General features: G+C 42.0%; 1 long non-coding RNA gene across 2 annotated transcripts; it reads left to right on the top strand.

The window, feature by feature from the left end:
* The first annotated feature begins 38591 nt into the window (after positions 1 to 38591).
* Positions 38592 to 57325, top strand: LOC122241371. 2 transcript variants are annotated; one of them, XR_006221476.1, is made up of 3 exons: positions 38592 to 38789; positions 40016 to 40106; positions 57042 to 57325. It is a non-coding gene; the product is annotated as an uncharacterized LOC122241371 (long non-coding RNA). The 2 variants fall into 2 exon arrangements; XR_006221477.1 differs by lacking the exon at positions 57042 to 57325 and adding an exon at positions 46144 to 46850.
* Positions 57326 to 72089: the final 14764 nt, after the last annotated feature.

The following is a 72089-nucleotide window of genomic DNA, read 5'->3' on the forward strand; positions in this document are numbered from 1 at the left end:
GCCTTGCCACTTGAGCCTAGAGCTTTGTCATCTTAGCAAAGATATAATGGAACCAGGAACAGACTCCTTGGAGGAGGTAGGATCTTGAGTAAGAATGGAAGCCAAGAGGAGAGTTTCATGACACAAATAAAAAATACACGATCTAGGAAAAGTTTATTTCAAAATGTTGATTTCTACATTTTGTAGGAATGTACTGTAAAGAGTTTGGCTTCTACAAGTGGGAAATATTTAATGAAGTGTTGATTCATTCAGTACAGGTCTGGGTGTTGGGTGTGTATCAGTGAATAAGACGGGTATCTGTGCTCTTATTGAGGGAAGGAAGACAACAGAAAATATCAAATGGAATTAAGTGGGAAGGAAAGAATTAAAAACGAGATGTTGTGATAGGGGGCAACTGAGTGGTAACTTTGGGCTGGGGTCAGGGAAAACCTCCCTGAGGATGGGGAAAGTGAGCTGAGATCTGAACTAAGGAGAGGTGGCCCATGCAATATTCAAGGGAACAGCATTCCAGTGGAGGGAGCAGCTGGTATAGAGGCTCTAGGGCAAGGTCAGAAAGAATGACAAAGTGAAAGGAGCACAGTGAGGAGGAGCTGAGAAGAACAGGCAGGAGCCAAATCAGTAGGACATTGAAAGCCAGAGTCGTGGGTATCTGGGTGCAGTGATACCGTGACATGTTCTGGCTATGTGAAAAAGTCACTGGAACATGGACACAACAAAGATGTCCTTCAACAGGTAAATGGATAAACAAATTGTGGTACATTAGCACAATGGAATATTATCCAGCAATAAAAAGGAATGAGCTGTCACATCACACAAAGGCATAGAGGAAACTTAGATGCATATTTCAGATTAGCCAATCAGAAAGGCTAAATACTATATGGTTCCAACTATATGACATTCTGGAAGAGGCAAAACTATGGAGACAGGAAGGAGATCAGTGGTTGCCAGGGACTTAGGGGAGCCAGGGAGGAATGAATAGGTGTATCACAGAGCCTTTAGGGCAATGAAATTATTCTGTATGATACTGTAAGGGAACCCACAGAGTATTTAAAACAAATAAGCCTTAATATATACCCTGGACTTCAGTTAATAATAATGTATCAATATTGGTCCATCAGTTATAACAATTGTACCATACCAGGGCAAGATGTTGTTAATAGGGGAAGGGGAGGGAATGATAAGGAGGTAGATGGAGTTCTTGTACTTTCCCCCTCAGTTTTTCTGTAAACGTAAAACTCCTTAAAAAATCTACTAATTAATTTTTTTAAAAGTCACTGGAGCTAATATTTAAGGGGAGAGTCGTTTGGAGGCTGTTCCTGTAGTCCGCGTTAGGGATAGGTGGCCCAGACTTTGGGATGGAGGGGAAGGAAGGAAGGAGGAGGTAACAAAATGGACAGATCTAGAGCATGTTTTGGAAATGGGTTGAACAGGACTTACTGATGGCCTGGATATGAGATGAAAGAAAGATAGGATTTGGGGTTAAGTTAGTGTGTGATCGGTCATACAGTTTACTGAGATGGGAAAAGGTGAAGAATGCCTACTAGGCATGCCCATGCAGAAATCTGGGGCTAGGTCAGGACTGAAGATAGAGGTTTGGTTGCCATCAGAATGTGGAAGATGTTTAAACTCACAGGACTGGGTCAAATCAACTAGAAAATGAACATAGATAAAGTGAAGCAAGCACTGAACAGTTTAGCATCGGAAGGGAGAACAGACAGGAATCAGCAAAGGAAGCGAGAAAGAGCATCCAGGAGGCAGGAGAAATCCAAGAGAGTGTGGTGGCAAAAAGCCAAGAGAAAAATTGCTTATGTACTAAAGAATTGTATCTAGAATTGTTCACATGCTTGAAGAGTTGTGTCTAGCTTCAACTCCGAGAGATACGAACACCAATTCAGATGCAACAGCCCTTTGAACGGCAGACTCTCCATCTTTCCCCAGGTCAGTTCTGGTCCATGAGCAAGAGGACTACGATGCACCTCCTCTGTGCACCAAGGCCTTGCCCTTGGTTCCTCACATTTACTTTTCCTCTTCAGGGAGTCACGTAAGCATATTGGTTTAGAACAAGGGTTGGCAGACTGTAGCCCAGGGGCCAACTTGGCCTGCTGCCTGTTTGTTTTTTTTTTTTTTATAGCCTACAAGTTAAGGATGGGTCCCGAATATTTCAATAGTTGAAAAAAATCAGGAGAAGAATATTTTGTGACACATAAAAATGATAAGAAATTTGAATTTCAGCATCTACAAAGTTTTATTAAAATGTAACTATGCACATTCAATTGCTTATTTTCTATGGCTGCTCTTGCATAAGAATGGCAGAGTTGAGTAGTTGCAGCAGGGATTGCATGTCCGGAAAAACCTAAGATATTTTTAGTACTTGCCTTTTTGCCGAAAAAGTTTTCTGACCCTTAGTTTAGAGCACAAAATCTACACTGGCATGTTCAAGGAATGGTAGGATACAAGCTTATCTCTCTTCATCATGCATTCTGTTGGACACAGCTTAACCTGAAGTCTTTTTATTTTTTCCTTTTTTCTATTAAAGTTTATTTATTTATTTTGAGAGAGAGAGTGTGTGTGCAAGTGTGGAAGTGACAGAGAGAGAGAGGGAGAGGAGAGAATCCCAAGCAGGCTCTGCACCCTAAGCGCAGAGTCAGATGTGGGGCTCGAACTGACAAACTGTGAGATCATGACCTGAGCTTGAAATTAAGAGTCGAACACTCAACTGACTTAGCCTCCCAGGTGCCCCTGAAGTCTTTTTTCTTTTCACTGTATTTCACATATCTTTGGAGTATTCATAGGACCATTTCATCCAAACAATGACCTGGATTTCTGCCTCCAGTTGTGACCTCTCTTGAGTTTCTCCTTGTGCATCTAATTGCCTGCTGGACGTAGCACTCGAGTAATCCTTCAGTTCATCATGTTCAAAATGGAACTAGCTATGTTCCTCTGAAAGCTTAGTTTACTTTATTATTTCTCAGTGTGACATAATAAAAACATTTATATTTGGTCCTTGCCCCAGTTCCTGGCACAGAACTGCAAAAACTTTTGGAATTTCCTTGCGGATCACCTCACACCTGTCAGAATGACTAAAATCAACAACACAAGAAACAACTGGTGTTAGCGAGGATGCGAAGAGAGGGGAGCCCTCTTGCACTGTTGGTGGGCATGCAAACTGGTGTAGCAACTCTGGAAACCAGTATGGAGGTTTCTCAAAAAGTTAAAAATAGAACTATATAATCCATCAATTGCACCACTAGGCATTTACCCAAAGAACACAAAAATACTAATTCAAAGAGATACATGCACCCCGATGTTTATAGCATCATTATTATCTATAATAGCAAAATTATGGAAACAGCCCAAGTGTCCATCAACTGATGAATGGATAAAGATGTGGTATATAGATATAGATATAAGATATAGATATAGATATAGATATAGATATAGATATAGATATAGATATAGATATAGATATAGATATAGGTATAGGTATAGGCATAGATATAGATACACACACACTGGAATATTACTCAGCCATAAAAAAGAATGACAAGATTTCATTGTCATTTGCAATGACATGGATGGAGCTAGAGAGTATTATGCTTAGTGAAATAACTCAGAAAGACATACCATATGACTTTACTTACATGTGGAATCTAAGAAACAAAACAAATGAGCAAAGGGGGGGGTAGGGAGAAGAGAGAAACAAACCAAGAAACAGCCTCTTAACTGTAGAGGACAAACTGAGGGTTACCAGAAGGAGGGGGTGGGGGGGGATGGGTTAAATAGGTGATGGGGATAAAGGAGTACACTTGTGATGAGCACTGAGTGATGTATGGAAGTGTTGAGTCACTATATTGTACACTTGAAACTAATATTACACTGTATGTTAACTGGAATTTAAAAACTTTTAAAAAACTTTTGGGATTTTCTGAGTGATAGGAGCATCTTTTGTTACCCCTAACAAGCCCCTTTCAACCATTCCTGAGTTTATGCTAACAAGGTGAGTCATAGTAGAGCCTTGGATAGTTTCAAGAAATGAGCTGGCTGTATCAGAAAGACCAAGCAAGTGATTAGAGGGCTGGAAATTTCAGCACCCTCCATCTCTAGAGAGAGGAGTGGGGCTGGAGATTGAGTGGCCAATCATTTAACCAACATATCTACATAGTGAAATTCCAGACACTCAGAAAAACTCCGAAATGAGGAAGCTGAGGAGTGTCCTGTTTGGCGAATTTATCAATGTACCAGGAGGGTGACATACCCCAACTTAGGGAGACTGAGGCTCCTATACTCAGTCCCTTCTGGATACACTATGTATCTCTTCATATGGCTGTTTATTTGTATCCCTTAGAGTAAAATGGTCCTTGTTAAGTATAATGCCTTCAGTGAGTTTTGTGAGTCATTGTAGCACATTATTGAAACTAAAGTGATGTTATGGGCACCCCTGAATTTGTAGCTAAGTCTGGCAGAAGTGTGGGTCACCTAGGGACTCCACTTTTGACTGGTGTCTGAGTGAAGCAGTGTTGTGGGACTGAACCTTTAACTTTTGGGGTCTGCTTTAACTCTGAATAGTCCAGAATTGAATTGAATTGAATTGAATTGAATTGAATTGAATTGAATTGAAGAACACCCAGCTTGTGCCAGAGAGTTGGTGTTAAAATGTATTTAGATAAAAGCTTCACCGTACAACCAGTCACCCAGGGTGGAAATCTGAGTTTAGATTTGTTTGTTAGTCTACCCTGCACATTCAACCACTAAGTCAGGCTGATTTTGCCTTCTAAATATGTATTGACTCACCCTTCCTACTCCTGAGCCCCATCTCCCTTTCCAACTTCCACTGCCTTAGTTTAGAACTCATCACCTCGCACAGGGACAATTATAGTGGCATCCCAACAGCCCTCCCTAACACTAACCTTTTTCCACTTCGTATTGATCCATTAATCAGTGATCTATTGAAAAAATACAGATCCAACAAGGTCCTAAAACATTTAAAGCCTGCCCTGTACCTACAGCAATGGTTCTCAAGCCTGATGTACATCACAATCACCCATGAAGTATCTGAAAAATATAGATGTCTGGGCTCCATCTATATGGATTGAGATCTAGCTAGGGCCTACCTGAAAGACAACAAGATAGCTTTTTCCTGGAGTTTTTGGATCAGACACTTCAAGTATTTCTTTTCAACTATTTGAAATTCATGCTGAAGAAAAATTAAGTCCTGGAATTTTTTAGTTATTTCTGACAAGAAAAAGTAAGATCTTTCACCTCACCACTTAACTAAAACTTTATGGAATTTCATCATTCAGAAATGTCCAAAGTGCAGGTGCTTTACAAATCTTCTACACCCAGTCTTTTTTGAATCGGGCTACAATTTGACGACTTGATCAAAGCTTGCAGAAATTAAGTTCATATTTTCAAATCTCACTGCATCTTACCTGAGGCAAACCCTATTTCAAGGTAAATTCTTTAAACTGCTAGAAGAAGGCATCTCTTAAGTACTTGGAAGGGCTGTTTCAGCCACAGTGGGACCTCAGGCCCGGGAATGTATTCCCAGGGTTCTGTGTTATAGTACTGCAGATGTGTGGAGGTTCCGTGCCATTCTTTATCCGAGATCTTGCTCTACAAAATTGTGATAATTTTGCAATATCTCACCCACATGGATTACCCATTCCTATAACATCCTAGATAATTTAAGTGCTACTTCTACTATTTTAGAAGAAATCATTCATTTTATCAGCAATACACAGGTGATTCGACCTTAAACTTGGGTAATTACAGTAATTAAAGAGCTAATACTACATTCACAAGCATGTGCAGACCCTCTCTCATTGCCTATTGTCTAGAAACCATTATGCTGCATGTAGCTCTCTTTCTGTTCCCTGTTTTTCTGGAGCGCTTCCAAGATTCAGTCTGTTATTATTTAAACTCTCTCTGAATGTTGGTATGTTGGTATTTTTGTGCTCTGCCTTGTATGACTTATGGATTTTTTTTCCGTCTTGGTGAGATATTTTCCATGTCCATTTGCAACCATTATTCATTCCACATGCTCCAAATATAATGCCCACCTAATCAATCACCACTTCTCTATTTGAAAATCAAACCATCCTTTCTTTATTATATTGGGCAAATTAGTCAAATGAGTGTTTTCTAAAACTTGCCGCCTTTTTAGGGCCCTTGGCTCTCAGCCTGCCTTTCTCTATTGCCGCCCCCTCCCTTTCTCCTCCTCCTGTTTGCAAACAGTATCCGTTTCCTTTCACTGATGTTCGGTGGATTGTGATCCTCTCGACTTCGTCGTCTGCTTCCCTGATCACACATCTTCCTCCCGAGTGCTCCCTTCCCAGGGAAGCCTTGCTGCTGCTGCAGAAGGCTTCATCCCCTTCTCCCCCTGAGCAGCAAAGCCCCTTGAGATTAAGCAGAGGAAGCTGTCCTGTCTGACAGATTTTACTTCTGAAAAGCACAGCACCAGTACAGTCAATATTCATCACAGCAAAAGAAGAAATATCATCATTGATGGTTTGCTTGAGACAAGGTGGTGAAAGAGGAGAGAGAGAGAGAGAGAGAGAGAGAGAGAGAGAGAGAGAGAGAGAAGAAAGAAAGAAAGAAAGAGAGAAAGAAAGAAAGAAGGAAAGAAAGAAAGGATGAGCAGGGGAGGGAGGGAAGAAGGGAGAAAGAAAGAAAGAAAAGAAAGAAAGAAAGAAAAGAAAGAAAGAGAAAGAAAGAAAGAGAAAGAAAAGGAAGGAAGGGCAGAGAAAGTGAAGAAGGGAAGAAGAAAGAAAAGAAAAAGAAAGAAAAGAGAAAAAGAAAAGAGAAAGAGGAAGCTTAATACCTCATTTTGCCCTTACCTGTTCTTGCCCAGCCCACATTTTCCTTAATTTCTCTGTTAGTTTAATTTTCAGAGGGATTTCTTTGTTTTAAAAAACCAAGGTTCTTTTGTGCCAATCCCAACGGTTTTTTTCAATTGAGCCTCTTTAAGAGAGAGCATAGTAAATAAAGCATCTGCTGCCACAAAAAGTCTTGTGGCCAAAGCCTGTTACAGAGAACTCAAACTATTGTCCTGGCAAAGCAAATGGCTCTTAGAATCATGATTCTTTCTAATGTATGTGTTTATAAGCAATTAAACTCCAGTTTTAGGGAAGACTCACTAACAGCATACATTATTTTAATAGACATACTGTACTACTTTAAACCGTCTTCGCCATCTGCTCATCATGATTATAAATGCAAAAAGAACATATTTTACATTAGCATCAGAAACTAGTGTGATATTAGGAATTGAAATGCCCATATATGCTCTTTGTACAATACCGAATGCATCTGTGCTATTTTCCTTTTCTTTCCATAATGCAAATCAGAGAAAGAAGATGCTTGTTCCTCATGGTATCTTTCCTGACATGGAAGATAATTTTTAGGACAGAAATTCATTAGAAGGGGATTTTGACTTACTGTTCAGCCAAAATGCTTTTAAAACTGTGAGCTGATGTGTCTGGCTCTTGCTGGCCCTATTTGGCTATCTTAGCTCCTAGCCAATGAGGGAGAAAAAAACAATACACCAAGGGCAGTAAATCTACTATAATCTTCTTTAATGTCCATCAGAGATACAATGCATAATGTATAATGGGGTAAGTGTTTCTTCTCTATAAATAAAATTTAAAAGAAGCAGGGGATGCATGTGTATTGGTGGAACACTTAATACAGAGTTGAAAAGCATCTAGATTGGCATTGCTCTGTTTTTCATTTGCATCTTCATGGTTGGATGATCTTTTCAGATAGAGATAATACCATGATAATGTTGGAGGAAGCAGGGATGAAGCACTCAGTTCTATTTTCTTAGCTGGTCTATCAGAACATATTCATCTCATAAGAAATGGTGGAGATGAGTACATTAGATTGTGTACTAAGTAGGATTTTTAGCCAGCGTCTAAAAATGTAGACCAGAGGAAAGGCTACTCAGAATGAGTTAAAAGGAGTTCAACAGTGGAGTCTACTTGAAAGAATTTGCCCTTCCTCAGCAGCAAACTTGATTTATCACTGACTTGAAGAATTTAGTGCCCATTGTATTCCCAGCTCAACAAATTTAAGAACAAAGAGCAATAACCATCTCCCCTAGGGTTATTAACTGTGTATCTGTTTTTTGTTTTGCGTTCTGGCCATATTGGACAGTATCAAATGATAAAGATATATTTCAGGATGAGAAATGTTACAGACATAGATGCCCATTAGTTATGAGTGACTGTGCGCTCTGAGTCACTCTGTGGAACCAGGTAATCATCACCAAAGGTGACTGCTCCCAAGCGGGCAGGATCAAGACCTGCAGTGGTCACAGAACAGCTACCAGATGCAAAAAGCCACTGCTGCTCTCTTTCCTCAATTCTAGACAAAAACAGACATACAAACAAAAGCACTTGAAATATAGTTCCCTACAAGAAAATTTCTGATTTCCCTTGGGGGAGCCCCATCTTGTAATTCTGTTAAAGACTGCCTCCTGGCTGTGGCTGCTGTCATTCTGTGTAAATGCTGAACTTTTTGAGTCCTTGCCTCCTAAGCTAACCCAACTACAAGACCAACGTCCTTCAAGTACCACTCACTATGTTACTCCTTCTTTGGAAATATTCAGTGGCATCCTCTGCCGATATGTGAGATCTCTACTGAAGCCTCTGTTGACAAGATCTGCCAGCTTTTCATTTTAACTCCAGGACCTCTCTGGCCCATCCAGTTTCTCAGGCCTCCCATGCTCGCCAGGAGGTCATGAGGGGATGTTTGGATCTCCACAGTGTATCAGGGGAGCTCCATGTCAGAACCTCTCTAGCAAAGCACATCACGTGGCCATATTCTCCTGCAGTGATGCTTGTTGGTTTAGGGACCCACAAGATGGCCTCTTCCCTAAATTTCAATAGAAAGTCCCATACCCCCTTCAGAAGACTTCCGGTTTCTATCATTTTGCACTCTCTCAAGCCAAAGGATCAGACTAAGACATAGGTCCTTTCTCACTTGTGTAATTAGTGAGTTAACCCCAGGTCCGTCTCCATCAAATGCCTCTCTCATCTCCATAGCTGTCCCCTCCTTTGGAGAGACTTTTCTCCTTCCAGGGTATCAAGAATTTCCCCCCTCATCCCCTATGGCTAATTATCAAAATTCTGCACCTCTGACTTTGGGTCCCTAAAATCTACCATCCCTCCCTCCCTCCCTCCCTTCCTTCCTTCCTTCCTCCCTTCCTTCCTTCCTTCCTTCCTTCCTTCCTTCCTTCAGCAAAGGAATAAATAAAAGCCTTATGACTTTGGGATCTGAAATAGGAAGGAAGAAATACTGTCTTTCCTTCAAGGGCTGGGTTCTGCCCTTCTCTAAAAGAAAGATTACTTCAGCCCCCAGTGGATGAAGAATTGCAAAGCAGCAAGAACCCAGGGAATAAAAATTACCTGGGATAACCCTTTAAAATAATTAAAATTAAAATAATTTTACAAGAATAAAATAAAATAAAATAAATAAAATAAAATAAAATAAAATAAAATAAAATAAAATAAAATAAAATAAATTTTAGTTCATATGCATTAAGACCCAGTTCAGATTCCATCTTTGCTAATTGCACAGATTAGATGTGATTTCTACCACCTCTGAACGCCTGTAGGATACAGCCCTCATAGAGGCCCTAGAGAGTCTTGCCTGCAGCGGTTTCTCTTATCTCTCCAAAGTACACTGTAATCCTATTATCCCCCATCCTGCCTGATGCTGTACGTCTTCACATCTGTTTAATTAGGAGTTACAGAGCAATAAGCGTTGTCTCCTTCCTGATAGACAGCCTCCTGGAATCTCCCTGGGGCTAATGCTGTGTGTCACCTGGTGGTAAGCTTGGCATGCAGGTGGTGCTGATCAAAAGACTGAAAGCCCTCGAGGTGAGTCTGTGACTGGTCCAAATCTTGCCTACACATTTGACCAGCTTTCTGGACTCTTTAGATGCCCTGAAGTTCAGGGCCACAGCAGTGCCTCAACGCCAGCCAGCTATGAACTTGATTTCTAGACACTGGGTACAGTGGCTAAATGGAAAAGATTTGATATTGAGGAAATGGACCCCTAATCATTGCAGTCTTCAGTGCACCCAGATTTGACATTTGGAAGAGCAGTGGAATGAATACGGTACACTGGTCATAAAGAAATGCAATCCTTTCTCCAAGAGATTTTATAGTGTTTAATATACACAGTGTAAGTAAAATCTTGCTCAAAACACTTTAAACTGTTATTCTAATTTAAAAAATAAGAATTCCTGCACCTGGCCAAAAGAAATTGAGCAATACTAAAGAGTATATGTCCCTCTCATCTTAAATTCCCTTCTAGTTTCTCCTCCAGAGGTAATTATTGTTAATAGCTCCTTTCTTATCCTTCCAGAAAATTCCTGTGCATACAGGGTGCATTTATGTAGGCACATAATATGTATATTATATATACATATGAATACGTATAGATATATAAACCCTCTGCTTTTAACCACAAAAGTGAGCATACTTCATACACTGTTACGAACCTTGCTTTTTCCATTTAAAAATGAAACTGGCATATGTTTATAGGTCAATATGTACAACTCCCACTTGTTCTTTTTAATGAGTGCTTACTATTGCATTATTTGAATGTTTCGTAATTTATTTGACCAATTCTCTGTTGAAGAACATTTAGGCCAGTTATATTAGCAAGAATTTCTAGAAATAAAATTTCCTAAGCCAGACTGATGATAAAAATTCAAGGCCTCAGGTTATGCTAAATTTCAGTGGGCTCAAATCACTGCACACTTCTCTTTTACAGGACCCTTGGGGGTTGGAAGTGTTACTGGCCCTTCTCTGTGTGTAAGGAAAACGGTGAAGGAGTAGCTTTTCCTGGGCTAATGAGGGACATTGAGGCCCTCAAGGCTTATATGTAACATTATTTTTTCCCATGTCCCAGTGTTGGCTTAATTGGGTTTTAATGCCAGTTCTCTTCTGACCCAGCCCTTGCACTTGTCCCGGCATGTTGGATCCATGTGACCTGCCACTCTGTCCTCAGACTATCCATATTCTGCTCTGCTCACTGCCTGAGCCTGTCTTCTCAATCCACTTCATGCGTTTCACATTTCTGCATCCACAAGTCTTACTTGACCTCTAGGAGCTGTCCACACTTACCTTTTGGAGATAGTTTCTTCTTCATGCTTCTGGGACCACGCGTCCCCACATTCTCACCCATCCCTGCCCCCACCCTTATGCCATTGGTTGATCTCTGATTCTAAGGCAGCTCCTCCCCTCAGCCTCTCTTGTTTGGCTCCCTCTACTCTTCCATGCCTATGATGGTGGAATATCCCAAGGCAGTGAAATTAGTAATACCTCCTTCTCCAGCCACACTCTTCTCCCTAGGGGATTGTACCAATCCCACCATCTGATGTGGTCGAGCAAGGAAAACACCCAAGAATCATTCTTGGCTCCTCTCTTTTTTCTCACATCCAATGTCAATAAGCCCATCAATTCCATTGCCGCTACTCTGGTCAAAACCATACTTGTCTTCATGAGCTGGGTTAGGCTGAAGGCAAGGAAAAGCAGCAAGGAAACAATTAGCCTAAGGAATAAAAATGTGGTTGCATGGACAACAGAAAAGCTGGTGCGTTTCATGAGCATTTGAAGTTCTAAGCTGAACAGGATCCCATTTCTAGCCTTTGCTTCCGCAGGGGAGAAAGGGCAAGTAAAGTATTGAAATGACCACTCGTGGCACATCCAGTCATTGCCTGTTGCTGCCCCCTGCAGTCCACCTGCAAAGGTATCAGTCCCAGGAAGGCGCAGGTCAAAAGGGCTGTGAGGCAGGTCTGGAGGTGCACCGTCTTAATACGCTAGCTGGTACCACCACACGTGGCTGTGACCCCTTGCATTGTGGCTGGCGGGACCGGAGGTGTGCTGGAGGTGTAAAAGAACACACCAAATTTTAAATTCTTAAGGCAATAAGAAAAAAGAATATGAAGTATCTCACTAATAATTTTTAAGTGGATTATATGTTGGAAGAATAACATTTCAGATATACTGGGTTAAATAAAATATTAATATCCAATCAAAAGTAACTTCACCTGCTTCATCTTTTTTAAGGTGGCTGCTAGAAACTTTATATTAAGTAAGTGGATTGCATTATATTTCCATTGGACAGCCCTGGTCTAGAAGGTCTGGTGGCTGGGGTTTTAAGAATCCTAATAGAGTTTTTACATTTTAATGGCATACTGTCCCCGTAAGTCCTGAGAAGTTTACATTGTTCAAGAGATGTTCAAGGAAAGAAGACGGTAATAGAATAGTCTTCAGAGTCCAGAGCCCTCACGGAAATACATCTTTGTCCTCTAAGAATGAATTTAATTTCCAGAAACCATTCACTTTTTTATGGAGCAAACATCCCTTGAGCATTTACTATGTGCCTGACACAGCTAGAAAGTGATGTGTGTAGAGGTGAGAATGAAAGTTTTCCTGACCTTAAGGAGTTTATTACACTGGAGAAACAGATCCATAGATAAACACCCACAAGAATTATTTTAATGTTTATTTATTTTTGACAGAGAGAGAGAGACAGGGCATGAGCGGGGGAGGGGCAGAGAGAGAATCCAAAGCAAGCTCCAGGCTCTGAGCTGTCAGCACAGAGCTCGACACAGGGCTCGAACTCACAGACCGCGAGATCATGACCTGAGCCAAAGTCGGACGCTCAACCGACTGAGCCACCCAGGTGCCCCTAAAAGAATTATTTTAATAGAAGGTTGTACAAAGTCTGAGAAATATCCATTCATTTGGAGCCAGGCCTGATGAATAAAATAGATGATTAAGCTGGTGTTCAAAAGAAGACTTGAGTATAAAGTCATGAAACTGATTGCTTTGTGTGGCTTATAAACAAGATGGACCCAAAATGTGAGAAATAGCATCATTGTTCATTTCAATAAGTGTTATCATTTAGCTTGCTAAAGTGACCACTTTGCAAGAGACAATGTTTATCTTTTATGTATTAGCATGTTTGTGAAAATGAAATCCTACCCTCTGCCCTGCTCCCCATGCTACCTCTCAGTCCAGCATTCCCGTGAACAACTAGGCTGATTGGGATGGGGGGGTATGATGAGAGATGGAGCCTTAGGAGAGGCAGGGCTTCCAGAGACTGGCAGCATCTTGTATGAGATCCTGAGTGGGCTGGAATGGGAACTAGCAGTGCCCATCTCTGTGCCTCCTCTTTCTCCTTAGAGCAGTGTGGGGATAATCTCCAAAAGCCTTCTAATCTGGGCCCCTGCATTCTGTCCAATAGGACAGCTAGGACCCTTCTTTTATCCCAACACCCAGTGTGTGAAATTCTATTTGGACTGCTAGTGTGCACCTCATAGTTCTATTTAAATTAAAGTGTTTTGGGAAAGGAATTATGTTGGTGATTCAGACAGACTAGGAAATATGTATGAGACACACCCATAATGGAGGGCTCTGACCAGACGGGGAAGAGTTAGAACCAAGCTTCAGGGGCCCCGGATTACAGACTTGACTGATTGATGTGCGGTCACACAAACATTTTCTCGTGCCGGTAAACGGTGGCAACAGCATACAGAGAGTGACTGGTCAACTCCAGTGCAAACCATTAACCACATTAGAGAAAATAGCTCTGGAGAGGTATCGCTCAACGGTTTTTAACTTCTAAAGATGTCACGAGAAGAGCCACAAATTATTATTGCTGACAATTTGTACAATTTGTCCCTGGTGAAATGTGTGTGTCCCTACACTGCACCATTTTACATAACAATATGAAATATTAAAAGGGAAAAACGTTTTGTAATAAACAGCAGTTTTGCTGATTGCGGCTGATTATGTTAAGCAGCTTGTACTGTGGGTGTCAGAGGAGACTTAATAGCTCCTATAACTAATCTCCACGGCTGACCTCTCCCCTCTGCTGATGAAGCCTATTCAAAAACCTGCTGCCCTTTCTCATTTTCAGATCTTATATTTCTGAACTGTTTTGATCATGCATATATTTGCTAAAGTTGTTGTGTGCAGGATTTGTGTGTGTGTGTGTGTGTGCGCGCGCCTATGTTTTTAAAAATATACAATGCATAAAGAAAGATTGCTGCCAAGTCTGTCTCACACATTATTAAAAACAAAACTACACAAGTACTAAAAGCATGCATGTTCACAACATTGTTATCAGATGCCAAAATGTCATTAATTATAGTGGAAGACTGTTCCTCCGTCTGAGAGAACCGACAGGAAGCAATAACAGCCCGAAATTTTTTACTCCAACTTTAAAATAAAGGGCAAGGATGTCTTTCTGGGGAAGAATGTCATCTTGGTCATTTCATCAGCCTCGATGGCTGGCACTTAGAGGCAAAGTGCTATTCAATCATAAAGCAGTTTGATTTTTCTGATAAAAGTTTTTGACTTAAATGGGATTTCACAGAGAACATTTCAGAGCATAGGGAACTCCTCCGTCAGTAAGTGCAGATAAATATGTACATGAGTATGTGTAGGTGTCTCTAATTCGCACTTTGCTCTTCCTCTGTTCCCTAAATCCAGAGATGTTTACAAAACCACAAGGGAAATGTGGTGGAGGTGCAGGAAGCAAAGCTTTGAAAACAGCTGAGGGGCTCCTGGATGGCTCAGTTGGTTGGGCATCTGACTTGGGCTCAGGTCAGGATTTCACGGGGTCATCTGTTCAAGCCCCGCGTCGGGCTCTGTGCTAACAGCTCTGAGCCTGGAGCCTGCTTCAGATTCTGTCTCCCTCTCTCTCTGCTCCTCCCCTGCTCACACTCTGTCTCTTGCTGTCTCTCAAAAATAAATAAACATTAAAAAATATTTTTAAGAAAGAAAGAAAGGAAGAAAAGAAAGAAAGCAAAGAAAGAAAGAAAAAGCAAGCAAGCTGAGTTGAGTGGTCTACACCACGTTATGAAAACATAGCCATCATGGGGAAATAAAGACAAAAGAGGGAGGGGGGAAAATCACCAATCCAAAAAGTAAAGTGTCTGAATGCGACTTGCTAGGGAAAAGGGTGGACTCAGTACAACAAGGTTACCGAAAGGTGTGGCTTTCTATGAGACAAATAGTGGCTGAAGCCAGCTGATAAATATTTCCTGTAGGATTTGAAGCAGGTTGCCACCAGCAAAACAAACATCCCTAGGGGGCAGTACATAATTAACAATTTGAAGATGTGGCCGCGTGTCATTGTCTCCAAGGGAGCCAGGGAAGCCTACCCCAAAAGCACAAAACCCGAGTTCCCATATTAATCTCATGATTCCCCGTATAGACGAATGCCAGTGTCTCCCCAGAGGCTGGGAAGGCCCCTTGGCTCTTGGCTGGCAAGCATTTCCTGGTTAATGGTGTCATTTTCCTGTGATTTTTCTATCAGCACCACCAAACCTGTTCCTCTAGTCTGAGTTTAGGAAAAAGCAAATGAATCTTTTTTTTTTTTTTTTTTTTAAACAAAGAATCAGGACCGAAAATAGAAAGCTGTTTAAACAAAGTGCCTGTCTGTTCAAAAACTTTTAAAACAGTGACTTTTTCTTAAAACTTTCTTAAAACTGACCTGTGATTAAATTGGGCCCATGAATGAAAGCAGAAGCTCGGGAGACATTAGCAGCAACAGGAAAGGAAAGAAGTCATAAAGAGGTTTTGGCGCGGTTTTAAAATTTCTTTGGTTTGTTCCAAGACCCGTTGGATTTTGTAGGGAGGAAGAGGTTAGCGATCAGAGAGAGAGGATAAAGAAACAGTAAACTTTGTATCTTGGGGTGACCCTGGAGTTTATTGGAGAGAAGTCAGCAGTGTTCTCCAAGAGGGTGCATACAGGACAGCACCAGTTTTGTGCTGTTGCTGGGGCTGAGCCCGAGAAGCAGTGTGGACCACTGCTCAGAGCCCCAAATTTGGGGAAAGGAGACCTGGCTGACCCTCCTGGCTCTGACACGGAAGCCATGTGCTCCCTGGAAAGTTTCTGGGCTTCTCTCTGTCTTGGTTACTTCGATTGCAAACTGAGTTCAGATCACTTGCCACCTGCCTCCCTAATCAGAATATTGTGAGGGTTAATGAGATTTCGCTTGCAAAGTGATTGCCTCATCATATAACTCCAAAGTATTATTATTCATCATAAAGACACAGCTGCAATATTGTATATTGTTACATACCAGACACCATGCTTCTATTTTTAGCAGCTTTGAAATGAGAGTGTCTTAGAATTATACAGTGGAAGGGACCGCCCCATATTACCTGCCCCCGGCTCTGTTGCAGGGCAGGTGAAAGTCTAACCACTCAAGACAGGCTGGCTTTTAGTCTCAATTTTATATCGAAGGCAGAAACTCTTCAGTTTTCCCTCCAGAAGAAATCCCAATGTTATCATCCTGATGCTTAAGAGTTATCGCCTAGGTCTGAAATGCTCCCTTTCTGTTTTAACTATGGTCAACTTTTTCTTTTATTAATATGTGCAGTAGTCTCTTTCAGTGATCTTAGGGGACAGAAACCAGGTCCCATACATTCTTGTATTTTTAAAATCCCTTCCTGATGAGGCAGCACGTGGTAGACACTCAAGAAAGATCCATTGGATTCAACTCAATTGTTTGCATTTCCGCATATAGAAGGACCACTGCTCAAAGTGTATTTTGCACTAAGAGTGTGGGCTGTGGAGGCTTGGGCTGGAGGCTTACATAAATCCAGGAGTCCTGGGTTAAGGGATGGTGTGACTATGGTGTGTGTCCCAAATTTGGAAACCTTCTGTTCCTTAGGCATTTCAAACAAAACAAAACAAAACAAACCTATTGGTTGCTTCCTGGTGTTTTATGCTCTTTGATGCAGAGATTAATGACTGATTCAATCAAATTTTCCCAGTTACCAGTGCTATTTGGTCTATAATTACTATATTAATTCATTTCCATCTCCTCCCACCTTTTAAAAACTGACTACATTTGCTCACATTTCTACTCAAAAGGAACTTCTGTCGTCTGTAGTCAAAATAAAATAAAGTAAAATATAAAATAAAATAAAATAAGATAAAATAAAAGTAAAACATAAAATAAAGTAAAATAAAATAAAATAAAATAAAATAAAATAAAATAAAATAAAATAAAATAAAATAAAAATCCTAGGTGCTAGAAAGCTGTATCTGCATGTCATTAGAACTGGCTTACTTACATACATCCAGCTTTCAGATTCTCAGTAAACCTATTTAGCCTGTGGTCTCATCTGGTTTCAATTTTTCCAATACAATGGAGTCTTGATGGGTTTACAGTTTGCACTTGATGTTTTAAAAAAACAAACCCATGAGACAAATGATCACTTCTGCCTTTTATTGTCATCTTCTGCATTCCTTCCTGTCTGTAGAGGAGACTGGCTTAGGCCTTCCCTCCACCAGCACTTGGTCCTGGTCTGACTCAGCTGCTGCTGAAGCAGCTTCAGAATTACTTGGACCCCAGGGGGCCTACAAGCTGAGCCCCAGGATCATGCTCCCCCAGCACGCACACTTCCCCTTGGGCTAAAAGCTTCTCCACGCCCAGTTGTGCTTGATAACTTGAATCTATTAATACTGCAAAGTCTCATATCCCTAACGTCCTTAGTCACTATCCAACCTCTAAGGCTGGAGCGAAGGAGAGTGGCACGTCTCTGTGCATTCAGCTGAGGGGCTTGGATTCTACCTAAAGAGGTGACTGGGTGTCACTGAGGTTTTGCTGCACAGTCTCTTCATTCTCAGTGTTATAACTGCTGTGATTCCAACCCACAGTCTACAAATACCCTTCTTTGTTTACACATTCTTCACATTTTCATTCCAATATTTTAGTAAGGAATAAAGTTATTAGCTATTTCCTTCTTTACAATCCTTACAAATGTTTAAAGAATTTAACTTGGAATTGCCAAATCTGGGTCAGAGACAAGTTTATTTCCTATTTCTTGGGGCTCAGTCCCATGAATGTGTCCTCAGCCTGCCAGCAGGGGCAGGCCAGAGGCTGTGGGGGCAGGCAGAGGGAGTCCTGGTTGCTGGTGCCCGTCTTTTGGAGCTCAGAAAAGCTTGCCTTTGCAAATTCGAGGGTTGCATGTGGGAAGAATGAGTGCAAACAGGTGGTATCACTGCCTTCATTCGTAAGCCTCCGTTCTTGGAACACCCAAGTTCTGAAAACAACCTTGTCCTGGCTCAGTAAACCTTATTTTCTCTATAGCAAAGAAAAAGTAAACAGATTTTTCTTCCCCTCCCCCTTCTTTTCTATTCAAAGTTAGCTTGGAGAGGAAACCTTTTTCTTCCAAGGCCAGAAGATTCTGACATCACACCACTGGAGGGGTCACCAGTTCCTAAGTTTCAGGCCAAGCCTTCTCCAAGCCAGCCCTGACATCCGTGCCAAAGGGGCATAGAACAAGTGGGGATGGGTCAGGCTGTTTTACATAATATTAATATTGTGAAATGTGAATAGCCAGAAGAATAGTAACCACTCATTGAGTGATTACCCATAACTAGGCACATTGCTAAACCTTTGTCATTCATTATTTCATCAGGGAGATATTATTTCCATTTTCCAGATGAAGCACAGAAAGGTTAAGTAACTGCCCAAAGATCCACAGTATGTGGATGGAGAGATGGTTCTCAGACTATCTAAAGGCCCCCGGCCTCCAGCAGGAGTTGCCAAATGATGAAGGTCACTGGGGTGAACCCAGAGAATGAGGCCACTGCATCTGTGAGCTAGTTAGTTCTCTTCTAGAGTAGCCCCAACTCTGGGTCAGCAGTTCTAGACACTCAGTGTGTCCAAGGTCATCCCGGAGTGGGACAAAACTTCTTGAGCCTTCAAGTATCCTTGTCCTGGTCTTGGAACTTCCTAAGCCATAGAATGTCTCTGAAACTCCATGAGTGCCACTGCTCTCCCAGATTCACCCCAGCAGTGTTCATCAGACACAGCCTTCCCACCCCATTCCCTTTACTCCGGTGGTATAAATCTAGGGCCAATTAGGGGTGAGAGTATGGGGGTGTGGGGGGAGAAATAGCCAGGTAAGGAATTGCTTCTTAATTGTCTTTTCCTTGTATTCTGCTGACCTCTCTCATTGTCCTTAACTGATCCAACAAGATGTCTGGGTATCCATCACCCTAGACCTCTTGAGGAGACTGTTCTGCTCTGAACGGCTAGGACAGAAACCATTCAAGATTGCAGGCCAGGTACACAAGTGCCCATGCATCAATGCACTGCCAGCAAATGGGCACATCCAAATGCAATCTGGGTTCTTGTGACAAGAAGTAGGAAGACGTACAGTTAGGTGAGGTCTGCTCCCACGCCCTTAGTGCCACTGTTTCAGTGACACTTAGGGAGAAAATGCAACTCTAATTAATCCCACAACAAAAGCAGACCTTAGTCAGCTCCTGAACCTGGCTCACTACCCACCGAGCACTCAATTCAAAGTTCTCTCTTACTGGGGCTTTATACGTGAATCCGTGCCTGAAGGTACAGGTAAAAAGGGACAGGAGGATCCGAGACCTACAGCTGTGGGGATCCAAGGAAAACCAGAGACTCCCTCAGGAACCAGATGATTCATTGCTGGAACATCATCCTTTTGCTGGGCTCCTAGGAGTCCTGTGGGCACTAATGGAGATACTTGGTGCATGGATCAAATGAAGGACACAATGAAAAAGAAATGTGAGCAGGACAGAACACGGCTGTCTGCTCTTTCAGTTCTTTTGTGCTTCAGATGGAGTGTCTCTGCATCCTTTCAGAGCCCTCTTCTCTGGCAGGAGGTGTGCCAGGCCTCCTGTCTAGGTCAAGGGGTTGTGGAATGCACATTCTATCTCCTCTTGCAGACATGACTGTTGTGAGAGAGGACCTTTTTGTCTGAGGTCGTTAGGTTTAAAATCCAAGCAAATCATAATATTTAGTAGATCTGTAGATTATGTTGGCTTTGGGAAAGTTCCATTTTTATTTCAAGATGGGTATTTGAATAGTTTCAGGTACAGTTATCCTTTTTTGCCCATGAGTGTGAAAAACCAGCCAACATTCCCCCCTACACACACACACACACACACACACACCTCTCAGTGAGTTTTCTTATGGAATAATAAATTGCTCACAGCCAAGTTGGTAACAATGTGGTATTGTGAAATCTGGGAAATCAGAAATCACCACTTGACCCAAAGTTTGAGGTATCAATGGGATTTGGTTACAGGTGATGTTAGTATGGTCGTAAAGTCACCGTAGCATTCTTACAAGTTGTGAATAATACAAGCTTTTTGGGAGTTATTTGGAAAACTTCCAACAAAATGTAGCCCTCTTCAATTCCCAGCAGGCCGTTCCCATAAGAAGGTTAAGAATTTAGCTGATAAAACAGCTGACGAAAATAAATTAGGTAAAAGTCATTCTTTGTATTCATTTGTAAATGTCCGGTTCAGAGTCAGGGTTTCCCAAAATGTGGTCTGTGTGTCACCTGGGATTCTTCCAGGCCTCACTCCAGTTGGGAATCAAAATCCTTGTAGGGGAGTCCAGAGAATGACGGATAATACCTCCCTCAGGTGACTGTGGGACATCTTAAAGTTTGAGAACTTCTTGGAGTGGGTGATCACCTCACAGCCTAAATATTTATGCCTCACAAAGCCTGTCACCAGGTGGGTATCAGTTTCTTCCTGGGTTGAAATTTATAAAGTTAGAGTTATTTATCTTGGTTAATTCAGTTCATCAAGCATTTATTGAACAACACTGATGTGCTCTCAGGCACACAAGGATGAGCAGAGCCCAGTTCTTGTCCCCACTAATCTCATAATCGAGTAAGAAGGATCAGACAAATGCACCAATAAATATAATACAAGGCAGAAAATAGTGAGATCTTCCCAAAAGAGAGCTCTACTAAGTGCCAGAAGTTTAGAGGAGAGAGTGGCCATGCCATGTTCTGCAGGAGAACTGGGAAACCATGGCTTTTGAGACGGGCCTTGAATGACAGGGATAACAAGTAGATGTTTGTTGAGTGTGTTGGGATTCTGGGAAGAAGGAACAGTGTGAGGAAAAGTGTAGAGCTAAGAAGGTACAGGGACCACCAATTAGTGGGTTTGAGCTAGAAAGCTAGTTTAGAACCATCTCGTGATTGGAATGCTGGGTAGATGAATTTATTTTAATTGAGATAGAATTCACATGTCATAAAACTCATCCTTTTAAAGTGTGTGATGCATGATTTTAGTATATTCACAGAGTTGTGCCACCATCAAAATTATCTAATTCAGGAACTTTTTCATCACCCCAAAAAGAAACCCCACAGTATTAGCAGATACTTCCCATTCTCCCCTCCCCCAGCCCCCGGCACCACTAATCTACTTTCTGTCTACATGGATTGGACAGATGCATTTGTACATAAATAGGGTGTAGGGAGCTACCAATTATCTAAGTTGAGGTAAAATTTGCATAAACTGAAACTCACAGATCTTAAGTGTACAATTCAGTGAGTTTTGGCAAATATATATGCTTATGTTACTAATTCTTCAAAATATGGAACATTGGCGTCAACCTAGAAAGTTCTCTCGTAGACCCTTCTAGCTGATCCTACCCCATAAACAACCATTGTACTGATTTCTATTACCATAAATTCGTTTTGTTTTTTCTTAAACTATACTGTGTGAAGCACACAGTATACACCCTTTGTGTCTGGCTTCTTTTGCCCCAAATAATATTATTTTGAGATTCATTCCTGTTGCTGCACGTGTCAGTAATTCATTCCTTTTTATTGCTAAATAGTATGAATGTATCGCCTTTTGTTTATCCATGCTTCTGGCCAGGGGCATTTGAGTTGTTTCCAGTTCATGACCAGTTGTGAACAAAGCAGCTGTGAAGTTTCTCCTTTGGGTAATGTATGCTCCCTTTTGGGGGCGGGGGAACAAATACCTACGAGTGGGATTGTTGGCCAGGGAGCTAAGGATTTTTTTAGATCCAGAATGTGATCCTACCAGGACTGAACTTTAAGAGAATGGATGCAGCAGCAGTATGCAGGGAGACTCAGGAATGGAATTTAGGAAAATCAATATGCATGACGTCCTTCACGACCAGGGGCCAGACTATACAGAACTTGGAAAATGAGTGGATATGGGTGGGCAGTGAAAACAGAAGTTTTAAGGACTGTTTACCAAGTATTTACCCGGCAAGCTATCCCTGGGTTGCAGGCAGCCTGACTGACGGAACGATGCACTCATTCTTGTTTGTGGGAAAACTATAGGGTTTGGTTTGGGACAAGATAGATCACTGTCCCCAGAAGGCCATTTACCGGATACTGCACGAGCCTGGTTTGGAGTCTCAGCTGAAGCACTCTCAACAATAGCCAAATTATGGAAAGAGCCTAAATGTCCATCAACTGATGAATGGATAAAGAAATTGTGGTTTATACACACAATGGAGTACTACGTGGCAATGAGAAAGAATGAAATATGGCCCTTTGTAGCAACATGGATGGATCTGGAGAGTGTGATGCTAAGTGAAATAAGCCATACAGAGAAAGACAGATACCATATGGTTTCACTCTTATGTGGATTCTGAGAAACTTAACAGAAACCCGTGGGGGAGGGGAAGGAAAAAAAAAAAGAGGTTAGAGTGGGAGAGAGCCGAAGCATAAGAGACTCTTAAAAACTGAGAACAAACTGAGGGTTGATGGGGGGTGGGAGGTAGGGGAGGGTGGGGGATGGGTATTGAGGAGGGCACCTTTTGGGATGAGCACTGGGTGTTGTATGGAAACCAATTTGACAATAAACTTCATATATTGAAAAAAAAAATTTTTTTAATTGAAAATGCAAAAAAAAAAAATTGAAAATGGAGCCTCAGCTGAATGAATGAACTGCTAACAATCTCTTTAAACTTGGGAAGAGCGAAAGGGCATCGGGGAGAGCGGGTGGGCTGAGGCAGAAGGTTCACACACCAGAAATTAGCCCACTTGCTGGCCTGGTTGATTAGATTAGTTACTTGTGTAATGAGGTGGAGAATTTTATTCATCAGAAATTCTTCTCCAGAATTGCTCCCAAGAAAATCAGTCAGAGCATGCCCCCTGATTCTCTCTCCCTTCCCCTACTCTCCAGGGAGTTTCATGGAGCCCCTGGGCATGTTTATTCAGAGGATATTAATGGGCATTAGAAGCACAAGAATGTTGTTGGATTAGAATTTAGAAAATCCAGGGTGAATTTTTTCGCAGTTACTATGCTGTGAACAACTTTAATCATCTATTTGTTCATTTCTCCATCTGTAAAATGGGAATTGTAATATGTTTTATTTCCTTATAAATAGGTAGATGATAAAAATCAAAATAGATCCTAAATGCTAAAATGCTTCACAATAGGTAGGCTCCCAGTTGCCTACCAAGTAATGAAATAACGTATAAAGTTCTCAGCCTATCTTTCAAGGTTTTCCATCTCTCAGAGGTCCACGCTGCCTTCTAGCTAATTCTCCTCGTACTCCAGCTGTAGCAGGCACTCATCCTACACCTGTCCACAGCTGGGCTCAGCCTTTACTTCTCCCTGGATTCTCTTCTTTCCAGTCCTGGTGCATGAAATCCTTATCAAGGTCTGTGGCTTACACTAACTTCTTCATAGAGTCTCTTTTTATGGCACCCTCCTATTCTGCTCAGGGGCCCTAGATTACAGCAGAGATCACCTGCCCTTGGGATTTCAAACCAATCCTGTGGGAAATGCAACGTCCACCCCTCCATCCAGAAATTCCTGAGGAATTACAAACTCATGGGCTCTTCTGGCTCCAAGCTCCTGCTCTCTCTGAATTTTTAAACTCTATGTCTTAGCTTCTGAGGCTCTTTCTTCTCTTAGCAGATATGGGACTCAACGCCACCCTCCTTTTTTTATAATTCCCAACACACACAGCATTCGGAGGAGGAGTCATTGGTGTGTTAAGTTTACTAGAGAATTGAAGCAATGGAGGTTTATATTCCTATGATATAAATGCCACCATATTAGTATTAAATCTTAAATAGCCTTATTCTTAACAGCTCTTTGGTCACCCTGCCACAGTATCCAGTGAGCTACTCTTCCCCATGCCAAAGCTCTTGCCATGCCAAAGCCTGCCCCCTCTGCCTTTCTTCCCCCTTGCCTTTTTTCTTGATTCTCTTTTTCTCCCCCCGCGCCCCCCCCATCCAAATCCCTTTAGCCAGTTGCCTCCTAAACTTCAGTTTTAGGGACACACCTTTACCCTTGGAATAGCTTATCAAATTATTTTTCCAGAGGTAGTTTTCTCTTTAAATATATTTGTCACCTTTTAAAGTATATTTTTTCTCTCTATTACATTGACTAAAGTTATTTATGATTATGTCTCATAGTCCCTACTGGGTTATTTGCTCCTTTATAGCAAGTGTTTATTTCTGATTCATAGTCTTACAGATTTCTCCAGAGTTTAAACCCAATGGTTTGCATGGAGTAGGCCCTCAGTGTTGAATGAATGAGTGAGTGAGTGAGTGAGTGAACGAATGAAAGGGGGCATCTTTTGCATAACCCCAGAGAAAATGGAGCAAAAGGAATAGAAGCACCAGATTTCCATGGCAGGGTATTAATGTGTTGCAGTCACCACCAGAAGAGATCACTGTGAGGCACAGAGAGCCCCTCTGGAGCTCATTCTGACCCTGACGAGCAGATGAATGCTGAGGCTAGGGTCCACACAGGCTTTGTGGTGTGCCTGTTCCCTGGGGATGCGTGTGCAGCACGGATTCTTTCAGAGAGGCTGCCAACCTTCAGCTGACAATTTATTTTTTTTAATAAATTTATTAAATTAAATTTATTAATTTATTAATTTATTTTAACAATTTATTTTTTTAAATTTCTTTGATGCTTATTTATTTTTGAGAGAGAGAGAGCGCGAGCAGGGGAGGGACAGAAAGAGAGGGAGACACAGAATCTGAAGCAGGCTGTAGGCTCTGAGCTGTCAGCACAGAGCCTAACGCGCGGCTAGAACTCACAGACCGCGAGACCATGACCTGAGCGGAAGTCAGATGCCAAGCCCACTGGGCCACCCAAGCACCCCTGAATGGTAACCATTTATGAGCATGACCAGTGGGAACTAGAGCAGCTCCTGGGAGCCATGGGACTTGTCCTCTCCATCCTATTTGTAACCCTTCAGATCAGATTTCCTTCAGTGAAATCAGGGTTGTCACAAGGAGCACAGATTCAGGGCAGAATCACAAAAACCCTTATACCTACTGATTGGAAACAAGAAACATGTATTTTATTATAAAGACTCTGCCATTCATCTTATTAAAACTGGGGGTGGGGGCGGGGAGAGGGTTAGTGAAAGAGGTTGTACAACAAAGATCAGGCTCTCAGAATTGTCATTGAATGCTACAGTTCTTTAGGTCCTGAGTGTAAAAATCCTAATATTTGTAGAGCTTTAGAATTCAGTAGTGAGTTCATTCAAGAGGTGGACAATCTTACTGATTCTTTGCAATAAGCCTGTAAGGGAAGCATCATTGCTGTTACGATTCTACAGATGAGGGAATGGAGACCCATGGAGGCAGGTTTTCCCAGTGTCACACACCTACAAAGGGGCAGAGCTGTGACCAGAAGCCTGTCTTCTGGCTCCAAATCTTATCTGCTTTCCATCACATTGTGCCACTTTGCCTGTAAGCCGTCAAGACCTGTTCTACACTGTGCATCATAGTTCTGGGACCTAAAAACCTAAAAAAAAAAAAACCAAAAAAACCACCTTTAAAAAAATGTATAAAATTGGTGGCCTAATGAGTGATGCAGTGGGCTTCGTTGCCCGTAGTAAAGTTATATTTTTAAGAGTAATGAAGGCAGTAAGTCATTTTGCTCTGCTATATCTCAGTTTTGGCCCATCACTTGGAGAGGGTAAACCTGGATGTGTGTAGCACCTGCTCCGGGAGAAGCATAGAGGGTTTTGGAAAGCTGGAAGAGAAGAAAGTGGGCGTATGCTTTTTATCCTGCCACAGACACTTCTTCCCTGGCTCATCTTGCTGGAATGGTCCACAGAACATAATAGGAAAGAGCCTGTGCTTGGGAGTCTGGCTGGCACAGGTGTGTGATCTGGCTCTACCAACAGCTTTGGACAAGTTACTGAACTCTCTGCGCTTTTGTTTCTTTTTCCTCATCTGCAAAATGGGAACACATCAGTTGAGTTCTTTGGTTGCACACCACAGAAACAGATGCACTTATGCCAGAAAGGGAAATTTATTGAAATCGATCTTCATTCTCTCACAGAATCAAAGGGAAAGCCGAGCATTCAGGCCTTGTAAAGAATAGAAATCCGGCGACTCCACACACAGACATTTGGCCAACATTCTGATATCAGAATGACTCCACCCTGTTCCATCCTGGTGTCAGTCAGGGCAGGCTTGAGTCATTGGGCCACACTTGGGCAGGGGGAAGAGGAAGGGACAGTCCTTCCCGAACTAAATGGAAAGGGGCAGGGGGAGTTACTCAAAGAAAAAGTACAGTGCTGTTTTCAAAAAAGGAGAAAGCAAAGATTTACTACAGAAGTAAAAAAATAGTACTTCAGAGTTTTTTTAGGATTAAAAGATGCCATGCATTTAAAATGCTTAGCACAATGTCTGACACGTAGTAGGTGCTTGATAAATATTTGTTGCTGTTAGAACCGAACAGAAGTGAGCTGAGAGGGACTATGAATAATCCAAAGAGAAATAACTCAGAAGAGAACAGGATTCAACAGGTGGCTTGGCAGGGCAAAGTAGAGGGACCTCCTCCTCCCCCTGACACCATGCCCACCACTAAAACACCATGAAGTCTGTAATGAATGTCTTTAATTATTTGAACATTGTATTTTGCATAAGGAATGCCAAGTGTAGAAGCACCAATAAATTGATACAACCGGAGACTATTTCACTGACTAAACTGAATAACAGATACGTAGACACCTCTATATGGAAAGCAAATGGCAATAAAGGCGAAGTGTAAATGCTTCATTTTCAGAAAATTCAGTTTTGACAATCTAAGGAATGGAATGAATATTTTATAATTATTATGATGGAATCATTTAAAAATTACAGTAAAATGGTTTTCACTTACTCCTCTGTAACATGAATGAAATGTATTGGCAATTAACAATTACACTCTGATATTTCTGCATACCACACTAACTGCAATGAACATTAATATTTATGTGTTACCCACACTGTTACTGACCGGGCCAGATTTGGTCCCCAGATCCTCATTTCTCTATTTCTAGAGACATAAATGGGAGCTGCAAGTGAATAGCTGAAGGCACATTTTCAATGGCTGTAGTTTATCATTCTTATAGTTTATATCTTGAAAGCTTCATAACCGTGGCAAATCAGCCCTCACTCTGGGAATGGTCTTAAACAAGTTGGAAGCCATGAACCCTATAGACAGTGCCAAATGTATCTGAACAATCGCTCACCTTACTGGTGAAAATGTGGTTCTATTATTTTCTAAAATCACAAAGTATTTAAATTACAGCTTTGAACAAAATGATATCTATCCGTCCATCCATCCATCCATCCACCTATCTATCTATCTAGCAAATCAAATGGACATAGCTTCAGAAATTTACACAGAGACTACTTCGTGTAATGCTGAAGGATATAGATCTCTTTTAGTCCTCAAAGCTGCATGTCACCCTACACATTTCTCAGAATATTTGTACAAAAGAGGCTAAGTGCATTCCTTTTGTGGACCTTCTTCCTCAAAGTACCCCATCCTATTGTTATTAGAACTTGCCTTTTGGACATTACGTAATGCATGCAACAGTTAAAACCATCTCAGACTTCAGAAATGTATTTTGCATCGATTCTTCCCTCATTTATAAGGAAAATGAACTAGGAAAGTTTTAAAACTTCTAGCTGTTTTTTTGTTTTGTTTTGTTTTTTTGTTTTTTGTTTTTTAGCAATTCTTGAATGCTCACGATGAGTGAAGAACCTTTTTATTTTTTTAAAGGTAAGTATTGTTAACTTGAAATGCTTTTCATTAGTGATATCATATGATGCCCCTTTAAATTAATAAATTGCATCATTACTTTGGGAGGTACGCAGGACCGAAATATGTGGGCTTAAGAGAGATAAAAGCAAAGGAAAAATCTGGTTGTGGTTTGAATGGGGATGTGCATCCTTGGCACTTACTTACTTAAATAAAAAAAAATTTTTTTTAATGTTTATTTTTGAGAGCCAGAGAGAGTGTGATCAGGGGAGGGGCAGAGACAGGAGGAGACACAGAATCTGAAGCAGGCTCCAGGCTCTGAGCTGTCAGCACAGAGTCCGACTCAGGGCTCGAACTCACAAACGGTGAGATCGTGACCTGAGCCAAAGTCAGATGCTCAACCAACTGAGCCACCCAGGTGCCCCTTAGCACTTCTGTTTTTAAAGGGGTGAGTTTTAAAAGATCATTCTTGTCAGCATTTGAATGAATTTATAGCTAAATGATGATCTTTGTTGGGGTCCACAATACACTGTTGCATGGGATACTGACACATTCGTAACGTCCTTAGAACAAAGTTCCCACAGCGCAAACTCATTGCACTGCTCCAACACATCTCTTAAAATTCTGGTCAGCCTCTCCCAATCAAATACCAAGAAGTAATGAGGCATCATGGGCAAAGTAGTAGCAAATTAGTGGTTTATAGATAAATACATTCTCATCATTACTTGAAGGTAATAATACAGGAGGTAAACAAACAGTAAATCAAACTCTTTAACCCTTTAATTACTTAAGATTTTGCATGAGTAGTTAATCTTTTATTTTGAACCAACTTTTCCTTTTGTCTATGGAGAATATATAAAATATCTCAAAATAAATATATAAAATTTCTTCTTTTTCAAATAAGAAAGTATCTGGGGGGGGGCTACAATATTCCCTCTGAAGAATCACGGTTTTTTCTTTAATGAGGTCTGTCCCCTACCATTTTTAATGACCGATGCCACAGTACTATATGGCCCAATTCATAGGGAGTTATTATGTTCCCCTTATCTTCTGTAATTTAAAAATTTTTTTTGCATCTTTAGCAAAAGGTAACACTGAATATGTGCTCTACCGTACTGTTATGTGGAGATTGGCTACTCTAAGAAAAGTTTATGCTAGAACAATATAAAATAGAAGCAGGGTGAGGGAGGAGAGTTTATGAACTTTCAACCATTGTTTCCCAAACTTGAGCCATGTTCAGACTGGCACAATAGAATTTTTAGATGATCACCGAAATGAAAACAGAATTTTAAAGATCTTCTAGAATTTCTACACCATATAGACTTCAGTTTTATAAATACTGCTTTAAACCTTTGCAGGGGGATAGGTTGATTCTTATCATTACCCTTGTGTTTTTTTCCCCCTGGAAGCATCACAAGAATATCTGGGTGACCCATTCCAAAGTTAAAGTATTCTTACAGTCTGGAAATGGTTTCTGAAATTCCGTTATTGCAGCTTCTCTCCTTTTAAGATGTATCGTGTCCCCCTCCCAGTTAGTAAACAATTCATATATTCTAAGACAATAATTAGTTGCTTCCGAGTTGCCAGGTGGTATATATCATATCCCATAATCTTATTTAGGATTCTATTCTTTAAAACAAAACAACAACAACAAAAACCTGTCTCTGCTCATTTCATTGAAATTCTCCCCCTGGTTTCTGCTTCCTACCTTCCCAGTTGAAGCACCCTAAGCTAGAAACAGCCTGGCCCAAGCAGGTAACCATGCAGGGTACTGTGATGTAGTCCGTGTGCCGTCTTAAACTTAAATATTCCTTATTCCTATTCTTCTAATGGGAGAAAAGTGATCCTGCAAAATAGTGTTGTGAAGAATCAATAAGTTCTATGATCACGTTGCTCTGTTCTGTAAGATTGTCTGCGTAGCTGTGGGAGGGTTCCTGGAGCCCTGGATAGGGCGAGGAGGATGCTGTTGGGCAGGGGCACCCCAGAGCCCTGTTGCAAGCATGTGCCGCTAGCCCATTTTCATTTTACATTTGCGTAATTGTCCTTCTCTCAACAGCTTACTCCCATCGTCTGGCTATGAAAAGATGCTTCATAGAAGCTGATGATTGCTTGATTCATAAAAACATGTATTTTTCGCCTTCCTCACTTGTATATTTAATGACTGGCAAAGCAGAAAACTTTATATAATGAGGCAGTGTTATTGCCTTGGAAACATTGATCGCTTTCCTCCCTGACTCATTGTGTAACTCTTTCACGTTGGCTAGAAATGTCATTTCCTGTTTCTTATCTCGAATATGCTCCCCTATTCTCTTCAGCTGGGCATTGGCCATCTTGCCTGTTCTCACCGTGCCTGCTTAATGGGCGCATGTACCTCTGTTCCACGAGCCAAATTTTTGCTGATGTCCAGGTTGCATTTCTGCTTCTTTTTTTTTTTAATGTTTTATTTATTTTTGAAAGAAAGTGTGAGAGCGGGGGAGTGGGGAAGAGGCAGGGACAGAGGATCTGAAGCGGGCTCTGCACTGACAGGAGAGAGCCTGATGTGGGGCTCGAACTCACAAACCATGAGATCACGACCTGAGTCAAAGTTGGAGGCTCAATGGACTGAGCCAACCAGGCACCCCTCCAGGTTGCATTTTTAAGTGCAGTGAGGCCCATCAATTACACTTTCTACCTGAGCCACCTCTCTGCAGTCTGATAATAGCCTGGGAGAAGACACTGGCTTTTTCTCTCCTCATGCAGTCAGGCAGCATTTGAGGCAAAGGACATGGGGGTTTCCCTGCCTAAGAAACTTTTTTAACCCTTCACACTGGCAGGACTTCAACGTCATCACATTCTGCGCTTTTAACGCTGGGGTGAGACTCTGGCCAGTGTCCCTAACAGTCAAAATAAGCGTTTCTCCAATGCTCCTGTGTTATTCTCCTCCTACTGTGTGTACTCCTTAATATTGCTGGCTGTGCTCAGTGTTCAAAGCCGTGTGTGTGTGTGTGTGTGTGTGTGTGTGTGTGTGTGTGTGTGTGTGTGTGATTAAAACAACAAGTTCCGATACACATAACAATAGTACCATCTCCATATTTACAAGCCCGGTCAGGGTTTCCTTGGAAAAACCTCCAACTTTGAAATATCTGGACCTACACTGTTGACTTTGTAGTCAGAATATCTGGGTTTGAATGGTGGCCCCACCATTGACTAGCTCTGTGGCTTTGGTCAAGTTTCTCATGTTTCTTCTCTGTCAACTGGGTAGCCCACAGGGCAGGATTGGGAGGATTAAGTGAGATAAGCACGCCAAGCTCTTAGAGTAGCATTCGTCAGGGAGTAAGCACTCAGCAATGTGGGTTACTACCAGCCTCTATTTTTCTTCTTCTTAGGAGATGTTGATTTCTGTATCGGATGAGTGGCCTCTACAGGCTTACACAGAAAACATTCTTTTCCTCAGAGAAATAGACTTGGAAAATGCCTATCACCTGGAGCTTTTTCTGGGGGGATCCTGTCGCTTGCTAGGGGGGCACTTTGCATTCAGAGCCTTGAAGCCTGGCTTCCAGCTCACCCTGCCTCTAATCAGGACAGAATGAACAGGACAGCTGTCCAGAGGTGAAATCTGTGTCAGGTTCCCTTGCAAATACACTTTTTTTTTTTTTTTTTTTTTTAATATAGCCCTGGTTTTTGAAATACATGGCAAGTCTCGCTTCTCACTCTGGGCAGGGTTTCCACTTCACTTTAAACTGAATTTTTCTCTATCAGTACCGTGCTTTGCAGCTGCCATTTTCTGGCTCCCCGTGGGGTGCACGTCCCATCCAGAAGTAAAACCACTGGGCCAATTTCTGGTCTGGGAGGGCGGTTCCAGCACGTGAGGGTACTGTTCTTTGAAGGGCGGCTGCCACTTGAGTGCAAGTTCATTGTTTGAAACCCCAGCTGCACTTCATTAGAGTAATGACCGCAGACCAAGAGGAAGGCTGCCTGCCAAAGGTGACAGTGGAGAGTGAGTGAGGAGCTGCTCCAAGAGAATGCAGCCTCACAAAGGCCTGCTTAACCTGGACCCTGGCTTTCGGAGGCCTGGGAGGGGAGTTTTCGTCTCAAGTACTGTGGTGGTTTGCACAGGCCTCTAAAGGGGATCTTTGTCAGAACCTAATCATTATAACATTTGAGTGGCCGCGAAATTCCATTGAGTTCTGCACATGACCAGTGATGTCAGTTGTGCATAGAACAGGGAGCTGGTCTTGATGGAATCCCCAGAAAGAAGACATGGTTCAAGCCCTCTAGTAGCTTACAGTTTAGCAAGAAGATAAGGCAAGTGTAATCACCAGGTGTTCAAACAAACAGTCATTGGGTTTCTCTTCTGTGCTTGGAAATGGGCCAGACGAGGCAAAGCAGGTGCATGAAGCAGTCTTTGCCCTCAAAGAATCAAACTAAAATGAACCGTAGTGATTCCTTTTATGTTTTTAACTTTTTATTTTGAAATAATTTTAAACTCAGAGAAAACATGGAAGAAGAGCAAATCTTGGATACCTTTAATCCAGATTTCCAGTTGTTAAGATTATTAGCATGGTTGGTTTTTTATCATTCTTGTCCTGATAAATATATTTTTCTCCTTCTCCTTCTTCTTTCTCTTCTTCCTCTTCTTCTCCTCTTTCCCCTTCTCTTGCTCCCCCTCATCCCCCCTCCTTCTCCTCCTCTCCTTCCCCCTCCATGTCCCCCAAGTCCTTCTCTCTTCCCTCCTCCTCCCAATGTCCTTCTTTTTTCCCATCTGAATCAATAGAAGGTAAATTGAAAACTCCTAATATTTTACTGTCTTTCCTAAAAAACAAAAATATTCTCCTATCTAATCAAAGAATAACCAACAAAATCAGGAAATTATTATTGGTATTACATTGTCTAATCCTAGGACCTCATTTAAATTTCACCAATTATCCCAATAACTGTCTGTATAGCAGAAAAAAAATTTCTTTCTGGTCCATTATCCAATACAGGGTAACATGTTGCATTTCGTTACCACATCTTTTCACGTATCTCTCTAGTCTCCTAATTCTGGAGTGCTTCCTTAGTCTTGTCCTTTGCAACCTGGATGTTTTCGTAGCATTCAGTCATTTTGTAGAGTGTCCCTCAATTTGAGCTTGTCTTTAGCTGCTTCTCTGTTAGATTTAGGTTATGCATTTATGGCAGGAATGTCATCAAAGTGACACCATATACTCAGTATATCATAGTAGGAAGAAAATGACATTATGTCCCATCACAGGACACGTTCACTCTGATCTCTGGCTAAGGTGATGTTTGCCAGGTTTCTTCACTGTAAGTTACTATTTTTTCATTTGTAATGAATAAGTATCCCGTGGGGCACTACCTTAAAATCGTGTTAATGTCCTATTCCTCAGCAAACTCTCAGCTTATTTTATCATCCTTGGTTGATTTTTGCCTGAATAAAGCTTTACTACGATAGCTGCCAAATGTTGATTTTTCTAATTTCATCATTATGTCTGCATTTCTTGGATGTCTTTCTACTGAAAGGAAGTGCTTTGCATTTTCCCTCATGTATTTGCTTATTTATTCCTATCAGTAAGACCCATGGATTTCCATTTCACTTGATGGGTCATAATCCATAACATCCATTACATCATTATTTGTTCTGATGCTCAAATTACCCGATATTTGGCTAGTGGGGGCACCTTCAAAGCTGATTTCTGTGTGATTTTTGATGGGTCCCCTTAAATTTTGGAGAATTCCTTCCTCTGGGACAACAAGATGTTCCAGGTTCATCTGGTGCTTTGCCTGCCTCAGCCATTTCTCCAAAAAGTCCCAATTGCTGTGAGTGGAGAATGGTATTTAGAAACCAAGATCTGGGCACTGGGTGTGCGCATAACATCTAAGCCATTCAGTGAACAGAGCTAAGAAATATATATGTGTTTATACGTATACACACATACATACATCTGTATCTGTTTTTATATCTATGTAAATATATTAAAAATTACGAATTCACACCAACAGTGTCTGTTCCAATACAGGACATATTTTAGCCTTTACCCTTTCCATTTTTAAAAAAAAATGTTCATTTATTTATTTTGAGAGAGAGAGAAAGAGGGAGTGCAAGTGGGAGAGGGGCAGAGAGAGAGGGAGACAGAGAATCCCAAGCAGGCTCTGCGCTGCGAGCACAGAGTCTGACACGGGGCTCTGTCTCACGAATTGTGAGATCATGACCTGAGCCGAAATCGTAAGTCGGATGCTTAATCGACTGAGCCACCCAGGTGCCCCCTACCCTTTCCATATTTATAACCACTTTTTAAACTGTAAAAAAGGTGGTTCCCCTTATCTGTTCATATCTTTATTTATGTGCTTATTTTCCTTGTCTGCCAGCCATGTCCTGACCATGCCCTCCACTCTGGCCCTGCAGACCCCAGAAGTCTCACCAGCCTCCTAGAGGCCCTGATGCTTCCTTGGCTCCAGCACTGTTGGCCGTGCCCCCCAATATAACAGTGGGTGCCATGCACTAAAAAGCATTTTTTAAAGTAAAGGAAAAAAAAGAAAGTGAAAAGAAGGGGAAGACAAATGACAAATGTCATTTGCTACAGTCTGAATGTGTTCCTCCAAATTTGTACATTGAAAGCCTAATGTTCAACGTGGTATCATGAGGTAGGGTCTTTGGGAGGTGATTAGGTCATGAAGGTGGAGCCCTCATGAATGAGATTCATGTTCTCATAAAAGAGATGTCCGGGCCCCCTTCCCCCTCCTACTATTTGAGGACACAGTGAGAAGGCACTATCTGTGAAACAGGAAGTGGCCCTTCACAGACACCAAATCTGTTGGCACCATAATTTTGGGCGTTCAGCCCCCAGATCTGTGAGAAATTAATGTTTGTTGCTTATAAGCCACCCAGTATCTTTGTGATAGGAGCCCAAACAGGCTAAGACAACGGTCTTAAAACAAACAATAAATTGTCCAAAGTTCATTCCACACTCCATCATGTCCTTTTGTAATTATTAATAGACTCAGTTATTAGATTTCATTGTTTGGAGGTGTAATGTTTCATATTTTTAACCCCAATGAATTATTGTACTATTTTAATAGCACTGTATATTTTTGAATTCAAAATCAAAGCAAGTAATACATATAACATCTTAAAACAACCTGTACTTCCCTTATAAAATGGAACAGCAAAATGCTGACTGTAAGAAATTCCATATCTTTTCGTCTTTCTCATCCTGATTTGTTTCCTTGGTTCTCCCCTAATGATTGGTGCCAAGCCCCATATCTCATGTTTTATATAAAAGAGATGGTGATGAGGAGCATTGCCCGAGAAACAGCTTCCCCCACCCACACCCCTGAATTGGGAGGTGTGTGTGCACACCAGTGTTGGTCAAGGGGTAACAAGGCAGGAAGATGATTTATCCACCTACCATCACCAGACAATAGACACTTAATCCACTGCTTCCCCTCTCCTTACTTTCAGGGTATATCCCAAGGGGCTGGCCTTATCTAGGAGATACCATAGATAATTGCTCCTGAGCAAAAGATATCATCTAATGAAAAGAAAGGTCTACAAAAACTTCATGAAGAGCTTAAAAGCATACAAATAAACATATTATTATTTTTAATTTATTTATTTTGAGAGAGAGAGAGAGCACATGCACGTGACCGGGGGAGGGGCAGAGAGAGAGAGGGAGAGAGAGAATCCCAAGCAGCCTCCATGCTGTCAGCACAGAGCCCAACGGGGGACTTGATCTCATGAACCATAAGATCATGACCTAAGCCAAAATCAAGAGTTGGAAGCTTAAATGACTGAGCCACCCAGACACCCCAAACATATTATTATTATTTAATATAAAGAGGAGTGCATGCTGGGTATGTTGGCAACTGATTCACTTTAACAGGGTATCAATGGGCATTTCCTCTTGTTTATCCTAAGGACAGGCACTGCTCCTCTGTGGGGCTTGTCACCTCCCAGCAGGGCTTACAGAGAATGAGTCACACCAGCTGGAGGGAGAAATGTTTGCAGCTTTCCGTGCTTGCATAGCAATGGGAGAAGAAGAGCTATTTCCTTCCCCAGCTTGCTGTAAAAAGCCTTACTAAAATCTCATAAAGATTGGGGGTGTCTACAAGAATGCGAGACTGGCATTTGCTTCCTTGGTTGACTGACCATATAGGTGGCAGATTTGCCAATCTGCCCCCTATAATACCAGAGCAGAGGGGAAAAGAATTGGTGAATGTTGGCCATATTCCTGGATGAGTATAAGCGATGGGCCCCTCACTTGTCCAAGGGCCTGAGAATTTGCCACAGGTTGTAGCTACACTTCATGGAGGGTGAGGAGAGGCACACATCAGAAAAATACAGCTGGAGACCCCCAGCCCAGAGTCAGTTGGTAAGCACAGCTAAATATGGTGAGGGGCAGCAAAGGCTAGTTTGATGCATGAGAATGAGCCCCTTGCCATTGGGCCATGTGGAAGCTACCACATGTCCACCCTAACCCCAAGACAATGGGCAGGAACAGCAGTTGTGGCCAACCAAGTGGAAGACTAGAGGCTGATGGGTTAAGGAAGAAGACCTCTCTCCTTTGCACTTTCCCCTCCCCTCCTCCCACAAGCACACCCGAGGAACTAGCATCTCAAAAGAGGAGAAAGAGGTGACAGTCAGGCACTCCCCCTGCTCCATACAGTTTTAACCCTGTGCTGGGAAAGGGAGGAGATGATTTTAAATCATATTTGGGGGTGAAGTTTTATAAACACAGGACTGGAGGAAGATTGTTTTAATAAGCCACAATGGCTGAAAATATATGCAATCTAGCCAAGTAGTCATTAAGGGAACCACTACCCAACAGTAGAAGGGAGGTGGCCATTGAGCATAGTATAGTTGGTGGCAATTTTTGCAAAATTCTTTAATGCTCATAAGCAAAAGAGCTGAGATTTCTCAACAAACTGTTTACATGGACATTGGTTAAAAATATTTCAGAGTGCTGTTCTGGCTTGCACAATTCTGCAGAAGAGTGTCCAGAGTTAATACGGATATCTGCTACGAGATGCAAAAACGCGTTACTAACCAAGTGCCACAGGAATGGACAGGAGGGAGAGATGACTTCCAACATGGAGCCTCCCCTGGGCTCTCCCGACAATAGGCAAGTTGCCAGATTGAACCTAGATGAACTGTCAGCTTCCTCTCACTTTGATCATTAGAGAAGGGAAATTCCTCAACTTCCTCCCCCCAAGTTCAACCCACTTCTGTACTTATTCTTTCCCCTACCCCTAAAATGCACTTCTTGCATTGAAGACTAAGACCTTACGTGTATTGGCTTTGGTTTGCTAGTTAGGATTGAAGGGGGGGCAGAGGCTGGCTGTCTGGCTCTGTGGTTAGAATGCTGTCCACTGCAGCCACTGAATGCATTTCGAATAATATAAACAATCAGAGCTACAAGGTACACATTTTCATGTGTGTACCCTTGAACACCTTTTAAAATATTTTGGAAGGAGCGTGGGACTTAGAGTTTGACAAATTTGGAATAAAATTCTAACTCTGCCATTCCCTGGAAAAACCACTTTTTATTTCTTTGAGCCTCAGTATCTTTACCCATGAAATAAGTGTCTTCACCCATGGGAAATAAGACCGAGGTAATACGATTACTGGGGAGCTTAAGTGAGATGATGTATTGAAATGCCTAGCATTGCCTGACACCTTGGGCACCTCAATAAGTGGGAGTTCCTTCCAGTCTTTCCTCACACCCAACATCTGGCCTAGCGATGGGCACAACAGAAGGTAGTCAGTAATTGTTTCCCAGCATGCGTCAATAACCCATTCCAGCTGGCTTCAGTGAGAAGGGGATTTATTGTAGGGACATGGGAGAATCTCATGGACTGGCTTCCCGCATGGGGCTCTTGGTTTGTGCTCCCCCATAATGGATGCTGGTACATGACTTTGTCTTGTGATGATGTTCACGTCTCTTGGATTGTACATAACTTAGCACTTCAGCTCCTGAAAGTTAGCTCAGGCAATGTTTCAGTTCTCTCATTTCAAATTTCCTGGAGGGGGCATCATTTTGCTCAGATTTCATCAGGATTTTATCTCTGGTCCAGCCAGCCCTGGTCAAAGCTATAAGCATGGCTGCCTGGGCCTACATGGTCAGCCAGGCTGTGGGTGACAGAAAAGGGAATGTTTGGCCATGATAGAACCCCCATCTCCACTGCAATTGCTGTGACTGAATGGGATTCATTCTGTGCTCTATAACTAAGGAGACCTCTCAGAGGATGAATTTCCACAGCTCCTACTGACTTTAAAGAAAACACCATGTATGCATTTTATAATCAGTTAAAATTGTTTACCTAAAAAACCCCACTCATTTATTACTTACTATTTGCCAGGCACTGTCTCAAGAGTTCAACAAATATTAACTCATTTATTCTTTTTAAAAAATTTTTTAATGTTCATTTATTATTGAGAGAGAGACAGAGACAGAGTGTGAGCAGGAGAGGGGCAGAGAGAGAGGGAAACACAGAATCTGAAGCAGGCTCCAGGCCCTGAGCTGTCAGCACTGAGCCCAATCTTGGGAACCACAAGATCATGAACTGAGCCGAAGTCGGATGCTTGACCAACTAACTGAGCCACCCAGGTGCCCTTAACTCATTTATTCTTATAACTGGTTGAAGAAAGGTACAGGGAATGACTCCACATTTACAAATTTTACTAAAAGCACAGAGAGGCAGAGTAATTGGCTCAAGGGCACACAGCTGTTTGGCAGTACAGCCAAGGTTTGAACTCAGGCAGTGCGGTATGTGGAGTCCACACTCCAGACCACCATATGATGCTGCATCTCACACTAAGATAGCCAGTAATCAAAGGCGTCAACTTAGGTACTTATGACCTAACAAAGTGAGGGCATTACAACATGTGACTCCTCCCCCCGCCTCCCACCTCACCTCACTAAGTAGCTTCAGAGATAACCCACTGGAGGCTGACACTCACCTCCCATCTGTCTTTTATCCTTGCCGGGGGTCAGCAGGTATTGTAGGAGCCCTGCTGCATACTTCATAATACCACGAAAGGGTTACATGTGCTAATGGTTCGGTTTTGCATTCATGTTTTTAAAACCTTTTCACCTCGATAACATTTTCCATTTTCTAACAACACTTTAAATTCCATTTCTATTACTTGAACATCAGGCACAATTATGCCATTTTGAGTTTCTTCTTTGCAATTAATGCAATCATATGACACATCACTAATGCCAACCAGGAGCCTTATCAAAAAATAGTATAAATTATCATATTTCTATATACATTTGCAAATGTCTTATCAACATTCCAATCCTGTATACATTTGTATTAAAAAACACTCTCTGTGTTGGATTTCTAGAACTGTTACTATCAACCGAACTAGATCAGTGTATATGACTGTCTCTGTCACAGAGGAAAACTCTGATTGAAATTGGCAACTTAAATCAGGTTACATGAGATTTCTTATCCAATCAAAGAAGCTCTTTGAGCTGTCAAAGTTGCTCATGAGACTATAAGACCATTCTTTCCTTTAGCTATATGTAGGTAAATATAGATGTAGGTCATCTACATATATAAATATATAGATGTATAATATCTATAAGGCCGCCATTTTCTCATATAAGTAGTAGTATACACCAATATATAGATATGTACAATGAACAATTTATAAATTCTGGTACTCAGTAATGAGAATATTGGGTCAATTCTTTAGAGAATAATCTGGGAAAGGCATTGTTCAAAAGTTGCCCAAGTACATCAGATCACTGGTTGTGCTTTGGTTTGATTTCTATAAAAATAGGTATATAATCATAGAATTTGTTCCAGAGAATCAGTGTAATTGTAATTTTAGGAAGTCACAATTCCTCTGCTTCAAATCTTCTGTCTGTTAAATAATTCAAAGACAAAACTATCTCCCTGTATACAAGATACCGTTTTGCAGAAAGTACCTCCTGCTCAGCCTTTGGAGTATAAATTCATGGGGAGGAATAGACAGTATTTCCCACTGTCTTCTTCTCCTCCTTCATCCAACTAAGGAAGGTAACAAGTGTCTCTTTCTAATTTCGAAGCCCTTCCTGTAGGCCATTGAGTTCTATTTAATTATTGTAGAAAGGGACAGCAGAACGTGGGTTTTGCTGAGAAAATAAGAAGGGGGAAAAGAAAGAGGAGGAAGGTAAAAGAGAGGGGGCTCTGGGTCTCCTGGCTATTCAAGTCATATTAGAATCATTTCTAGGGTTGTTACATGGCCTAGGATGTGCTGGGGCTCATGGATCAAGGAAGAGTTCCTGAGGGGCATTGAGCAAGTGTCCTGGAACACTGGTCAGGTGAGTGGATCCACTCAGGAGCACTTACTGGGAATTCTGTCCCATTATGTGAATAGGCATATTGCTGTTCCTGTATAGGTCTTTGTCTACTACTATTCTAGTCATAGTAATATAAGTCCCTACATTTCAGGATACCACTGGATAATTTCCTAGTTATACAATAGCAGGTACTCCAGGCAAGGTCAGCTTCACGAATGTGCCACCTGTGCGGTTGAACAGGACCCCCAACTCAGAACGGTCCTATGCTTGGCTTAATGCTCTGCTGTTGCTATCTTGAATTTCTTAATAGTTTTTTCTTTGAACTTCTATTTTGTAAATGAAGTCCAGTGGGACAATGGAGCATGTTTGTGAGCAGAGGAGATAGCACCATATGCATGTCCACTGTTCCTTGATGCCCCGTTCACATACAGAATTCACAAAGTTCCATAAGCATAGAGCTCCTGTGGACGCATGATGCATAGGAGTTCCACAAGGCTCAAAAGAGAGTACAAGGTAAGAGCATTACATCTATGACGGAGTAAATGGGGATGCTGACATCCTGGAGAGGCCACTCTTTTCTACTTGAACCACAACTTGCCTCCAACATGGAAAAAAGGAAATGCTGTTCTAAGAAACTCCAAGGAACACAATGATAGTCTTTCTTAACCATGTTATTTCTTCATATTAGCCAACTACTTACGCTGGGAAAGATGACATCGAAGGAAAGAAAAAGCTAGGGCAACCCATAATTCTTTTTCCTCTCAGTCCTTCCATACTCATCAGCTAAAGACAGAAAGTGCTGGTAGAATGTGCATGTATTAAACAACGAGTAAAATAAAGGGTTGACGTTTTGTACAGCATTTTCACTGTTCTGGTAAGAATGAAATACATATGTATGTACGAGTTAGGAAATATAAATTGTGTCATTTCAGTGATTCCTCATACAAGTTAAATGTTCTTATATTTGCATTTAAAAGTGGAATCGCATGATATAAAGATGAACGGTAAAATTCATGCCAGTAATTTGAAATTGTAATTTTTCTTTGCTTAGAATGATCTTAAATAACAAATGGAAAAACATCATAACAAGTCAAGGGAACAAGGCCGTAGAAGAAAAAGCTTGTAATTTAGTATCTTTAACAGTGTTTTCATTTTGACCTGTAAATGATGTAGCCGTACCTGATCCCGGGGTCCCTCCCAAGGCACTTAGTGGGTTGGGAGGGACATGAGTACTGGTATTTGGGGTACAGCCTGGCATTCCAGGGCTGTCCAAGCTGGGGTCAGCAGGAACTAGACATGAGCCCCAGCCCCAAAGCCAAAGCTTCCTGACCTCCATTTTCTGACCTAGACTCACAGTCAGCCCCCTGCAGCCTTTAGTCTTGGCCTTGTGCACAAACTCTCTTTCTTTCATTAACCTCTGCTCCATATTGATTTCTTATCCTCTACAGAACAAACCTGAGGTTTTGCCCTGACTGCTCCTAAATCCATTTTTTACTTTGCAGACCAAGTTTTAGCATCAAACTCTCATCTCCACCAGCCTCCAAGACTAGCCTGTTACTAGTTTGGGTTTCACTCACTTCCTGCCTCTCCTATGATTTTCTAGTTGCTAGCCTGGAGAGACCCTTGATTTCTCTCTCTACTGATAGCCTTTTCTTCTCAAATCATGGATGGTAGTGGTAGTGGTTATTGGAGTGGTATAGGGGATATTGGATGAAAACACTGTATTTTGGTTTCCTGGAGTCATTCTCCTTGGCACAGTCTTTGATGAGCTTTATTTGCTGGGAGAATTGCCTGTTTTACCCCTTGAACATCTCCTAAGTCTGCTATACTTTAATTTACAAATGAGTGTTCATTGGCTGTTTCTACTGTGAAGTGAGCAAAGCTTAGAGGCAAATCAAGTCAAGGAGTTCAAAAGAAATACATGAATAAACCCATGAAAAAACACTTTATGGTAAGCATGGAAGTGTCATGCTATTAAAGCTAGTGTTAAGTTAAATATATAAATGGTATCATGTGTCTATTGCGTCAAATCTTATTAATCAAAAACATAATTAAATCTAATGAGCATTAGTAGGGTATTCTCCTTTTATGCAAATAAATTGCTCTTTGTGTAAGTATGAAAATAGATCAGTATCTCCCAGGGTAGAAAATATGCATTTATGGTCCATTATAATAGTTGAGAGCATGGTGTCAGGACTTGAAACCCTGGGTCCTGAACCTGGCTGTGACACTTACTAGCTGTGGACCTTGGGTGAATGGTCTCAATCTGGAAAGAATAGCAGTGCTGACCTGATAGGGCTATTGTGAGTTTTAAATGAAGTGATATGTGTAAAGTGCTTAGTTCCATGTCCTGCATATAGTAATTACTTGATAAATATAAACTGTCCCCATTATTATTACTACATACAGGATGAACAAGAAAACAGAACTCTGAGATTTTTTTAAGTAATCTCTGCGCCCAATGTGGGGTTCAAACTCATGACCTCGAGATCAAGAGTCACATGCTCGACCCACTGAGCCAGCCAGGTGCCCCTGAAAAAGATTTTTTTTAAGTAATGGAAAGGCTTCGGGAGATTAAGAAGAGGAAAACAATAAAGTAAAAGGGAAGAAATAGATGTATTTCTATTTGCTTTTTGAAATTCACAAGTAATTTTAAATATTTAGAGTATTTAGAGTACTTTTCCTTGGCCATACAGAGGATGCTATCACATTCACTGAGCATCTCATTCCATGGAGATTATAATTACTATCAACATAGTATTAAGCCACTCAAATGAGCCTGAACCAGCAGCCATACATTGCTTTTCAATGTCTTCATGTTCAAAAAAAAAAAAAAAAAAAAAAAAAGAAAGGGAAAAAAAAGCTCCCTAATTTATGGTAATCTAATATGTGCATAGTGCTTCCAATATTCTACTAAATCAGTGCAGTCAAAACCCTAAAATTTCAAGCATTCTCAGACATAAGTTGCATCAGCCAGCCTAGGGCATTGGTTGAAAGGTGGAGGAGGAAGGGAAAGAAAAAGAAGAGAATGCCTTATAATAGGGGACTATTCTTTCTTTTGTCATATTTTGGTTCCTTTAAACTTGTTCAGTTGCATTTAAGTCCCCAAGAGCCACAAAAATTATGTCGAACAATAGCAGGGGTTTGTGAAAAGATTCCTTAGATAACATTTGAAAAACACAAGCAGCCCTTGAACCTTTTTGCATCCAGTCCATCTGACGGGCTTTGTGAGCTGCAGCCACCTGCAAGAGTTCTAAAATAGATGCTTTCATAAAACAGAGAATTCTCAGAATTGATGTGTTAATATCATTCTCTTAATTACTTGACATCTGACCTAAGTAGCGGTAACAAGATGATTTGGGCCAAAGTGAAAAGAAGAGTTGAGGCCATCATTCACGTATTTTTGGTCACACACACACACACACACACACACACACACACACAAAATACAGCTAGTGAGAAAAAAACATTGTATGGGATCATTTAGGCAGCTTGTCTACCCAGCTGAAGGTCACTAAATAATTGCTTAATCCACCACTTCACTTTTCCTATGTCTACAAAGCTTAGGTTTTCAATAATACAAAGAGTTTACTTACCATGTGAGGGTGGGGGGAGAGGACGGTTTGGGTAAGGGGTGTGGAATCTTCAAAGGAAAATGTATATTATAGTGATTTTGTTTGTGAAGACTTTTCAAAGCATGAAACAAAACATATAGAAATAAATATTGGTTTAAAAAAAAAAACTTAGAAGCCCTGAGGGGGGAGAAAACTCCAAATAATGGAAACTTCATTAAAAGATAGAAATTATAGGTCTGAAATTCAAGTTAAATCAGTAACTTCTACTAATCAAACCACGACTCCCTGTGTGGGTCACATCCCAGCCCATCTGCTTACTTCCCAGCCCAATACAAGGTTTTATTTTCTATTTGTCTTTCTCTTTTTTCAAACTGTCAACACTGCAAAGCCATACAGCTGTGGGTAAAGCAGCTGTGTGATATTCTGCCTCCCACATCGTCAACCAAATTGTCTGCTCAGTTTTTCTTTATTACTGGTACTGATGGGATAGAATGCCAAGGGCTGAGGGCTGATTTATGTCAACTAACTCTGGCTTATCAGGTATCTCTCTCTTTGGCACCTCTTTTTGTTAATCTTCCCTTCAGCCTTTATTCTTCCAGCCTTTTTTTCTCTGCCTCTTTTTTCATTATAGAAAGAGTGTGTTCGTGATACCATTTTGATTCCTGATTATTTCCTTAATAAGTAGCCATAAGCATAACCATGCACTTAAAAGTTCCCCTTCTCTTTCTGGATAGTTGTATAGTACCACTGTGGAAGAATCACGCTTCATTTAGCTATTTTCAAACTTAACCATAAACAACTGCATGATGAATATCTATACATAAATCTCTATCTTCGTTTCTGATTCTTTTCATCCGGATGCCCAGAAGCAGCATTGCTGGATAAAAGGCTATGAGCTTTTTAAAGGTTTTTGATGCATAATGCCAAATTGCTTTCCTTTCTGGATCCATGAGCGTAGGAGAGTCTAAAGTCATTTTTAGTACATCCCACATGGGAGAGAAATGTGTTTTCTTTCTCTCTCCTCAGTGTAACTTGCGGGCCATGTTAGACCTCTGAGCAGTGTTGGCCAACTGGACCTGGCATGAGCATTCCTCAGGGTGCTGGCTACCGATATGGGTGTCTGGTGCCCTCACCTCGGGATTGTGATGCAGTAGCTGTGGGATGGTCTCTGGACTCTGACTTGGCATGCTCGTGGGCTCCCTGGGGGCATACCTACAGCAGAGAAGTGGAAGAGGCATTCATTCCCTTAGAGTCAGGTGAGCAGAGTGGGCTGAAGAATAGCAAATGGTAGGAGGCACTTAGGCTTGTGCCTCCTAGGTAGAAACACAGAGGATAAATGTTGGGATCTTGCCTTTTTCAGGGATCACAAAACTGGACCCAAAGAGACAGTGGGAGGGAGAATGGGTGTGATGAGGAGTGAGGTGATGTTGAAGGTAGGCGTTCAAGAAGAGCACGGTCAGTGTGAACACTTTGGGAAGGCTTCCCAGTGAGGTCGAGCTGAGCTAAGGATCATTCTCCAGTTGTTGAGTGTTCATACATTTGAAATGTCTCCAGTTACACTGCAAATTCTTGTTTGGGGCAGAAACTGTGTATGTGTGCATGTGCATACATATACATGTGTGCATATGTCCATATATGTACACACACCTATATATACACTTGACCCTAAAATCTCATGTGTGTAAATTGTATGATTTCATTAGATAGGAAATGTGTGAATACATTCCTCCTATTAAAATCTTAAAACATTGCAGGTAAGTCTGAAGTTATCTTTAACTCTCATTACCCAGTGCACACCTCCCACCCCCCAAGCTAACCATCGCCATCAGCTTGGTATATGTGTACTTCCATAACTTTCCCTGTACACTTACGTCCATATGTATGCCTGTATAAAATATATAGAATTGTCGTAAGTGTGAGCACATTGTTTTGCAGCTTGCCGTGGGGAGAGGAAGCAAGCATTTTGGTCCATTCTAACTTCATTTTAGAGTGGGCTGGATTTCAAATTAATTTTTAACTTGCACAACTAATATGAGTACGGTCTCCTCGTAAATAAATACAAAAGAAAGGAATTGCAAATAAAGCTAAAATTTCCTTTGTCTGCCTCCTCAATCCTCCTTCCCTCTTCTCCTCTCCAGAGGTAGAGGATGATGAGGGGAGGGCATCCCTGGTAATGACTGTATTTTATGTCTTCTCTGTATCTCCATTAATTTCTCAACATCTAACTGCAGCTGGTGCACTTGTAGAGCCTTAGAACCATAAGAATATTTTATAGGTTGTCTAGTCCAGCCTTTCACGTATGGATGCAGATATAGATCAGATGCCTTGGCCTTGGTTTTTGCCACCCTTAGCTAGTGTGCACCTCACTTTATCAATCTGTGTTACTTCTAGTAATTTCTGCGTATGTGGTTGAAATCGAAAGCCTCTTTAGGAGCGACTTCATTCCTGAAGAATCTGTGCCATTCTCTTTTACCACGATGCAGGCTTTGGGGAGGAAAGGCTCTGGGGAGGCCGAGCTTATAAGGAGCTACACTTCCTGTTACTTTAAGCAACTGAGAACAACCAGGAAGAGCATGGTCCTTTGGTTTGGCTCCGGCTACCATGGGCAAGAGGGGCCTTGGCCCAGACTGTCTGAATCCCTCAGTGGGGCAAGATTTTCATTTTGAGGCCAAGCATTTGGAGACTGGCTTCCACCTTTCGGCTCTCTAATGATGCCAGAGGCAGAAAGAACACAGCTTGACTCTCGAATTCCAGCGTTCGTCCATTTCAGGGATGAGCAGAAAGAAAAAAAAGAGAAAAGAAAGAAAAGAAAAAGCCCTTCGGCTCACAAAGTAAGAATCTTTGAAATGAAAGTTCTGCAGAGAGTAAATATGAAGCACCACAATGCCATCTCTGGAGCCACATTTCAGAGCACGAGGGCAATTCCACTATGTAACGGAAGGTTGAGAGATTTCATGTTCCTTAATTAAAACATATCTCGGGAGCCAGTGGGAGGCACCTGCACAGCCCCTACCTGAAGATGCCGATTTACAGAAAAACTTCCAGCCGTGGGATTCATACAAGGGACACGCTGGCAATTGTGAGTTTCTTTTCAAATCGGCCTCTGTCTGTCATACCTATGTAGTTACAAAATCAAAAGGGATAATAAAGTTCAATTGTATATTCACAGTTTGATATTTCTATTGACAGGTCTCACACAAAAAACACCATTTCAGGAAACTCTGATTCTGTATCCCTCTATGAAAGGCACTGAAAGGCTCTCCCGGGTTGCACGTCCCCACCCAACAATCCCTCTAAATCTGAACCTATAAAGTGGCCCCATCAAGGTTCAAAGGTGTCAAATTGGGCCTCCTCTCCCCAGGTTCTGTTTGTGATTTTAAAATATCTCTCTGATGGTGAGGGAAAAAGGAAACCACCCAGACCAAACCACAACTGAGTTAAAATCCCAGCTCCTCAGCAGAGAAGAGCAGTTAACCCAAGCGTCACCACATCGCAGAGGGGGACTGGAACGCCGCCCGCACTGAGGCCTCAGACAGATCCAGATGACCCTTGTGTCTGCCCTGCTGCCCTCTCCTCACCCACGAGAGTCCCTATCAACTCCTAATGGTTCTCGTGTTTTAAAAATGTCAGTATATTTCACTCCTATGGAAATATCCTTCAAGGCCCACTAGAAAACCAACATGCAGGTGCCTGTAATTTTTAGAGAAGATTTTTCTTGGAAAATAGGGGGGTGTGTTTGGCTGGATTCAAAACCAGCAAGTCTGTTCTTGTTATAGTGTATGGGACCAGGCTTATGCAAGAGCAGAGCACATCTGAATGCAAAAATTAAATGGAGGAATGGGAGGGGGGAACAGGTGCTCTTTTATAAAGGCTAAATTCCATATTTACCAAACTGATTTGCATGAGGCATATTTTCAATGAAAATATTGCTACTCATTTTGCTGCATTTGTGCAACAGAAACATAAGGATGGAGCAGAAGAGGGGTGGGTTCTCAAGCTGTCTTCTTGTACCTACCCTTTAGCCGACAGTTAAGTGGCACATTTGGGAGATTAGCAATTAGAACCTCTGGCTTCCCCCTGCCAAGTTAGCATTACTTTGGGTTTCCTCTAACCCACAATACAGCCTCTGAGTCAAGAGTTAGATGAGAGTTCAGAAGGGATGGTGAGAGGTCATTTGCTCCATTGGGTATCACCAAGTGAGAATACCTAGATTATCTCAAGAGAAGGATTTTATTTTGTCAAGTTGATTCCACGCCTTCTCTTAGGAATCCAAGCCAGTGTTAAGTCTTATCACCAAGAATGTCTTCCTCCTATTTCAAACGTTTTACTTATGCTTTACTTCCTCTTCATGTAAACCCAAAATGGAAAAGTGCTGTTGGCTACATAGATTATCTCATTTACATTCTTTTTTTTTTTTTTTAAGATTTTATTGTTAAGTAATCTCTACACACAACGTGGGACTCAAACTCACAACCCCGTGATCAAGAGTTACATGCTCCACCTACTGAACCAGGTAGGCACCCCCTCATTTACATTTTTAAATCAATCCTATGACATACATACTATTACTTCCCCACTTTACAGATAAAGAAACTGAGGCAGAGAGCAGTGAAGAAACTGGCCCTAGGTCACTCAGCTGATACGTGGTAGACCCAAAATTGTAATCTAGGCATTTGACTCCAGAGTCTATATTCACTTCACCACCACAAGTTGCTACCTGGCAGTTTCAGATGTGGTTGGTTGCAAATGGAGTTGCTAACAATGCAGTACGGATGCCCCAGAGAAGTTGAACCCAGGCCAGAAATGAGAGGTTGGAACTGGAATAAGGTTAGGTGAGCAATTGATTGATGGAAGATGCTAGAGTAATGGCAGGTAGAATGCCCATGCAAATATACACAGATTCGGTGGCAGGTGGTGAGCGGATTCCAATGGGAAAGGCCAGCCTCTTGGGTATTTATAGTCTGTGTTCTCCAGAGTGTGTTCCAACAGGGAAAATCCAGTGGACCTATGTCTTTAGGGGACTCCCCAAGGGATTGAAGAGCTCCAGAGTCACAGTGAAGTTTCTACCCACCTGTGAGAGCTTTCTCTGAAAAGGTCTCTTAGAGCATCTTGTAGAAAAGTAAAGTTCTCAGCATGCTTCACTCTTCTTTGTTGGAATAAAACTTAGAACCAGCCCAGGCCCACTGTGGGTCTTCTGGATTTTCTTTTCCCTAGGGACCTAGAGGCTATAGACAGAGCTTTGAGTTTCAGCATGAGGGGAGGGGCCATAAGTGTCTGACCTTTGGGAAGAGCACCTGAAGCCATGCCTGTTCCCAGTTTGCAGCTGAAGTGAAAACACCCTGGAGAGCCATACACACCCTTGAGGAAGCTGACCACTTCAGTGTTGGTGTCTGAGGCCAAAGAGAGCTTTCATTCCTCACTATCAATGGGTTTGAAGTAAGCAGCTCTTATTTTGACTATTGAATCATCTAGTTTACCCTACAATTTTCTTTGAAGAACTGTACAAATTCTATACAGGGTTGTGTTTCCTTAGATAAATGGCTTGCTTCATCTGACATCTTGGCCATCTAGCATTTCTGTTTATACAAGTACCAGAGCTTAAAATGGGTGAAACAGAGCTTTCAAAACCACCCCACATTGGCTTCTCGAACTCATATAAATGTCCTTGAACATGCAGTAGGTTGCCCTCTGGGATTTCCACACTGAATCTGAGCTCCACGAGAGGACTACTGGGAAAATGTTTTATACATAGAAATTAAAAGTTTCAGGGAAGATTTACTTCCTTACTGGGGAAAAACCAATCAGATAAAATCAGAGTCCTCAAACTGTCCACCCTCTGTGGCAAACACAATTTAAATTCTCTCAATAAAGCTCTTTACTTTAAAAGAAGCAGGACTTCAAGTATGTCAATACCAAATTCCCCAGTCCCTGAAGAGTCTCTTGTTGACTCCAGCCTGCCTCAGAGGCACTCTGATATCCATGACCTCCAAGGCACAGGTTGTGATCGTTTTTTGCTGTTGCTGTCTGTTCATTTGTATGTCTGTTTCTTACGGAGGTCTGGTGGGTAGGGTTTATATATGTACAACTACAAAATTCGAAGAGTTACACACCATTCAAATGTCTCCATACCAGTGACCCTAGGCACTAGTTTGTCACTGCATAGGCAACTCCAGTTATTGTTTTCGTATTTATCATTTGAGAGAGAGTCTCTGCATATATAAGTATATGATGCATGGGCATGATGTGTAAGTATAAATGTTTTCTATGCTAATGGCAGCATATTATACACATTTCAACATAATGGTTAATGGCACAAACTCTGGATTATGGAGTTTGGGCTTGAATCCTGGCTCTGCTATATAAGTGGTGTGTCCTTCAGCAAGTTGCTTAACCTCTCTGTCCCTTAAATTTCCCCATTACTGAAACTGGGACATTAATGGTACCTACTTCATATGATTTCATGATTAACTAATAGAAGTGGAGGATTTAGAACAGTGCCTGCAAAGAAATGGTAAATTTCTTTTGGTAAACCACAGATCTTGGAATTTGTCTATGAGTTTGTCTAGATGTGGCTCTTTGTTTCCAGTGACTGAAAAGTGTTCGATTGTGTGGAAATATAAAATGTATTTAACCAGTATTCAACTATATAACTGTTTACTATTTAAATATTTAATAACATTTAACTACTGGTGCTCATTTAGATTGTTTCTGGTCATTTGCTACCATAAAAATGCTCGAACTACCATCCCTTGGACATGCATCTAAAAGTAAAAAGAATACCTAAAAGTAAACTTGCTGAGACTAACTCACCACATTTAAATTTTTGATAGACATGACCAAGTTCCCTTCAAAAATGTCCTTTTAACTTATTTTCTCAGTAACAACATACAGGATTCTTGCCTATCACCCTTCTTCATTATTACCAATACAAGAGGTGAAACAAGGTCTCTTGGAGTTTCCGTGTCCTTTCTCGTGAGCAAAACTGAGCAATTTTTCAAGTGCTACACTCATTTTTCTATTGGGTGATTGGTCTTTCTCTCACTGAGCAGTCCATTTTTTAAACTAGAGAGCCCTTACGTGAGTGATTGGATCTGCCTCCTGGTTGATCTCACTTAAAGTCTCATTAGCCTGCGCAAAAAGGTTTGCACCACGGTAATTTTATTCGAAATGTTGAACAGTACAAATTTGATCGCTGCAAGGATCTGTTAGCACTCATGTAACCTGATCTGCCGTGCTGGAGAATGAGAGTTTATTGCATCATAAAAATGTTACCCTCCACTTGCGCTGGGCAAGTATTGAAATTTTTATGAGCTCTTCTTAACTAAAGTTATCGATAAATAACACATGATTCTTGACTGGGCTAATCCTAGATTGATGTGACTTATTTGATAAGTCAACACCATAAAGAAACTCTTGGCTCAATGGCCTGGGATTGTTAAAAAAAAGACAAGGAAGATTCCACCTCTGAGTTACTGAGTTCGACTCCCAACAGTGAAAAATAGACAGGTGTTTTACCCTTCTGAGAGTTGATCCCCACTGGTCAAGGGCTTGGAAAAATCGCTGTAATCACTCTGCACCCAGGTTGTTACAATACAACGAATCCATCATAACCTCGTTGCCTATTTGATCTGCCCCAGAAGAGGCCAGGTTTACAAAGGTGTTTCTTTTCCAGTGGTTTTCATGCTTTAATGTCTATCAGGATTATCCAGGAAGATAGACTTTAAACAAACCCACAGGTGATTCTGAAGCAGGTGGTCAGAAGACACCCTCGGAAGCTCAGCTAGCAAAAGCCATGCTGGATTACCAATCAAAATTTCAAGCTATGTGGCCCAGAAATCTCCATTTTCACAGGCACACCTGCTTACTCTCGTGCACCCTGCAGTGGGGAGAACCCCTGTGCCACATTACGGTCATGAAGACGTGTTGGAAGGGATTTTTGAATTGTCCAACAAATTCTGAATTGTCAGTTTGATTGGAAAAGACTTGGGAGTCTTTTTCTTCCCCACAGCTACTCCTTGGGGGCTCAGCATCTGTTTTACTTACTCCCACCCCATGAAATCACAAAGCGAGTGAGGGACAAGAAATCCGCCCACAGGAGAAAGTGGCCACAATAGAAAAGGAGAGCAGTGAGGGACCTCTCCCGGAAATGTCCCTCTTTGACGTCTTGCCCCTACCTGGGAACACAGAGCCAGAAGCCTCGTCTAAGTAGGTGTTCCCTGACACTCCATTTCCACATGCAGTGTTCCTGTTTTTGTCTAAGCTGTTCTGCACCTGAACAGATAGATCCTCTTTTGAAAATCATCTGATAAGAATAACAGCTGATACTGAATTATGCCAGACACAGTGCTCCGTACTTTTACACATTATTGCAGCAACTCTAAGAAGTGGTATTGTTATTATTTCCATTTTATAGATGAGAAAACAGACTTGGGGGGTGTTGAGCAGCATGGTGTAAGTCACACGGCAGGAAAGTGTAAATGAGTTCAAACCTGGTAGTCTGACTCAAGTCCCTGCTCTTCCTTACTCAGGATATGTTGCTCACCAGCAGTTTCTGATCCTCACCAGGTAGATTTTAGAACTACTACTCATACTGATCAGGCAGCGTGATCTAGTAGAACAAGAAGAGTTCAAAACTCAAAAGCTCTGGAATGCCTCTAGCACTGAAATCCTGTGCAAATCCATTTACACTTGCTACTTCCTTCTAATTATATGGGTGGAGTGGTGATGGTATTGTTGGGATATTTGTAAAACTGTTTGGCTTAAACAACTGTACGTACATGTGCAAACATGATGCGACTCAACACTTTACAGCGTGTCTGGCAGAGGGATCAACCCAAAAGGTAGTAGAGATCCCTTCAAACCAGCTCAGAATGCCAGCAGATCACCGGAATAGGAGTAAGAGTGGAATGCAGGATGCTTGCTTTCTCGTCTCACCTCTGCAAATGTGGGTGACTTGAATAATTAGGCTACATCTCTGGAATTCGTTTTCTTAACTATAAAATGAGAAGAATCCATTAAGTCAGTAGTTTTAAAACATGACAAAGAATGCCTAATATATTTCCATTATTTAAAAAATCAAAACAATAGGGGCACCTGGGTGGCTCAGTCAGTTAAGCGTCCAGCTTCAGCCCAGGTCATGATCTCACAATTCGTGAGTTCAAGCCCCGCGTCGGGCTCTGTGCTGACAGCTCAGAGCCTGGAGCCTGCTTCAGATTCTGTGTCTCCCTCTCCCTCTGTCTCTACCCCTCACTTGCTCTCTGTCTCTGTCTCTGTCTCTCTCAAAAATAAAGATAAACATTAACAAAAAATTTTTTAAAAACCCAAACGGTATGGAGAAAGTGAAAGCCTTCACTGACGCCCACACAGTCCCACGGATCCCTCATGTGGTTACTACCATAAACAATATGGTGCAGTGTGTCACTTCACTCACTTTTACCAAACATGCACACTCCTTTCCCAATGTATAGATTCTTCTGTGGTTATTTTATGTAAATGACATCAGATCAGTAGTTGTTAATTCTTTTTTTTTTTTTTTTGATTCTAAGAACTCAGTGAGAGCTAAGTGTCTACTCTCTCCTGCAGAATGTACCTGTACACAACGTTTTGCTTTTCTTTTGTTTTTTAGATTTTATTTTTAAGTAATCTCGACATTCAACATGAGGCTGGAACTCACAACCATGAGACCAAGAGTCACAAGCTCCACCGACTGAGCCAGCCAGGCGCTCCCACAGCATTTTGAATAAAAAATATTTAAGGATATGCATAGACTCCCTTGAGCCTCACCCAGGCATTCCAGATTAAGAAACTTTAAGGACTCGGGGCGCTTGGGTGGCTCAGTCGGTTGAGCGTCCGACTTCGGCTCAGGTCATGATCTCACAGTTCATGAGTTCGAGCCCTGCATCAGGCTCTGTGCTGATGGCTCGGAGCCTGGAGCCTGCTTCAGATTCTATGTCTCCCTCTCTCTCTGCCCCTCTGCCACTCACACTCTGACTCTTTCTCTCAAAAATAAATAAACATTAAAAAAATTAAACAAATAAAGAAACCTGGACTCGAAGATTCCAAAAGCTATCTAGTTCAAAAATTATGCCCCATAATCTTAAGCACCGGCACATTTCATGGTTCTAAGTTCTCCATGTCACCTTCCCCCACTCCTCCTTCCCACGAAAAAATTTGTGCTTTAAGTAAAAATTTTAAGTAAAATTTTTCTAAAATTCAATTTTATTTTATCAAAGTTTTATGTGTATATCATTTTTAAAATTATATGAGCAAAACTCATAATAGAAAAAAATATTCTTCTCTGACACCATGTTCTCTAGAGGCAACGTCTTGTCTTTCTGCTGTTTTTTCTGGGATTTTCCTCCATGTTTCTGAATAATCCACTTATAAGTGGTTTACTGAAAAGGCTCAACCAGATGACATAGAAGCAGAAGATGGTTTTATTTTTCTCCAACCACACCCTTCGATCTTTTCTGACCTTAACGCCATCTCAAGCAAATCCCCTAGGTTTTAATTATATTTTAGACATAATAATTTTCAGGGATAAGTTAGTCTAGACCTACTTGTATACTTCAGTCAAATCTGTTTTCAAGCTTCCCCTGTCTCTCAGGTCTGGCCTGGCCTGAGGGGTACACTGGGAAAGAAGGAAGCTGATGTGTTGGTCAGGGGCAAACGCCCTTTCCAATACAGTAGCTCCTTTCTTTGCCTGCTGTTCTACTGGCCTGAAGAGCCCAAAGTAACCACGGCGTCAGGGGGGTGGGGTGGAGGGGGGCAGGTCAGAACTCCAAGTTTCTTGGAAACTACCTGGCACCAGAGTGGTTGAGAACAGACCTGGCTGATTTTCATGGGAAGAGTCATACTGTCCCCCTGGTTGTTGAGATTCTCCCCTGTCATGAGGGAGCACAGAGATCCCATAGATTCATGCACATGCCCTTTCCCCAGTACTCCCGTCTCCGATGTCACAGTCTTATTCATGGCTGGCCTTCAGGCACACAGCCTAGTCATTTGTCGTTGACCGGAACTCCTTTACAAGCTTCTCTCATAAGAAATGAACAGCCGTGTGTGCTGCTCGGAGCTCTGCACACTGGGAGGACATCCCTTCACCACTGTCCTTCAGAACCACCTCTGAGTGAGGCATCTCTGAGAACAGCAGAAGTCCACTGTCTGCCAGCACACACAATTAATGCCAGCTCGTTGGTGAATCTGGCTGAAGTTCTTGCCTTTTCCTCCATTTGGCCAAACTGGGTTCCCAAGAGCCCACGGGTATGAGTTGAGGGCAACACTTTGGCACAATAAACGTGTGGTATGGGAGTCTAGGCCACCTTCCTGTGTAATTCACGTGTGCCTTCCAGACATGCCTGGGCTAGATCCTGAGAGGATCATTTCTGCTTCAGAATGGATGACTGCTGTGCTCCATTTTCCATGACATTTTTTTTTATGAATTCCATCAATTATTAGCTTTATTAAATACCATAACATGGGATAAATACTCTTGGAGAAAATTTATGCAGGAAGTTTATGCAAGAGAAAATACCTAGCCTAAATGCTCTGTGTGAGAACTGTAATATAGGAACTGGCAAATTCTGGGCAATTTCAGCCTGCAAAGTGCATTCACTTCTTCCTCAACTCCAGCTTCTTTTCCTCTTTTCCTAAATGGCTGTGGAACCTTGGAGTGCACATGCTCTTGTGTTTCCTTCCTGGCATTTCCTGGATCTTCATTCATACACTAGATTGTGCAGTCAGTCAAGAACTTGCTCTCTGGTTATGTCAAACCCACCATGTCTGCGAAAGCCACTGGCCCGGCCACAGCTTTTCCTGTTTCATGCACTCTCTCCCAAAGGCAGAAACGCAGGAAGAGTGAGAGTCCCAGCTCACCTCCTCAGTGTTGCTCAAGAAAAAAGGACCTAAGCTTTCAAAGGAGGCCCCAGGCTTGTTTCTCTGTTCTACTCCATTGCTAATTCTCTCTTGACCACAGAGAACTTTCCTTCTCCAAATGGGTCCTCCACAGAGCCCCTTTACTCTTCAGTCTTACGATTCTTCTCCTGGTACACCTTTCTAGTACAGTCACATCACCAGTCCTGTAAGCATTTGCCGCAGTGATCACAGCAGTACAAAGAGATGTTGCTTTCTAGTTCTCAAAAAGCAGAAAACCAGCATGTAAGGTATTTCTGATACTTCTTGCTCTTAATACTTCTTTTCTCCTGCTCTGACTTGGGACACTGAGTGGTGATTACGATTATTTTATAACACAATGGAATGGATTATTATAGCAGGAGAAAATGTTCCAAAGGAGTACTTAAATCCATCAAAGCATCCCTTATGCAAGTTTGCTAACTAAAATGAACAATTGTTAACAATATATTCTCTTTCATTTGTCAAATGTCCTTCCTGACCTTTTCTTGTTTCACATTTTGAAAGGAAATTATGGTTAAATTGTCTGAGGTACCATCCTCTGGATCCAGAGGCTACTTAGTTCTGTATCTTGGGCTTGCCCTGGGCTGGAGCTGTCTATACAACCCAGATCCTCTTTTTCCGGGGAGTCTGTCAAAAACACTTCCAGGGGCAGCAGGTGAGTTTGGGGCCCCCCATGAATCAATTCACGTTTGTACTGAAGCCATGATGGTCTCTGGTGTGAACTTGCTCCGTTCAGAGTCCATCTGATCCTTAGGGCCTGAGGCTTTGTGCCTTTCCTGCCACATATAAATGTAATAAAACTTACCTGAGTAAGAAAAGAGAAAACAAGATGATAAGAGAAGCAGAAATGAGTCCTGGGAGACAGCATCTATGGAATTATAGGATTTATCCTGGAGAAAGTGAATGGTCATGCTATTCTAAGAACCACCCTTTTTCTCTGGGGCGAGGTGGTCAGAGAAGCTTCCCAGAGAAACAGGGCTCGGAAGGGTCTCTAAATGATGGATAGGAATCAGAAATGGAGGCCAACTGGGCCCTCCGGGTAAGGGAAACAGTGGGAGCAAGTGCACTGGGCAGGAACGTCATTTTGTTGGGGGGACAGATAGACCCATGGCAGCAGAGAAGAGAGTCTTTGGAGGAAGAAATGGGAGAGGATGTTGGTCAGGTGGACAGATTTGGTGAGGACATCACACCAGGTGAGTGTGATTGTATCCCGGGCAGTAGGACCCTTGGAAGGTTTTTGAGAAGGGGAACGGCATGATGAAGAGAAGTTCTGAGGAGATGAACCTGCTGATGAGGTGTCGTATTCTAGAGTTAAGAGAGGTCAGAGGCAGAAAGACCAGCCTGGCATCATTGCCCTAGCAACTGGAATAGAAAGAAAGAGGCAGTGTGAGTATCATTGTGGTGGGCATGTTACAATTCTCTGTGCAGCCACACACTCCGCCCTTTACTCACGGTTCCATCCCCTTTTCAGTGGACACAGCTCTGGCTGCAGGGTGATTGGTGTAGGATACGAGCACGGCCAATCAAAATTTTCCTTTGGAGTGGGAGCGACAGAGGCCACAGAATTGGACGTTGATCACCATCGTCCTCCAGAACTGTGTTTGTGGCAGCTGAGAACGAGGCCAACTCTACCCACAGGCAGAGGTAGAATCACGAGATGAGGGAATGAAGAGAGAACTGACAATCTCAAGTGCATCTGGGTTCCTGGATCTAGTGGTACCTCTCTGGTTTTCCAAGCTACATAGCGCAATAAATTCTGACACTGGCAGTTGAAAGAGGCCAAATTAATACAAATGTTATTTTTTAAGGTCTCAGTAGGACTTGTGGGCTATGGAGAGAATCAACAGTCGCCAACTCTAACATGTTTATGGGTACTGAGTGTAGCCGCTGGCGTGTAATGTCCTCATATCTCTGATGGATGAATAAATGAGCGAATGATTCTGGACAGTGGGAAGGTGTTAGAGTACTGACATTAACTGTTTTAAAACATAGCTTGTTTAAAAAATACAGCTTTTTGGGGCACCTGGGTGGCTCAAGTCAGTTAAGCATCCAACTTCTACTCAGGTCATGATCTCACGGTTGGTGAGTTCGAGCCCCGCGTCGGGCTCTGCACTGACAGCTCGGAGCCTGGAGTCTGCTTCAGATTCTGTGTCTCCCTCTCTCTCCGCCCCTCTCCCACTCGTACTCTGTCTCACTCTCTCTCTCAAATATAAAACATTTAAACAATTTTTTTTAAATACAGCTTTTTATGAGTAAGTTTCTATCTCCTCTATACCTTGCAATGCTATCTACCCACTGCTATGAAATTGGTATCAATATTCATAGAGGAAAAAGAAACTTTGAACTGTGAAGGTAAGTAGGGAGGGAGAGGAGGAGAGGCATGTGAAATGTCTGTGGCAGAAACACCACCGTCCCTTATCTATAGCCCTAGAAAACAACTGGAAATACATTTCAGCCCCATTAAAAGGTGGTGGGGCATCATGTAATTCGTGATTGCTGACATTTGCACAGTGTTCTAGTCTTTTGTCTTCTGCCAAAGTCCTGCCTGAGGGCTTCTTTTTCGCAAGTTTGCTTTCATGTTTGGGTATGTTCAAAACTTAAGCTGGGCTGTAGCAGCCAGAGCAAAAAGGATGTGTCTCCACGAGAAGACAGCTGCCAGAGGGCTTCGCGAGCTTAGCAGAGTTATTATCATATTATCATGCATGCCAGAGCACACGTTCCACATCCCCTGTACGTCGTGTCACTAACACTTCTCCCTGGAGAAGTGTGGTTTATGTCCCCTCTCCTTGAATTCGAGTAGGCTTTTGATTTGTTCGTAACCAAAAGGATAAAGCAAATGTGATTGCGTGATTTCTGGAGCTATGTTGTAAAAGGCAGGCAGCTGCTGCCTCTTTCCAGGAACACAGACACCGGAGCCCTGAGCTACTGTGGAAGCAGTTCAATTGCCCCAAGGCCATCATGCTATGAGGAAGCCCAACTAGTCCACAGGGAGAGAGAGAGAGAGAGAGAGAGAGAGAGAGAGCGAGCACGGGGAAACCTGAAACCACAAGGACAGAGAAAGAAATACCTGGCCAGCCCCTGGCTGTTCTAGACATCCTGCTGCAAGCAGGTAAGTCCAGCCACTGACTGTAACGGTGGGAGAGAACTGCCTGATCAAGCCTTTCCTGAATTCCTGACCTGCAGAAATCACGAGGTAATTTGTTGCTCAACAGTGATAACCAGAACAGTTATGTAGCTATTGGAAGAGATTTTTAGCTATAATTAGATCTTCAGGTATCCTGGAAAATTTGTCAGACTGCAGAACTATTTTGCCAACTCCAGAATGAACCTCCTCTCAGCATAATTAACTTCATCTGCTCCAAAGAGCAAATACTTAGAATATCTGGCATTGACAGTCTGAGCTGCTGTACTGTGGCACTCTGCCTCTGAGAAGAGATCTAAAAACACAGGTTAAGGCTCTACTGAAACATACAGGTCTATGCAATTAGCAAAACCCAAATACTAATTTAAATCTCCTGGATTTGCTTTTAGTCATTCCTCTAACAAAGACAAGGAAAAAACCCCAAATTATTTATTGTTAGCTTTAACTACTGGAAAAGTAAAACTGTTACATATTATGTATACCAATGTGAGGCTTGTTACAGTCTTAATTTTCCAATAACAATGAAAAATTTTTGACAGTGCACATATCAGGCACTGAATAAATGTTCCAGTAAGATTACATTATGTAGCTTTTGTAACTCAATGTGGTGGAATATTGCATTTTCCTGCCACTGCAAATAGAGTGAAATGCAGTTATTAGAATTATTGCAATATCTATATGCACATTTTCAAATATAAATGGCATACTATAAACATAAATCATTTAACTATAGTGTGATTATGTTGAAATAATACAACATGGACATGAATGAAGAGAAATGATGTTGAACTGCCTTTCCAGCGACACAATTTAAAATTCTACCCTGAAGATCAGAATTATAATTGAAAAACTGAGTAAATACTGTGGCAATAGTTTTAACCTGAGAAAAGCATCAATTTCTTTGAAACTGAAATTGGAGATATACATTCCTATTTATCTCACCAGGCACTTCCTTTGCACTGCACAAAATAGTCATATCACTAGCAGAAATGAGGTAGGATGTTAGCGTAAATTGGAGATAAAATTTAAATCTGGTGAGGTGGTAAAAACTAAAAGGAAGCAATGGTTTTGTTCAAAAGGCTCCAAATAAGAGGCAAAATATGGAGGTCCCGTAATATACCATCATATCAGCCCTCAGGAAATCAGGAGGCACCAGTAGCTTCCATGTCAAATATATAGATTTTCTCCATTTTTCAGAATGAGTGAACTTTGTACCTTCAGCTGCACACCAGCTGTCTGACCTCGCACGGACGCCATAGCACAAGGCGGTGAAATAGAGACTAGAAAGGCGTGAAAATTGCTTCTTGTTGTGAGGGACCGAGGCAGGAAATCAGCAGGGCCTGTCCATTGATTCTCACAAGACCATTTTCAGAGTCACCAAAGCCGCAGTCCCAGTTTGCAAGAGTGGTCAGTGATGAAAATTTCGGATGGGAGAGGGGAGAGGTGTGGCGAGAAGAAAGACCAAGGAAGAGGGGTGAAATCAATCTGTAATCCTCATGTTTTTATGGATAATGCAAGTCACTTAGAGCCACAAAGAACCCTCACGAGCCTTCTGGAACTTCTAGACCAGTCCATCTCAAAGATCTGAAACTAATGCCCACTGCCCCTTCCTGGGATGAATCTCTTAACCGTGCCCCCTTTGTAATCTTGAACTAAAATTCAACCTACCTAGACACAGAATTTTTTCAAAGTCCATAAAATGCTCCAACTATAATGTAAAGGCATAACAAAAGGCAAGGAATGTGTAAGGACGTAAGGGGGACCTCTGTCCACAGGTGCTCAGGTCTGAATACTGCTACCACCGATACACAGAATCACTGCGTGTGCAAGCTACAAACACATACCCAGAGGGGTGAGCCGCTGCGCTGGCACACTCGGTATCGTGAGCCGGGTTGCAGGTGGTGCGATTTTCCAACACTGGAGCAACTTTTGTTCAAGCTCCACGTGAAACAAAAAGCAGCCTTCCCTTGATTTATACGATATTCCTGAAAAATACAGGACTATTAAAACCATACAAAGTACTTCATATTTATATGTAAAAGAGTATTTTTTAGGGGTGCCTGGGCAGCTAAGTCAGTTAAATGTCCGGCTTTGGCTCAGGCATGATCTCGCGGTTCATGAGTTCAAGCCCCGCGTCGGGCTCTGTGCTGACAGCGCGGAGCCTGGAACTGCTTCGGATTCTGTGTCTCCTTCTCTCTCTGCCCCTCCCTCACTCGCACTCCGTCTCTCTCTGTCTCAAAAATAAATATTTTAAAAACACTCCTTTTATGATTATTTTTGAGAGAGAAAGAGATACAGATCTCGAGAGGGGCAGAGAGAGAGGGAGACAGAGAATCCAAAGCAGGCTCCAGGCTCCGAGCTGTCAGCACAGAGCCCGACGTGGGGCTCGAACCCACAAACCACGAGATGATGACCTGAACCGAAGCTGGACGCTTAACCGACTGAGCCACTCAGGCACCCCTAAAAGAGTATTTTCTTAGAAAATGAGTGTACTGGGGCACCTGGGTGGCTCAGTCAGTTAAGCGTCTGACTTCGGCTCAGGTCATGATCTCACAGTTCAGAGGTTCCTGAGTTCGAGCCCCCCCCTCGGGCTATCTGCTATCAGCGTGTAGAGCCCTCTTCAGATCCTCTGCCCCCCCTCCCCTGCCGTCTATGCTTCTCCCCTGCTTGCACGTGCGTTCTCTCAAAAATAAACATTAAAAAAAAAAGAAAATGAGTGTACATTCTAGTCTCAGCTGATCATAAACATGGTTTTTGCCTGTATGAGTGTCCAGCATGGGATACTTGAAAGCCAAGCAGGAGGTACAGCGGTTTTTCACTGTTTTGGGCCAAACACCCTGACCTCCATTCTCATTAAATGTCAGTAATGCCCCCACCCCTATTTTTAATATCCTTTCAACAGTTCATTTGTCCCTGTGAATTTCCAAAACACTGCTGATTGAGATGAAGCGCAGCTCTGGCTTTTATCTAGATGGGATCCCACTCGCCCAGTCAGTGAGAGTCTGTCTTTTGCTGATTTGGGAGAAAGGAGAAAGGAGAACTCCCTGGAGTTGAGCAGGGAGGATGGAAACTAAGTCAGAAAGGGAGCCCAAACACTGGGGACTTTGAGGCTGGGGGAAGGGAGGGGCCTAAGGACTTTGCTGGGCTTGGGTTGGAATTCCCATGTCCTTGAAACAGTGGGAAGGCAGAAAGCGGAAGTCTCAGGCATACCTGAATTTCCTTCCTTCGCTTAATGGAGTTAACAATGTTCATGAAAAGCCAGCCAAGATTGTTGTTCCTGAACCAGCCGGGTTATTGTGGGACTATGTGAGCCACAGCAAAACCCACACAAGGGACTGAGCATACTATTTGTAAGAATCTGATACTCCCCTTGTCTCCCAACTCCGGCCTCTTCTCCATCGCCACTGTCACGGTTGGACTGTGGGGTGGGAAGGAAAACAGAATGCCAGGCCCAGCACCATCTTCGGGCCAAGAGAGAAAGGTTGCCAGCTGGGCTTGTTTCTTTAAGGAGCCAGGATGGTTTTCGCGCCCCCTCCCGGCACTGGTCTCATTTCTTCATCTTTTCAGGCAAATCTTTGCTCCTTCATGAACAGTGTTAGATTCTCAGCATGGATGCTGTTTGCCAAGAAAAATGTGTCTTTTCCATATACAAGAAACAAAAGGGTGCAGTTCCTGTGTTACTGTATCCCAAGGCGTTCCTCATGAGTTTGCTGTGAACTCTCCCCATAAGCATTCCCTTCCAGAGCTGGGCAGGACACTGTCCAGAGCAGGAGGTGTGCCTGAACACCTCACAGCAAACTCAGCCTTCTCCCCATAGACACAATTTGGTGGTGGGGACTGTGTCTGGTGACCCCACGCCAGAAGCAAATGAGTGAGCATAGCTGCTAACTAAGCGCCTAGGCAGGTGATGGCGGGAGCTGTGACCCACTTGACCACACTCTCTGGCATGTGAGGCAGACCCACACCAGCTCCATCTTCCCACGTTTATCCTGGGTTAATCCGTGAGCGTGTATATTGCTTCCTCCTTCCCAGTCTTGTTCCTCCTTCCTTTTCTGCATTAACCGTTACTACAGGGGGCATGCGGCACTCTTCCGTAAATCCCACACAGGCCAGGTCTCCCAAGCATGATTTCCCTCCTAATAAGCCTGGAAATCCCTTCCTCCACCTGAACGTTCTTTCCCTCGTTCAATGCCAGTTTCCTGTTCCTCTCTCTAATGATCTTTCTAATCTTAGCACCTGTACGATGCTATTTGCTCCTTTCTAGTGGGGCATGGCCAAAATTTGGACTCAGGACTAGGAGCCTTTCTTGGTTTTGTGAAGTGGTTGGTCACAGACCCATGGTGCTTGAGACCCTGTACAGCCTCTGGTGCAAGGGGCCACTGACTCTCCCGCTCTCCATCACTTTTTCTCCTTTGGGTGCTCTCACCTGCAACAGCATCTCCGTGCCTACCATTTCCTGAGAGAACACCAGTTTCCAGAAGCTTCTGGCTCCACCAGGAATTCCACTGCTTAACTAATTGCTGGTGTCCAGAGTGAGGTTAGCCCTTAGGAGATGCTCTCCGGGCAGATAAAACAGGGATGGGGATCTTTGTTTAAACTGAGCTGTATGCTAACATCCTCTGTTTCCCTCCCGGGAAACACTTCAATATTTAAGTAATTCCCTGTAAATGGATGGTGGCTTGCTGCCTGGTTCAAGGACTTTTCTGCCTGGCTGGCTGTCTGGGTTTCCATCTGAAATCTTCGGTCTCAAATATCCAGGTGCACTCGATCACAGTGAAGCTGGTTTCAGAGGTTTTCACAACTTCTTTCAGACTTTAGACGAAATTCCAAGGTCCGCACCAGCCTGTGCTGGGTCTGTCTGTGGCTCCCTCGTATCATGCACCTCTGGTTTGCAACTCAGTGGGGTCATACACACCCTGGCTCAGTTCTAAGGTTAAGTGGTTTATGCTGAGATGCAGCTGTTTACTGTCCCTGAGTCCAGACTCTCCTGGGACGAACATCAGGCTTAACTTCAGCGTCAGCCGAAGTCACTCTGCCCCTTATGATATAAAGCTTAGTCCAAACCCCACGTGGAGAGGGCAGGGACTTTGTGAAATTTCTGAAAATCCTAGAGGGCTTTAAATTCTCATACTCAGAACTGGCGTGTGAACTCAAGCTACCTCTAAATTAGTTTAGTTTGTGGCTTGCTTTATCATTTCATGGTTACTGCTTCCCCAGAGTATGAAACCCAGCTCCATTCCTTGACACGCCTACGCGCAGGCGCATTCATTGATTCATTCGTTCACAAAACGTGCATGTCCACACGGAGCTTACCTTTTAGTGAAGGAAGATGTGCAATAACACACACACACAACAGTAAATACATCGTCTGCCAGAGACTGATTAGTGCTACAGAGACAGAGCATTGCATGAAAATGGCAGTTCTGTAGGGGGAGGGAATTTTGTTTGTTTTGTTTCGTTCATTGACCTATTTGCAACACCTGGCATTAAGACCTGTTGCGACACATAGTGTCGAGTAAGTGTTTATCAGAGGAATGGAAGGGGACAGGGAATAAGGCAAGTGGGGTACTGGTAAATGTTTAACAACTGGCTCTCTGGGCAGAAGTATATGCATGTGTATGTGCATGCTGTAAATTTCACATTGTATCTAAATATGTATTATGTCATAAATGAAGCTTATATAATATATATTTTATATTTAGTATAAATTTTACTACATAAAGGATTTGTAGAAAACAATTTATGAATAATAATAATAAAATATATAATTCTTTTCATTATAAATTCTGTGTAACCTACCAGCTCTCTGATTTTTGCCAAATTCTTGCCTCCATAGCTACCCTCTGGTTGCAGTGGACAAATGAGTGGAGATCCAACACGAACGCTGATAATTTTGTTTATATTAAGAAAAACACAAAGGTAGGGGCACCTCGGTTGAGCGTCTGACTTTGGCTTAGGTCATGATCTCACAGTTTGTGGACTCGAGCCCCGCATCCCACTCTCTACTGTCAGCACAGAGCCCCCTGCATCCCTCTCCCTCTGCCCTTCCCCCACTTGCACGCTCTCCCTCAAATCTAAATAAAAACCATTTAAAAAGAAAAAAAAAATACAAAAGTAAAATAATACAGATGTGCCTTAAAACTTCACTCTTTTCATCAATGATGTGTGGCACTGCTGAATCATTAATAGTTTTTGAATGTTGGAAGACTATTCTCCCAGTGTTTTGCACTTTCCACAGTGTAGGAGCTACAGACGGGACACACTTTCAAATCTAGGCCCTTAAAATCTATTTTGCACTTGCAGATTTCTGTGGTGTAAATACTCCCACCACGGCCCATTTCAAGCCTCCAGTGTGAGACTTATGAACTACAGAATTGGAAAGAGACAAAGCAGGACACCATTATACAGTGTTTCCACTGTATGGGTTAGTCATGCTCAGCAGGGGGCAATTTTGTCCCCTCAGTGACCTTTGGCAGGGTCTGGAGACCTTTTTGCTTATCACAACTAGGGAGAGGGGATACTCCTGGTACCTACTGGGTACAGGCCAGGGATGCTACTGAACATCCTACAGCAAAGAATTTGGCCCAAAATGTCAGTGGTGCCAAGCATATCAAAAGCAGAGATAACAGTAAAATATAACAAAATATTAGGAAGGGATGTGTTTTGAGAATTTACTGTCTTTGCTTTTAATATAATTTATTTAGGGGCGCCTGGGTGGCTCAGTCGGATAAGCGTCCGACTTCAGCGCAGGTCGTGATCTCAAGGTTCGTGGGTTCGAGCCCCGCATTGGGCTCTGTGCTGACAGCTCAGAGCCCGGAGCCTGCTTCGGATTCTGTGTCTCCCTCTCTCTCTGCCCCTCCCCACTTGTGCTCTGTCTCTCTCTCTCTCTTTCAAAAATAAATAAACATTAAAAAAACATTTTAAAATAATATAATTTATTTAATAGTATAATTTAACTAATTAATTATATCATTTAATTTTTAATAATCGGGTGTTTAATAAGCACTTTGCAAAATTCCTGAAAATTTAGCAGCCAGTTCTTATACACTCACGTGAGCCAGCTCCAAGGCACCACTGGGATAAGGAGGGTAGAGAAGTAGTCACTGTTTTATAGAGAACAGTCAAAGAAGTTCTTAGAAAGTGACTTTTAAAAAAAAAATTTTAATGTTTATTTATTTTTGAGAGAGACAGACGGAGCATGAGCAGGGCAGAGAGAGAGAGAGGGAGACACAGAATCTGAAGCAGGCTCCAGGCTCTGAGCTGTCAGCACGGAGCCCGACGTGGGGCTTGAACCCACAGACCATGAGATCATGACCTGAGCAGAGTCAGACACTTAACTGACTGAGCCACCCAGGTTCCCCTAGAAAGTGACTTAGACCTGAAGCAAGTGAGGAGTGAGCTCTGTAGGCATCCAGACAGATGGAACATTATCTGCAAAAGTCTGCCACCTGGGAGCTTACTTGCCATGTTTTCAGGAACAGACAAGAGTCAAGTGGGCAGGACAGAGTAGATGGAAGTCAGATGGGAGTCCGTGGAAGGGTTTGAGCAGGGATGTGCCACAAACCAGTGCGTAAGGCAGAATTTCCTGAAAGGTGTTGGGTGATGGGGAGCCATACAACCACTTGACGTGCAATATCAGATACCTCCATTCTTGGAACACCTTTTGGCCACTTGCTGTCTGGATTTACCACAGTCCCACCATAGAGGGGGCAGAGCCAGGCATCCTGTGCTGACCCCTCTTTCCTCCCTCCCCTCCACCTTTTCTCCTCACCATGCTCCCTGCCCAACAAGGGCACTTCACCCTTCATCATCCAGAAGATTCCAACTCTGTCTAGTGCTACTCTTGAACTCAGCTCCAGACCCATCACGAGGGTCAGTTAGACACAAGGGCATTCCTGTCTGTCAGTAGTAAGGGCCATGAGGAGCATTCACCTCCCCAGAGCACAGCTGAGGTTTACATCACACTTTCCCCTTTCTGATATTAACATACAAATGACCCACTGTAATTCTGTCAGAGGTCTCCCCCCAAAGAAATGACTCCCATTACTAAAAAAGAGGCATAATGCCAGTGCACCAATGTTGCCACCTGGCTTATGTAATAGGTAGCATTTAAACGAGGGCTTGCTCCGTGCCTAGTGATAAGTGCTCAAGTATCCAGTGTGACCATAATCTTGGGCACAAAAGGTAACAAAAAATAACATCGTCTATGTTTCTGTTCTTTACAGGTGCTCTGTGTTAGCTCTCTTACCCCTCACAACAACCTCTATGGGAATATTATGTGTTACAGATAAGGAAACTGAGGTTTAAACAGGTTAAGCAACTTGTACCGGGTTGCACAGCTCTAAAGGCAGAGCTAGGGTTCAGAGCCATATCTCTGATTCCACAGGCATCTCTTATGTGCCCTCCTTGAATCCCAGCCCACTCTGTCTGCAGCTCCACTGCCTCCTGTGCTGACTATTCCAGAACCTCATACCCTCAGAAGGTGCCCCTGCCTTGCAATTAAGATTAAGGAAAACACATTGGAAGTTTTTCCTCCAATTGTCGTAGAAATAAAAAAAATAAGAGCCCACCTTCTTTTACTTACAATCACCAAAGCAGTTTAAAATCTTGCAAAATACCTCCCATAAGTGCAGAATATTTTTGTAATTTTTAAAAAGAAAGCATCCATTAGCCTTGTGTTGCCACATTGTCATTTGCTTGTGTCCTTCAAAATTTGGTTTCAGTCAGAATTGCCTCTGAGTGAGGCCCCATCATCAATCCTTCATTTTAGGGTCACATGTTTCTTCCCTTGGTGACTCTTGATCTCCTGTTTCTGTAACAGCTGCTAAGAATTTCGTCCTTCCCCCAGCTGGGAGGGAGGTGTGACCCTCTTGCAGGTTTCTCTGTCTCACTCAGAGAGTCATAATGCGAAGTTTAGTCATAGCGCATTTTAGAGACAGGAAGTAGTCACAGGAAAAAACCACCACTCCAAACCAGTTTGCTCTGAGGCACCAAATACAGTCTCTGTCATGTGCCAGTGTCTTGCTTACTCTAGAAATATCAGTCACCCTGCTGTTTTTCCATCGTGGTGACACTTTTCATTAGCTGAGCCATAAAGCTTGAACTTGGAAAGGAGAACCGTGGGAGAGTAGACAGCAGTGAGCAAACACCAGCTGGGGCCAGCAGGATCTGGAAGCAAGTTTGCTACAGTTCTGCAGGTCTTGAAAGCAGGCTGAATAAAGTCATATTTTCATTCTGCCTGGTGTTCCCTTCCTTTTCTGAGAAAACCTAAACTGTAGGACTTTGTAAGAAAATGCCATGAACAACAAAAAATCAAGGGAAAAGACTAAACAAAAGAGAGAAAAAAATACTAGATATATTAACAAATGAGCAAGGAAACGGTAAAAACACACAAACTTTCTTGAGAGCAGTTTGACTAAATATACAAAATTCATCAAAGATGTGTATAACTTTGACCCAGGATATCCACTTCTAGGAATTTCTCTTAAGGAAGTAATTAGGGAAGTCTATAAATATGTAGCTTCAGAAATGTTTATCTTATCACCGTTTGTAATGATAGAAAAACTGGAAACAATATAAACATTCAATAGTAGAAGATTGGTGTAGAGAGTTCTGCTCTGTCCAACTGGTGGAATACTATTCAGCTGTTTAAAATAATATTGTGAAAGTTATTTCTTGATGTCAAAATAATTATTTAAATATTTTAAAGTGAAAAAAATCAGATTGCAAAAATAGTATGGAAATTCTACTTCTGGCCAAAAAGGGATAATAGGAACCAGATTTATCCTCCTGTCAGAAACAACCAAAAAATGGACAAAGTATGTGAACAGTGAGCTTCGAGATACTGTGTATCAGTCAACAAAGGAGAGTGATTTCCCATAAATGGGAAATAAATGAGGTTGGGACCGTTTTAGCTTACCGCCTTAAGAGAGTTTCTGGACCAGAGTGCAAGGAGAAAACAGGTAGAGGCCAGTGGATTCCTCAGTTGCAGAGATGGAAGAAAAAGTACAGAAACTGTGGGTAGAACTTGCCGGAAAGACCGCCTGAAAGAAGAGAACTTCACAGAGGGAGAACTCTGGGAATACGAAGAGGGTCACTTGTAAGTATCCAGCTGAGCACTGATCGGTGGTGCATGCATGTGAGGAAGCTACCTGAGACCAGGAAACAATCACTCAAAAAGATGCGACAGAACAATGCCTGGCACACAAACAGGGCCAGAAATGTGCCTGTTTCCACCAGACAGACTGGAAAACTTCATGATTCATGGGGCCTTGGGCAGAGTATACAAAGTAGCCTTGTTGCAATAATGGAGACGAATTGGCTCTAAGCTAAGCACTGCTCGGGTCCTGCCTGATAAACCTTAAAACTAGGAGCTGAAAGGATCAAACTGTTCCCAGTAAGTTAACTGTGTCACAGAGCTCAATAAAGTTTATAGGAATCTAACAATATCCAGCACACGGTGAGATCCACAATGTCTGGCATCCAATCAAAATTACCAGGCGTGCAAAGAAGAAGGAAAATACAACTCATAATGAGGAGAAAAATCAGTCAATTAAAAGTGATCCAGAACGGGCACAGATGTTAGCTTTGGTAGACAAAGACACTAAGAGTTGTTATAATTATGTTCCATATGTTCAAAAAGTTAATAGAGAAATGCAAGATATAAAAAAGATCCCAACTGAACTTTTAGGGATTAAATATACAATGTCTAAGTTTTTTGAGAGAGAGAGACAGAGAGCAGTGGAGGGGCAGAGGGCGCGGGGGGAGGGGTGGGGGGGGGAGAGAGAGAGAGAGAGAGAGAGAGAGAGAGAGAGAGAGAGAATCTTAAGCAAACTCCATTCCCAGGGTGGAGCCCAAAACAGGCTTCAATCTCACGACCATGAGATCATGACGTGAGCTGAAAACAAGAGTTGGGTGCTTAGCCAACTGAGCCACCCAAGCATCCCCAATGTCTAAGACTTTTTTTAAAATGCATTGTAAGAGACTAATGACAGATTACACATTGCAGAAAAAATAGGAATAGTGAACTTGAAACATAACAGTAGAGACTTCCCAAAATAAACCCAGCGTGTGTCAACTATACCTCAATAAAAATAAATAAATAAAATGCAGTTTCATTTGTGTTTTAGCTATGGGATAATTTCAGGTAGCCCAGTAAACTAGTAAGTGGAGTCCCTAAAGGAGAGGAGAGACACATAGGTACAAAAACACTTGAAGAAATAAGGGCCAAAAATTGGTCAGGTTTGATGAAAACCATCTACATAGAGATGCAAGAAACTCCACAAACTCCAAGCACTCAAAGAAACCAGAAGAAAATGACATCAAGGGACATCATAATCAAATTGCTCAAGATCAGTGGTATAAAGAAAATCTTAAAAGGAATCTAAAACAAAATCATGTTAGATGCAGAGGGACAGAGAGATGACAGTCAATCTCCTGCAGAAACAATACAAGCAAGAAGATACAGTGCAGGATCTGTGACGTGCTGGAAGAAAAAAGACTGTCAACTTATATCTTATATGCAATGATAATATCTTTCCAAAATGAAACAAAATGAAGACATTTGAGACATACAAAAGCTGAAGAATTCATTACTAGTAAACTCACATGAAAATAAATGTTTTAAAAAAAGGAAAAGTCTGGGGTGCCTGGGTGGCTCAGTCGGTTGAGCGTCCGACTTCGGCTCAGGTCATGATCTCACGGTCCGTGAGTTCGAGCCCCGCGTCGGGCTCTGTGCTGACAGCTCGGAGCCTGGAGCCTGTTTCAGGTTCTGTGTCTCCCTCTTTCTCCTCCCCCGCTCATGCTCCGTCTCTCTCTTCTCAAAAATAAACGTTACAAAAATAAATAAAAATAAAAAAGGGAAAAGTCTTGCAGGTAAAAGGAAAATGATTCCAAGTGGAAATATGGATCTCCACAAAGCATTGAGGAACACCAGAAATAGTAACTAGAATATATGAGGTATTTAAGGTATTCTTATTAATATTCAAATGTCTTCAAAAAAAACTTTAAAAGATAATTTACGGTTAAAAAATAGTAACGATGTAGTGGGGGTGGATATAACACATGTAAAAGTAAAATGCATACCAACAATAGTGCCTAGGTCAGGAAGGGGAAATAGAAGTATACAATTGTTAAGGTATTTATACTGTACGTGAAATGGTTGAATGCGATTTGAAGGTAGACTATGATAAGTGAAAGACGTATGTTATAAACACTAAAGCAAACATTAAAATAAAAAAAGCAAAAAATTGCAGATTGTAAGCCAATAGTGATAAAATGTAATGTTGAAAATGATCAATTAATCCACAAGGCAGAAAAAGAGGAAAGGGGGCACAAAGAACACATAGGCTAACTAGAGTACAAATAGCAACATAATGATGGTTTTGAACCTAATCTTCTCAACAACCACATTAAACACAAATGGTTTCAATTCTCCAATTAAAAATCAGGGATTGTCAGGATGTATTGAAAAAAACAAGACTCAACTATATGCTACCTATAGGAAATGCATTTAAGGAAATGCATTTTAAATATAAAAATACAAGTGAGTTAAAAGCTAAAGGACAGAAAAGAGATATCATGCTAGCATTATTCAAATTAAAGCTGAAGCGGCTATATTTAATATCAAACACTGTAGATTTCAGAACAAGAAATATTACCAGCAATAAAGGCATTTCATAATGATTAAGGATTCACTAAAAGGACATAATAATTCTAAATGTTTAGGCCCTTAATCACATACCTGCAAAATACGTGAAGCAAAAACTGAAAGAACTTTAAGGAGAAATAGACAAATCTGCAATTATAATTAGAGATTTCAACTGCTTTCTCTCCACAATTGATAGAACAAGTAGACAGGAAATACGTAAGGGTACAGAATATTTGAACAACATTATCAGCCAACTTGACCTAACTGACAGGTAGAGAAAATTCCACCCAACTGCATCAGAATACACATTCTTTTCAAGTATATATGGAACATTTATAAAGATGTGTAAAGGAAGAACTAAATGCCTATTTTAGAAAAGAAAAAAGGCATCAAATTAATGACGTCAGTTTCTATCTTAGGAAACTATGAAAAGCTACACAGCTATAAAAAAGGATGAGATCTTGCCATTTATAGCAACGTGGATGGATGTAGAGAGTATTACGCTAAGTGAAATAAGTCAGACTGAGAAAGACAAATACTACCTGATTTTACTCCTATGTAGAGTCTAAAAAAATGAAACAGATGAATAAGCAAAAAGCAAAATCAAACCTCTAAATACAGAGAACTGATGGTTGACAGAGGAAAGTGGGGTGAAGGGATGGGCAAAGTAGGTGAAAGGGAGTGGGAGGTACAGGCTTCCAGTTGTGGAATGAATAAGTCATGGGAAT

This window comes from Panthera tigris, chromosome C1 (genome assembly GCF_018350195.1).
Source record: "Panthera tigris isolate Pti1 chromosome C1, P.tigris_Pti1_mat1.1, whole genome shotgun sequence".
NCBI lineage: Eukaryota > Metazoa > Chordata > Mammalia > Carnivora > Felidae > Panthera > Panthera tigris.